Source organism: Papaver somniferum, chromosome 2 (genome assembly GCF_003573695.1).
Source record: "Papaver somniferum cultivar HN1 chromosome 2, ASM357369v1, whole genome shotgun sequence".
NCBI lineage: Eukaryota > Viridiplantae > Streptophyta > Magnoliopsida > Ranunculales > Papaveraceae > Papaver > Papaver somniferum.
In genome coordinates, this window is record NC_039359.1 from 208,843,320 (window position 1) to 208,915,408 (window position 72,089).

The 72,089-nt window shown below is 36.2% G+C and overlaps 1 protein-coding gene, 1 long non-coding RNA gene and 1 pseudogene across 3 annotated transcripts; all 3 read right to left on the reverse strand.

Moving 5' to 3' along the window:
- Positions 1-10,908: 10,908 nt before the first annotated feature.
- Positions 10,909-13,050, reverse strand: LOC113350372. Of its 2 annotated transcripts, XR_003360767.1 has the most exons (4): positions 12,894-13,050; positions 11,820-11,925; positions 11,436-11,659; positions 10,909-11,215 (listed from the first exon to the last, which is right to left on the reverse strand). It is a non-coding gene; the product is annotated as an uncharacterized LOC113350372 (long non-coding RNA). The 2 variants fall into 2 exon arrangements; XR_003360766.1 differs by lacking the exon at positions 10,909-11,215 and having other exon boundaries at positions 11,375-11,659.
- Positions 13,051-13,344: 294 nt separating this feature from the next.
- Positions 13,345-39,675, reverse strand: LOC113352689 (annotated as a pseudogene).
- An 18,147-nt stretch (positions 39,676-57,822) lies between these two features.
- Positions 57,823-58,896, reverse strand: LOC113352690. Its single transcript, XM_026596483.1, has one exon. The coding sequence runs from the start codon at positions 58,894-58,896 to the stop codon at positions 57,823-57,825; it is 1,074 nt and encodes a 357-aa protein (XP_026452268.1).
- Positions 58,897-72,089: the final 13,193 nt, after the last annotated feature.

Sequence of the window (72,089 nt, forward strand, 5' to 3'; positions counted from 1 at the left end):
TTGCAAGATTTATTTACTACTGCTTCCGGCATGCAAAAGCTTTGGTTCAACAACGCCGGTACAGGTTCCGACATGCAAGAAAATTACAGTTCATTGCCGGTTTCTTGTACCGGCAAGGAAATGTTTCATAAAACCATATCGGAACTAGAAGATTAAAATTTTCATGTTCCTGTATAGAAATTGGAAGGTACCAGCATAGTCGTTTTTCTACAATCTATGCCGGTTTTATGATTTTTCCCAAATTTTCATAATCGACAGAAAACCGGCACTGTAATATTGGTCGCTTCTATGCCGACAGTCTGCTAGTTTTGAGTATAAATCCATTTCGAATGTTCTTTAATTTCATTCCTAAGAAGTCTATTACATTGGATTTGATACTTTAAATTAAAACATGCTAACAAACATAGAATGGTTTACATTTGGGTAAAGATTAACTATTTCCATCCCTTTTCAACAATTGCGGAACCTTTGAGCGTTTCTCGAATCTGTTCGAAGACATCGTCCGGGATGGGGGTGTCAAGGATCATCTTCATTGGTTCTTCTTCTCTTTCAATATATTCCTTTCCCTTCATATAACACCCATCACACCCATCGATAGGCTTGCATTGGCCCTTGTGGTTTTCTCTTGACTCTACTAGTTCAACAACTTTGTCAAACCATTGAAACTCATCGCACTTTGGGTGATTCAAAAACCTTAGAAACATTCTTCCATTTTCAGCTTCATCAGTTTTTGCAATCCAAAACCGGCGTGTCCCATCACAGCTTCTACACTTTGAATAAATAAAAGGACAGTCCATGGCTGGATGAGAAGGTGACTTGCAAATTTGACACTTTCAATGATGACTCTGTAAGAGAAGATTATATTAGTTATGCGTCATAGTAGTGAAGATTACATTGTTAGTAATGTTTATTCTACTTACTTTGCAAATAGAGCTAGATGATGAATCTCCCATCCCTTGTGAAGCTTTAACCGTGCTTGCTTTCTTGGGAGAAGGATTTTTGTTATTTGGTGGGTGGTTTGTGTATATTTTCCCAAGGAATGGGGGGTATTATATACAAATGAATCACCAACGGTCTTATTTTTCAAAAAACTAGCCGTTTTTTTTGAATTTCACAAACACCGGCATAATCGCTATTATAGATCCAATGCCGGTTCTTTGTAACAGCATTGAATGTTGTTGTACAAACATGCCGGTAATGGTTGCATATTTGGCCCAATCTCTGTGAAAAAATTCCATTGTACCGGCATGGTTAGCTTATGGAAAAACTGTACCGGTACTTGGTGCCGGCAGCTTATGTCACAATTACCTTAATGCCGGGTTTGGTGATTTTCAAAAAAATTAGTCGTTGAGGTTTTTCTCTATATAAAGTGAGATAATATTTGGGCTCAAAAGTCCAAAACTCGTGTGTTCTTATATATTTCCTTGAGCCTCTTAACTTAGAAACCCTAAACCCTAGAATAATTATCTATAAATAACTTAGTATAGTACCTAATCTCATATACAACAAATGACATCGTTCGACTCGAAGGAAGATTTAGAAATCACCCAAGCATGGTACGCCGAAACTCGTCCTTCAACTATAGATAAAAGCATGCGGGATTCCATGTGGTTGAAGTTTTTTAACAAATTTATTCACGATTACGGTAACCCGAAGGGAAGAACTGCAAGCAAATCGATGAACGACACGACATCATCCTAAATGCGGTGGTTGAGTATCTAAAAATGAAACACCGGATCAATCATGCTACCCGCAATACATTGTCCCCTCAACAACTCGTAAGTATCTTTATGATTGTTGTCATTAAATTTGTTAGTTTCCAATTATTTATTTTCTTATACATTTCATTGGAACGATCTTTCATTGGCGTAGGTGTGGGCTTATGAACACTTCACAAAATTGTTCATACAGTATAAAGGATTGGAGGTTGTCCCTGATTATCCACAGAATAGGCCTCTAAGTCAGAAATACTTCTTCAACAATACCCCAAGGCCCAATAACAAGAAATGGTTATTAGCAATGAGATTGGCTTTGGATTCGATGGCTGTCCAAGATGTTGTATTTGACCCATATAGGAATTCCATAGGAGTTCACTTCGAAATGCGTGACAATGTTTCATTTTACAATGGACCATTATTTCATCCAAAAGGATTTGTTATGCACAACCCTCGACGTGTAATGACCCAACTTCGGTACAAGCAGAAAGATCTCACGGATACATCTTATCAAAAATTCTCTCTTGACTTTCCTCAATGCCAATCAAATGAGAACAATACTCTCGTATTTTACGACCCAAAAGCTATTCTTGCGCATTGGAGTGAGAGGGAAGAACAAGGACTTTTGTTGGATAGGGATGATTGGGAATTGGCTGAAAACGGTTATGAGAGTGAACCAACCTTCCTAAGAGGCCATTGGAAGTACTCGAATCCTTATGTTGTACGCCCGGATGTGGTAGGAGTTCCTCCACCACCAGCACGTCCCTCCACAACTCCGACAACTGTACCCGCACTTCTACAGCTCGTTACGTTGTTGGTACGTACGTCTTGTTCATTAGTAATCTTTTAATCTATATATATGAAGTTATAGAATTGTACATACTAAGTACATGTTTAATAAATTTCTAAGTTATCTGCAGTACCAGTATGCTCGAAAAGAGTAAAATCAATGCCGGTTTCCTAAATGAAAGAGTTCCGGCATTTAAATGTGTTTGTCTACTATGCCGGTGGTCTGCAATATCCTTGGAAAATATGTTTTTGACAAAAAACCGGCACCGTTATGATGTTAACTTCTATGCCGGCGAATTTACTGATTTCTCTGGATGTTTTTCTGTATTTCCGGCATGGTTCCAAAAAAAAAAATCTATGCCGGCACAAAAGTTCCGGCGTAATAATTATAAAACACAACTATGCCGGCATAGGCATCAGAATATGATTTAATGTTTACAATTCAGACTTCCCAAAAAAAAAACAAAAGGTTGCGTATTAGTGAACCACATATACCGAAATTACTCATCATCGCTTCCACACGTATTAACTTTAATCTCCTCCTCTTGAAGAGGTTTCTTTGGTAAGGCCAACGCATCCCAAAATTGGTGATTATCCTCATACAATGCCATCCATCCCTTCCAGATATTGGGATCTAGATCCTTGTTTTTTACCATCCCATAAACAGGTGGCAAAGGACAATTGTCCTTGAGTTTTGGAATTACGAAATGATTACCGTTCACGAACGCCAAAACAACTCTTCTCTTCTTAAGGGATCCTTCACATTTTTGCCACTTTGGGGTAAATGTTACTTCTACGGTGGGGGTAAAATAATGAACAACACATCTAAATGTATCCGCCACTAGATGCCCACAAAGCGGCATTCTCATCCAATATTGAGAAGGAAGAAAGTTCATCTCTTGCTCGGGCCCTAATATTTGAGAATGCATAACATCAAACCCCTCGCCTACACCAACCAATTGCTCATAAAATCTCCTCTTGTTCACAAGTTGTTCCGCCATCCTCGTTCTAGCATATCGGCATGGTGTCATGCCTCTACTAACCGCTGTGTCAAAGACTCATAATTGTTCTGTCACAACATGGTAGGCACAATTTCCATCTCCATCGACATCATCCGTATATACTATATACTCGCGAATAACCTCAGGAAGTTGGTCTATGTAAGACTGTATCTTGGTATGATAACTTCTAATTGTCCTACCTGTTCTGGAATCCTTATACATCTTCATATTACCCTTTTCTAATTGATTATATCCAAACCATCCTCTGGAATCTCTACATTTGCACTGTCTTCGATATGTGATGGGAGTCCGTACTTTCTTGGCCTACCCCTTCGCCTTGGAACTAAAACTACATCAACTTTGATATCACTTGGGTTTGTCACCAACTTTGCCTCGTCACCTTGTTGTTCTATGTCACTTGATGATGATACTTTTGGAGGCCTACCCCTTTTCTTTGGAACCTCCGCTAGATCGACTATGGGTATGGCTTCGGAATGCTCACCTTGTTGTTCTTTGTCACTTGATGTTGATACCTTTGGTGGACTACCCCTTTTCCTTGGAACCTCCGCTAGATCGACTATGGGTATGGCTTCAGAATGCTCACCTTGTTGTTCTTTGTCACTTGATGCTGATACCTTTGGTGGCCTACCCCTTTTCCTTGGAACCTCCGCTAGATCGACTAAGGGTATGGCTTCGGAATGCTCACCTTGTTGTTCTTTGTCAATTGATGTTGATACCTTTGGTGGCCTACCAATTTTCCTTGGAACCTCCGCTAGATCGACTATGGGTATGGCTTCGGAATGCTCACCTTGTTGTTCTTTGTAACCTGATGTTGATACCTTTGGCGGCCTACCCCTATTCATTGGAACCTCCGATGAGTTGGCTTTTGGTGTGGATAAGAAATCCTTAGTTTGTTGTTGACTTGATAGCGGTTCCTTCCTCGGCTTACCTCTTTTGTTTGGAACATGCGATTCCACGAACCTTTGTTCCGAAATCTCACTTACGGTTAGATCTCGTTTCTTACTTGATGCGCGTTCTTATTCATGTTGAGTCATTCCTTTCAATTCTACCCTTTGTTTTCTCCTTGAAGTTTTAGTTTGGGGTCTACCTATTGGATCTCCCTTTCCTAGCTCTTCGCTTTATGTGATCCATGGATGAGTAATTATCCTTAGTTAGCTCAACAAGACTTGCCGGCTTACTGAGGTGCCACGTGTGTAAGCTTCGTAGAATTCCTTTGCTTCGTTCGTATCCCATGGAGATTTCCCGGGATCTCCCGAAGGGGGAGGGTCGAAAGATAGTTGCTTCCAAAATGGATCAATAACCTCAATAGGTATCACTTCTTCATACTTCACAAGCATTTGACGACACGGAAGCCCCAATGAGGACATGTCAGGACAAATACACACATCACCCGATTTTCCATAATTTTTCTCATATTCCATTTGTCTCATCATATGTTTTATTGCCCAATGAGAGACGTAGAATTCTATTCCTTGGAGCAACTTACGATAACGAACAAATTGAGTCATCCTTTCCATTGAGATTTTCTCAAAAGCCACCTTGATCCTATTGATATATGCCTTAAAGTATTGCTCCATTGCCTCCGTGACCGTAACCACATTGCCTTGACCGGAATGGATGAGATCTTTAAATCTCCCATGAGCGGACTCCGCTGCACTAGTTGCTTCAGTCTTGAAGTGTCTATACCGGTTTTTCCATGCACGCACAAACTTTTCCTTGAATTTATCCAACCATTGAGTCCGACAATACCAGACGACAGTCGGATAAACTTCGTTCCAATCGGCAATAAACTTCTCCAATCTCTTTTCGTACATAACCTCGGTAAGAGACCAATAAAATTTCTCCCAATCTCTTAGAAATCCCAACCACTTTTTATGATTTTCCGCATGTTCTTTGTCCACTCGCTCCTTTATCTTGCCTCTCTCATCTTCTTCTTCTTTGGGGGATAGTTTGTTCTTTCTAACATCTTCCTCTAGTTGAACAATCATTCTCTTCTTAATATCCGCCTTAGTGGGTTCAAACAAGGCATGGCAAGTTTTTATAATATTTTGACGTATATGATATGTACATAGAAATTTTGTGCGTCCGGGAAGACGTCGGATATTGCTTTCATTAATGCATCATCTTGATCGGTTATGATCACCCTCGGAAGTTGATTTTCCCGAAAGAATAATTTCAATTGTCGTAATTCCCAATGATAATTATAGTCCCTCTCGTTTTCCATTAAACACCAAGCCAATGTGAATGTTACCTTGTCTGAAGTTTTCCCCACGATGTTAAACAACAACATATTGTATTTGTTTGTCTTGTAGGTACAATCCATCATAAGAACACCACAACATGTATATGCCAATTGTGAAAGCAAAGGATGCGAAATGAATATTTGAAGGGGCTTCTCGTCCGTCCCTCTTGTAATGATACGCGTGTAGTTGTAATCCCAAGCCATCTTCTCAAATTCTTGCATAACGGACCTCCCTTCTCATTCCACCCTTCTAATAGTTGCTTGTGTGCTATAAATTATACGTAGAGAAGACACGCTGGACTCATCCTTTTCTTTGAAGTCTCTGAGAATTTGTCTCGGTTTGATAAGTGCTTTGGTCAATCTCTTTACATCCTCGAACTCATGAGGTTTCAGCTTCGCAACTAGGGAGTGACCAACAAAATCTTTCGGATCCCGGTGGTTATGACAACCACACAAAACCTCACAATCCCAATTGTTCATGTCATTTAAACGGAAAACAAGATTAAACGGGAAATCATTCTTCCTCGTATGAGTCTTGTATACCCTATTAGTCTTATTTGGATATACATAATCCTTTCTCTTGTGGCTATTCTTCTCCTTGTATTTCCCACTTCTCTGACAAGCCATCTCAAAACGCCTCTTTCAACGTTCGGTATTCCTCACCAACACACACATGTTCTTAAGAGACGCCTTTTTATCCCAAGCGATTGCTTCATTTCGATATATTATTCCCTACTTAAGATCAATTTCACATTAATTAGAAGGTTCATTACTAGCAATCCATTAGTAAAGTATTCTTTGGTCACATACCGGAGGTATTTTATAGTATCCCGACGTATCCCGATAAAGCGGCTTTGCATTTGTTGGATCAATATATGTCACCACCTAAAGATCGAACGAAAATTAGTTCCAATCGAAATTAAAACATGATGCCGGAAACAAGTACCGGCATGCTTGACCAATGTTCCGGCATTTTCGAACTTAGCCAAAACCGAAGACCAAATTTGAAACATATTCCGGCATACATTATTCATTAGACAGCAACACCGGAAAACAAGGTGCCGGCACTGTCGTAATTTATTGTCCCAAGCCGGTACACGCTACCAGCATTCCAATTAATTGATATGTAATGCCGGTATTTAGCTCAAGAAAACATTTATTCCTGTATGTTTTTTTGTAGGTACCGGCATTGTAAATCTGAAACTCAACAACGCCGGTTCCACTGCCGGCATTCTCGAAATTGATGGTACCATGTCGGTAACTGGTTCCGGCGTTGATGATTATTAATTTTCCATGCCGGTTTTTGGGCTTACATGGAAATGTTTCCTGTATGTTTTTCATGCAGTTCCGGCATGGTAACATATCAATGAACCCATGCCGGGTTAATATTCCGTAGTATATTCCTTGGTAGGTAAAAAAGTTAACTGCGTAGCGGCATAGTTTTTTGGTAGAATACTATGCCGGATCAATATTCAAATTGGGGGATATCGCTTTTCCGGCATGGTCGTAGTATGAATACCATGCCGGTAACGCGTCTGCCGGTATGGTATTCATACTACGACCATGCCGGCACCGAGGTTTTACAGTTGAAAAAATGGCGGGTTTAAAGAAAAAAATCGATTTTTCAACCTCCTAGCAGCTTTACATGTGTATTGGGGATGCTTGCATGTTGTGCAGGTTTACTTTCTTGTGTAGCTTCTTCGAAAAATTCTCCATACTCGTCAAAATCATCATTCAAGGGTGTTGGCTTAACAAAGAGTTGCAGTTGAGAGTTGTTGTCGTTAGCTCCTTGTTGTAGTAGAGCTAAAGATTCAGCAGGTGCAATTCTCTCCTCACAATCATCTTCCATTTTCACAAAAAAATTTCCACTCAAAAATATTTTTCCCTCCTTTTACTCTCACCTCACTCACCCAAATTCAAATAAAACACACACTAATCATTTATCAAAAATCTTAAGATTTTACTAATTATTATTAATCACTAATCCTGATTAGTGAGTGGTAAATTAGGTAATACGTAAAATACTTAGATAAGGGGTGACCCCGAATTGATATCCGGAACCAATTTTTGTCCTTTTCTTATATCCCCCAATTAATGGTTCTTCAAAAACTCAATTTTTTGAGTGAGATGGTTATTTCATGGGAAAGATTGTTAATCTGATCAAGCGAATATGAATATTGATTATTTAATTGGCTTAATTGATACTGCAACTTCTCGTTATTCGCTTGAGTATCTTCAACAAGAAATTGAAAGTCATATCTCTCATTCGTTCGCTTCCGGTTTAAATCTTAATAAATGCACGAAGAAATTTACAAAAATGAACGTATGCGAAGGAGTATAGAATACGATAAATGACTCAAATATAATAATAAATACCTCTAAGTTATACCTCTAAGTTTTTGATTTTCGTTGCGAAGAGTTTCGGCATCAAAACTCGTAACTTGGAGTTCTCCTCTCAGCTTTTGTATTTCCTTCTCCAAAGAAACATTTTTCTGCGAAAGTTCCAACTGAGAACAGCTAGATTCAAAATGCTTTTCAGCTAGCATCACGCAACGATGAGAGTCCTAAAAGGAAAAATATGAAGTTAGTATAACTTGGAAGTAGCATAAGAGAAGATAAAGCTATAAGATGCGAAATATAGTTACCAGAACATCTAGAGCAACATGGAAGCTCGGGTCAATTTGGGAAAGGACCTCATCCCTTGAAGCTTTATCAGCGGGAAATTCACATAGAAGCTTGCTTAAGGCAGAACAAGAGCGAAACTTGCAAGGATCATCAGTTAAAGATGGGGCAGAGTTGATAACGTTGGATAGAGTGTGAGCAGCAAGTTTTACACTATCCAAAGCTTTCTTGTTCAAAGGAAAAGAATTTAATAAGGAAAGAGAAGGAGTAGTAAAATATGTTGGGACGGGGGATTTCTTTTGAAGAAGGTTTGGTTGAGAGATAGAATTAATGGGTGAAGGAAAAACTTGATTTGCATGCAATGGAGTCACAGAGGCAATATGAGGAGCACTTTTTATTCCTCGATTAAGAGAAAACTCCTTATTCACAGGAGACTCCTTTTCAAGAAAAAGTTCATCATAAGTAACATAGGCATTCTCATCTGTAAGATGGATTGTTGGTGAAGGGGTAGCAGGAACATTCTTCTCAGAAGCTTGAGATGGTGTAGGAGTAACAAGAACATTTTTCTCAGGAGTTTGAATTATTATAGGAGTGATAGGAGGATTAGTATGCGAAGGTTGAACTGTGGTTATAGGGACAACATCTGCAGCACTAAAATGCGAAGGTTGAACTGCGGTTATAGCTTTTGGCTTCTTTCCATCAACCATCTCAGAATCGGAAGCCTGCGAAAATAAAATAGATAAGAAATAGAGGCGACAATATTGTTTCAAACAGATTGGATATTTCTTACTTCTTTATTGTGCGAAGTCTTCCTCTTATGAGGTTCTTTATTATCAATGTTTGGTTTCTTCTTCTGCGATTCTTTATTTTCATTCGAAGAAGATTTGGGTTTTTGCATGATTTGAAGAGCGCTAATAGATGAACTTTTCCTGCGAAAGTATGAGAATTAGGTTAATAAAAAACTTAGATGAGAATGGTTAAAATCAATAATTATAATCATCATGAGGAAAGGAAACAAACTTCGATTCAGAGTTCATGGTGGAAGAACAATAGTAGAAGAAATCGGTGACAGCAACAGCAGAAATGGATAATAACAGATGAAGATGAATAACAACAAGAGAGATAAGATAAGTGTAGAAGTATAGTTGTAGAGAATAAAAAGAAGGAAAATAAGGGTTATTTACTGTTGAAAAACCCTTAAATAGGTGAAAAGAAGTAACCGGTTGAAGACAGTTCAAGCCGGTAAAAAGGAAGAAAATCGACACGTGTGGAGAGAAACTTGAAACCCGGAAAATCATCGGCAAAGTAAAATGAAAAAAGACAAGCATATGCGATTTACAAGAGGGAATTTCTCATATCGCTCACTTTGAAGAATAAGCGAAATGAGAAGAGGCAAAATGTAGGAGTAAAATATCGCACACGTTAGTAATCAAGCGAAGTACAGAATACAATCTAAGCGAAGAGCATCGCACACAACAAAGTCGAGATGACGCACCAGGTGATGTCAGCAAAGTCACGAGTAAAGTGTGAAGAACTATGCGAAGAGGTACGCTATGCGAAGATGAGCGATTGAATATGAGCGAATGTGTCGCATAGTGATCCCAAAAATAGTGGGTTTCTTAGCTGTCATTCACTATGTAAAATCCTATATAAAGGAGATAGGTCATTACTTGTAGAGAGAGTTTTAGAGTGAGTCTTGTTCAAGAAATAGAGAGAAAGAAAGTAAATCTAGGGCAAATAGATCATTGTAATAGTTGGATCAATCTTTGTAATTCTATCTACATTTCATATAATAAGAAGATGATTACCTAAATTCTCATTTAGTGATAGTGGAATGTAATTGTCAGATTTATGACAACTACAAGAATGTCTCAAAGAAACTTCAATGGAGACAATTTGAGAAAAAACTAGATAAAATTTGAAGAAGAAGAGAAGAACATTTAAAAAAAAAAAAGAAAGAAATTGATCGGAAACATGTTGTTTTCTGTTTCGTAAAAGTGAAGGTAAACAAGATATTTAGCCAAGCATTATATTGCCCGCTGAGACAACTAATATAACATAACGAAACAAAGTCACCGACAACCATACACATTCTGTTATTAACAGAATTGACACTAACTGTTAAAAACAGTTAAGGGAGTTGAAATGCCCCAATTTCGATGGGTCGTTTGTGTAAATGCTCCTGGATTTGAGAAAAAGTTAAAATGCTCCATTCTGTCAATTTAGCCGTTAGTGGCAGTTAAAAGGTCAAATTAGCACACGTGTCGATCGCACGTGTGAATCAAAGACGGTTTTAACCCTTAGTTCGGTGATTAAATCTAATGGTGCCACGTGGTAGTTTGATGGACGGTTAGATGTTTGAAGAGCGGGCACCTGATAAACACGTCTGAATTCTCATTTACTGAAATTACCTTCCTTTCTCAGGAAATGACGCCTGTATCCTATGCTTTGAGATTGTGACACGTAGCAGATTCATTAAAATGGTCGGCTACAGATTCCCGTTAAATAAAAGAGCACATTTCGGCAACGGAAAGAGCTTTTAATATGGTTCAACCTACACGAACAATTGATGTTTGCTACTACAGTAAGACGTTGAACACCCCAAAAATTACAATTCTAGTAAGGTTTTTAAGAGAGCTTGTTTGTGTAAGATGACTTGGAGTCCATTTATTTATTCTTTTAACATAGAACAAAAATGAAACTACTAATGCAGACTGTCAGAAGTTACTCATCGTCTTTATACGAGTACTCTTCCGGAACTTGCTTCAGAAGCTTCACTCGTAACTCATATGCATCATCTCCAGGCAACATATCACGAACGACACCTGACAGAGACGGACAAATATTTTAATTACATAAAAGTACTTATGAAACCTAAAGCAAAAGGCTAGGGGTGCTGTTTAACTGCTAAAACAAGACCAGTTTCCAAAATGCAAACATTCGGATTGCTGGCATCGCTACAAGAAACCATATTTACTCTCTGCTACCAGAAAATTCATTATTTCAAATATAATAATAAGGCCAAAGGCAGTCAACAGTACGGACCTCGAGTAGTTTTGCATTTTGATTATTAACAAAAAATTGTTGGTTTTAGCAACACACTACTTTTTTCACTGCGTAAATGAACAACAACTTTGGGTACATGCTACTATTTTCAGTGCGAGAGCCCTCAAACAACATCTCTTTCATCCTCATTCATTATGGCAGCAACACACCTATCATGTATTAAAGCGGCTTCCAGAAGCATGCCAAAATCTTCATCTGCAGTCCTGACAAGAAGCAATACTTGCTGTAATACTCAAGGAAACTCCTCTCAATATAATATCAAAAATCAGTTTGAATATAATTTATTATACATGATTTTTGGAGACCAAAATTTAGCAACTGTCATGTTACCAAGAACGTCAAGATCCCTATAACATAGCTTACCAGCTAACAACAAGGACTGGTCTTCCTGGCTTCTAGACAATGTCGCTACCAATCTGATGGGTAAAGAGATTTTCATTTACAGCATTGCTATCCATTTCCACATGTCCTACGAGAGCCGAGTGTTATCCAGAATTTTATATCAAGTGAAAATTAAACTTATGAAAACATTCTGGCTATCAGACATTACAGCACTAACATAATCACGAAACCATTAGAGTGAGTTATATCTTTATTTAACCTGCAAAATAACTACAAAATATACCACCAGCATATTCATAGTTTCGCAGAAATCACATTATCAATAAGAAGACAGTAATAAACAATTGGTTCACCTTATGCTTTTCTTCATAGAGCACCGTTGCTCTAATCATATCAAAACGCAAAGAACCACATTATTCATTATATAAAAAAATCTTGTATCACTTTGTAATATGTAACACCGGAGAGAGATCCTTTTAGCTGAGTCGGATATTAACAAAAAATTGTTGGTTTTAGTTACATGTAAGGACCTCCAGTAGTAATGCATTTTAATTAACTTAAAACCACAAAGACCAAGTACAGTAATCAGATCAGACCCATAACAACCAACTAACAAGCTCATCAATATAGCACAGGCTTAACAATTTATGGTTTTTTTTTGTGGCAGAACCTAACAATACTTGTCAATTTGAAACAATGTTGAGCAGAATGTATGGAAAGGCTTAATTCTTTATGGGTTCTTAAGTGACATTACAAGAACAAGTCAGGTTTCATCCTCCGTGAAACCATCCGTTTCATTCCCAGTTTCATTCATATCCAATTCCATAAATCCCCATTTCCCCAGTTGCTACTGACAGAATAATTTTAACTTGGAATTACAATTAATAAAAACATCAAACATTTCAATATTCAATTCCATGATGCAGTCTAATTTCAGAAAAGGGGAAAAAATAAACCCTAAATTCAAAATTTCCAATTTCAGGAACCCTAATTTCAGAAATTCTAAACTAGTCACTATAATCAACTAAAAACAAAACACAAAATCATTCATGAGTCGATTTTAACAAAAACAATCAAAGGGTTCTGATTACTTACTCGTTTTGACGAAGAAGAAGAATCATTTTTTCAACAAGCACTACCGTCAACAGTCATGGATGAACTCATCGTCACTCTTTCTCTCGATCTAACTCTCCCTCTCTCTCTCTGGATTTCTTTCTCCATCTCTTCTCTCAAACTCTCGATCTGATTCTGTTCTTTTCCTCCCTTTTTCTTCTTCATATGGGAATGAAAGACTATATATGACATTTCATATGACCATTGACCAGTCAAAATACAATTCGTTGACCTCTTAACTGCTCCTACTGTTATAATAGACAAAATGGGGCATTTTCGCAACCATGCCATCTAAATTGGGGCATTTTGGCTATTTGCCCAACGGTAAACATATTAAAGGAAAGCAAAAAGTGATGATGACCCTTATTATTAGTCCTAACGAGAAAGGGACATTAAAATTGGTGAAACAAGTAATGAATTACGAGGAAACCGATCATGAGTCCATAGCAGCTTCAAAAATTCTCTCAAATGCCTTCTCTAAGCAAATGTTGAAGAGTTTATGATTTATAAACTCTTTCTCAGCTCCGACACCTATCCTCATATTTCCCATGTAGCTCACCGTTGTTAGAAAGAGACTCTGTGTATGACAAATTTATTCATCTTCAGATAACAAAAATAAATAAATAAAATGTACGTGCTCTCTAGTATATGCGATCCTTGGATGTTAATGTAAACTAGTGACTGAGGCATCGGTGCAACTGGGGCCTATATGCCTTACTGGATTTTGAATAGCAGTGGGAATAGACTTAGGTTTTCTGTAGTGCTGCTGTTTCATGGGTGCAATTTTTGTATGAAAAAATTTAAATATACAAGGCTAATGAGGTTATGGAGATTTTTGGATGTTAGAATTTTATTTGACCCAAAAAATTCTGCCGCTGTCGTTGATATAAGGAAAAATTGATCTAGCAGCACTAATCGAAGACATTTGGCAATATTTGACGTCATCTGACCTTGGATTTAACTACGGTTAGGATAGTTACCAGATTTTCTTCTGTTTTTCCTTTTTTGCCGTATTTTGGAAGAGTATCTAAGCATATCTTTCTTTAGGCCGTAAAGAAAAATTTTTGCCGGCAGAAAATTTCTCTTATTCCGTGGAAAACCTAAATCCTATAATATTTCTTTCCTTCGAGAATTTGCTTCAAAAGAAAATTCTTCTCCCCAAGTCTTCTAGAGATTTTATTTCTCTTTGTGAAAATTGAGAACTAAAGAAATGCAAACAACATATTTCCTACCTATTGGAAACCAAAGAATAAGTAAACATGGTAGTGTTCTCTTTACAGTTCTTATGAAACTCTAATGTTTACATACCCACAATGAAAGTTACAGAAAAAACACAACAAGGGAAGGATGATTGGGTGTCTCAAATTATTGATCTTGTAAAGAATCTTGTTGTTCTATGGTCCTGTGACACCAACATTTTCAAATTCATTAACGCTAGCCTAATTTGGAGTAGTCGGGGTACTCTTATGAGTGGATAACCATGTTGATTTCTTGTCCTCAGTTCAACGAAGGAATGCTAACTCTCTGCAGTCTATTATACAATGGATTCTTTTGTGTTTCAATACAAGGCAGAACTGTTATCTTGTTACAGTCCGCTACAGTCTATGTTTTGTTCCTCGACTGCAGTCTACCTGCAATGTCTTTGTTTAGTCTACTTGCACTGGATATTTATGCTTTATTACTAGGCAGTCCCGGTTCCGTGCTGCAGTCTTTATATGGTTCTTCTACTGCAGTCTACCTGCACTAGATAGAGTGCTTCAGTTGTTTTGCGAGCAACTGCAGTTTAGTATAGTGCTTCAGTTGTTTTGGTAGCTGAATTATAAGAGTTGAATTATAACGTATCTTATTGAATTATAAGAGTTGAATTATAACTGCAGTTTAGTATAGTGCTCCGAGTATCTTATTGAATTATATATAAGAGTTGTGATATCATATGTAATATAAGATTGGTATTGCTTCAGAAGTAAGAATATCATAGTAACATTGTTAATTATTAATTATATGGGTCGTATCCATGATAAAGATCATCCATGATAGTTGACATGTCAATCGTACTTTATTTTGGTCATCAGGTCTTTCTTAGTAGGTGTCTGGAGTTGTCAGGAACAAATACTCTCACCAGATATTTGATTTTTGTAGAGGCCTTATCCTGGTCATCCGTATTGACATAATGATTGTTCTCCAATTGTGTTTGTATTGACATAATGAGTGTCAATATTTACTTGCGTCCAATTCAATTTTATTGAATTCGACATAATTTGTATTGGCATGTCTGAAATAATGTTACACGTAGTTACCTTTTCGTTTTTGTTCAACAGATATTCTTTTTCCAAAGCATTATCATTGTGAAATGTGTCATGTGTAGTTAGACTGTGATAGAGGAAGTTTCTTTCGTCAAGTATGAATCTAAAGACAAGTTTTCCCTATCACAGTTAATATTTCTTCAACACAGTCTTCTCTGTTTTTATGCAAAAGAAAATCATTCCCTAAGAGTGTTTTTATAACTTGTCTATGTCATTCAGACATAAAAGTTACCTTTACATCCACCGTTGGCAATGCCATCATTTTCGTTACTCTAATGTCATCTATAATCATTTCAGCCACTCTTCCCATTGTTGTGATTACACCATTGTTGACGGCGTCACGCAGTATTAGTTGGAGAATATAACTGTCACAAAGTATGCATTAGTTTTTCATCAGTTTTTTATTTTTTATAGGTAAACTTTCATTGCTTAATATTTCTACTTATTACCGTGCATCTATGTACCATGCCTTCCATGTAAACATTTTTTTCTATGCATCCCGAACATGCCACGTAGTACCACATAGATCCTGCTTCAATTTCAATAATTATTTCTTTAACGGTAAAAGTTGCGCCCTACATTGCATTTGATTTGCAGTGAACTGTAACTTAAATTGAATTATTTTTCAAATCTCACCTTAAAACTTTTCCTCATCATGTAACATTTTTAGTGCTTCCTTTCTTAAGGAATACACCTAAGGAACACACTGATTCAGTCTTCATGATCTACTACAGACTATCTATTGCACAAAAAAAAAAAAAAAAAAAAAAAACTGTCTCCTTGTCATTCCACTATTTTTACCAGATTCAGTGACATATTGGATAAATTGCATGATCTAACATTTATCATATTACTTTTCAAGTTTTCAACCAAAAAAAATATACACTAAGTAGAGTGATAACTGGCAAAAGCAGAGTGATTGTTAAGCAAATAAAAATGTAAAATGTATTGATAGATTTCAGTGTAAGACGAATTAAATTTTCATTGTCAACTAAACATACCATACAAAGTAATAAAAATCCCGTATGAAATAATAATTAATAATAATAGTTCTAACATTCCTCTGAGATGGCTGTGGCAAGCGACTTCCCGTCCTCGGAGTCATATAAAAAAAAATATGCAGACCCAAAAACCATTAAAGAAAAAAGTTGTGATATAGATATTCTGGCTTACTTTAGTTCATAGCTTCTTCGTGTCGTCAGCAGTACTATCGTAATGAATCCAAACCTTGTTCAGTAATTCTTCACTCGGCACTAAGATCACTTGATTAGTGCTTCTCTCACGCTCTTAGTGCCCCGCAAAAGAAGATAAACAGGGAGATTACTAAGTAAAGAAAATACTTAATGCCTTAATTGTTTATGATTTCAAAAGAATAAGAGCGTGAATAATGGAACCTTCATTTTTAAATATTAGAAATTTTATGTTGACATATCAATGTAACCTTTTCTTTTAAAATATTAGAATTTTTATCTGTCCGGCTACGATGAGTACGCGGCGCATGCTCTAAGTACGAGGCCCCCCCTCTCTGCAGGACACCTCACCCGGACAACTGATTACCAAATTTTAGAATTTTTTAAAATACTCATTTGCCCATGAATTAATTATTCCTCCTGCTGATTTTCGGCATCTTTTGCCATATTTTCCCACCGTTTCCTTTTTCTATTTCTTCTCATCTTACGGGGATTTCGATTGCTTTTCTAATTGTCAATTCCATTTTTATTTCTTCTCCATCTTATGGTTTATGCTAACAAAAAAATTTATCCTAACAATATGCATAATATAGTGATAAAAGTCATCAAATCAATTGTGTTATCATACATTTTTTGTTTTCCTTTGATCGATGTCCCTTAAAGATCATAACCAAGACCAATTGCATTTGCAAGAGATTTTAAAACCATATCTAAAAAATTGTTTCCCTCCTAAAATAACTGCAACGATCAGGATCATAACCAACAAAGATAATGGTGATTACCAATCAACACCCCTTTGTTGCCGATCAAAAAAATCAACATCCTTATTGATCATGGTGATTATAAAAATTCATGAAGTTTATTAGAAATTAATCAATCAACATCCCTGAGTGCTATACTATAATGAAAAGGAAATTTCGATCCATGAAATTCGGTAATAAAGCTCCATTGCATTGAACATTATGTGAAGCTGTTAATTTTAAAGGACAAGACTGTAATATAAAGTTTTGTGTTTGAAAGTATTAACGAAAACCGTTTTAGTTTTAATATTAGGTTGAGATGTGAGGTGTCGCCCAAAGAGGAGGGGCCTCATTCGAGTATGTGCACCGTACCATCGTAGCCGGACCGAAATTTTATGTCAACATATCAATATATTCTTTTCTGTATATTATCACGAATCAGACAATTGTGTTTTGCATCTTCTTGTTCGACGTTATTTTATGTATATCATTGAGATTTCCGTTGACATCAGTTCTTAGGTCTACTCTAATAAAAATAACCTTCAACATTTAAAACCAACAATCAAGAAAAAAACTTGAGATCATACAATTATGACTTAAGTAGGAAAAAGTGATGACTTTGTAATTAGGTTCAAGAAGCGAAATAGAAACCCGCCATTATTATTTTTGGAGAGCCAAATGAGGTGCAAAAATATCACTACACCAAAACCAGGATTTTGTAACAGTGCAACCTGTCACAGTTTATTTTTCAGTCACAGATACACCTGTGATAAGTCCTGCAATAGTTATAACTGTTATTAAATTTTGTATTCGTGATAATAATTAGGAATATTAAATTTTTTTATTAGTCACAATAATATTTGTTGACAATTTTACATACAATCACAATTATAATTCAAAGTGATGATTCCACCCGAATATTTCACCGCATCTAAATCAACCCCAAAATTATAACACTTTAATATTTTACTTGTCACTAATTTTCCCATATTTATACAAACTAATAATTATATTTCATTTCTATAAATCAAAATACAATTTTTTTTCTTTTTAATTTTCTTAAAATTAAAAAGTCATGATTTTATAGAAATTTGACTTTGACATATCTGCTTCTTCCGAAGACGGTGAAAATTACCAAACTACCCTTATCGGAATAAGTGCAATAAAAATTCCGAAGATTGTGAAAATGACCAGACTACCCTTATCGAAAATCAGTAAAGTAAATATTACAGACTGTGAAATGACTATCTTACCATATTATCCTTAATGGAAAAAAGTGCAACAAAATATTATGCAGAATGTGAAGATTACCAGACTACCCTTATCAAAAATAAGTGAAATACGTATTATAGACTGTGAAAATAACTATATTACCCTTAATGGAAATTAGTGCAAGAAATACTATGGAAACTGTGAAAATGACCAGACTACCCTTATCGGAAATAAGTAAAGTAAATATTACAGACTGTGAAAATAACCGTACAACCCTTGTAAGAAATAAGTAAAGAAAATATTACATATTATGAAAATGACCATTTACCCTTACTGGAAATAAGTGCAATAAATATTATGGAGACTGTGTAAATGACCAGACTACCCTTATTGGAAATAAGTAAAGGAAATATTACACATTTTGGAAACGACCATATTACCCTTACTATGAAAATGACCCATACTAGAAATAAGTGCAATAAATATCAAGGAGACTATGAAAATGACTATATTACCCTTACTAGAAATAAGTGCAATAAATATCACGGAGACTATGAAAACCAAACTACCCTTATCAGAAATAAGTAAGTAAATATTACAGACTATTAAAATGACTATTTTACCCTTATTCGAAACATATGCAATAAATATTATGGAGATTGTGAAAATGACCATACTACCCTTATCAGAAATAAGTAAAGTAAATATTACAAACTGTGAAAATGACCATATTACCCTTACTGGAAATAAATGCAATAAATATCATGGAGACTATGAAAATTACCAAACTACCCTTATCAAAAATAAGTGAAGTAAATATTACAGACAATGAAAATGACCACTTTACCCTTATTCGATACATATGCAATAAATATTATGGAGACTGTGAAAATGACCATATTACCCTTACTGGAAATTAGTTCAATAAATATTATTAAGAGTGTGAAAATGACCAGACTACCCTAATTAGAAATAAGTAAAGTTAATATTTCATAGTGTGAAAATGACCATATTACCCTTACTAGAAATTAATGCAATAAACGTCATGGAGACTATAAAATGACCAAACTGCCCTTATTGGAAATAAGTAAACTAAATATTACAAACTATGAAAATGATCATATTACCCTGAATGGAAATTAGTGTAATAAATATTATGGAGACTGTGAAAATGACCAGACTACCCTTATTAAAAATAAGTAAAGTAAATATTATAGACTGTGAAAATGACCATATTACCCTTAATGGAAATTAGTGGAATACTGTGAAAATGACCAGACTACCCTTATTAAAAATAAGTAAATTTAATATTTCAGACTATGAAAATGACTATAATATTTATTGCACTTATTTCCAGTAAGGGTAGTATGATCATTTTAACTATCCGTAATATTGACTTTACTTATTTCTGATAAGGATAGTCTGGTCATTTTGACAGTCTCCATAATATTTATTGTACTTATTTCCAGTAAGGGTAGTATGGTCATTTTCACTATCTGTAATATTCACTTTATTTATTTCTGATAAGGATAGTCTGGTCATTTTGACAGTCTCCATAATATTTATTGAACTTATTTCTAATAAGGGTAAAATAGTCATTTTCACAGTATGTAATATTTACTTTAGTTATTTTTAATAAGGGTAGTCTGGTCATTTTCACAGTCTCCATAATATTTATTTCACTAATTTCCAGTAAGGGTAGTATGGTCACTTTCACCGTTTGTGTGATATTTATTAGGGCTGTCAATGGGTACCCATTACCCGGAACCGGAACCGGATCCGGTAGACTTGGGTCCGGTTCCGGGTCCTAAAGTTGGACCCATTAGCAACTTAGGACCCGACGGGTAATTGCCCGATTGGCCCCGAATCTAAACGGGTCCAAACGGGTAATACCCGTTGGGTACCCGCGGGTATCGGGTACCAGTTTATTCATACTTTTATTCATGTTTTTGCTAGTTTTAGCTTTGATATGCTACTCGTTTAAAATTTTTCTCTTACATTTAATCTTTATTTAGTACATTAATAAGAAATAATAATAAATTTTATAAAAATTATTTAAATCCAAGCCAAAAAGAGACAAATATTAAGTTTTGAGGTTTTCTTAATAGTTTTCTTAAGACCCAATGGGTACCCTGGACCGGCGGGTACCCGGTATTTAACGGGTCCGGTTCTGGGTCCACAAGTGTAGGAACCGGACCCGGATCCGACCTTTATAAGTAGGGTCCGGTTCCGGGTCTAGTGATACCCGAGAGGACCCAGACCCGTTGACACCCCTAATATTTATTGCACTTATTTCCAATAAGGGTAGTTTGGTCATTTTGACAGTCTCCATAACATTTATTGCACTTATTTCCCTTAAGGGTAAAATGGTCATTTTAGCAGACTGTAATATTTATTTTACTCATTTTTATATGGGTAGTTTGGTCATTTTCATTGTCTCTGTGATATGTATTGACTTATTTCTAGTAAGGGTAATATTGTCATGTTCACAATCCGTAATATTTACGTTACTTATTTCTGATAAGGGTAGTATGGTCATTTTAACTGTCTCCATGATATTTATTGCACTAATTCCTAATAAGGGTAATATAGTCATTTTCACTGTCAGTGTGATATCTATTGCACTTATTTCTAGTAAGGGTAGTATGGTCATTTTCACAGTCTCTATAATATTTATTGCACTTATTTCCAGTAAGAATAGTATGGTCATTTTCACTGTCTGTAATATTCACTTTACTTATTTCCGATAAGGATAGTCTGGTCATTTTGATAGTGTCCATAATATTTATCGCACTTATTTTCAGTAAGGTAAAATAGTTATTTCACAATGTGTAATATTTACTTTACTTATTTTTAATAAGGGTAGTCTGGTCATTTTCACAGTCTCCATAATATTTATTTCACGAATTTTCAGTAAGGGTAGTATGGTCATTATCACCGTCTGTGTGATATTTATTGCACTTATTTCCAATAAGATAGTTTGGTCATTTTGACATTCTCCATAACATTTATTGCACTTATTTCCCCTAAGGGTAAAATGGTCATTTTAGCAGACTATAATATTTACTTTACTCATTTTTATTAGGGTAGTTTGGTCATGTTCACTGTCTCTGTGATATTTCTTGACTTATTTCTAGTAAGGGTAATATGGTCATTTTAACTGTCTGTGTGATATTTATTGACTTATTTCTAGTAAGGGTAATATGGTCATTTTGACAATCTGTAATGTTTATTTCACTTATTTCCGATAAGGGTAGTATAGTCATTTTCACTATCTCCATGATATTTATTGCACTAATTTCTAGTAAGGGTAATATGGTCATTTTCATTGTTTATACGATTTACTTCACTTATTTCCGTTAAGGGTAATATGGTGATTTTATTAATCTGTAATATTTACTTTACATATTTCCAAAATGATATATTTCGTCTCCAGTTCATCCGAACGAGAAATTCAGGTGTAACTCTAGTAATCTTGAACCTGCGATGTTCAAAACTGATATATTTCGTCTTCAGTTCATCTGAACGAGAAACCCAGGTCTATAACTCTAGTAATCTTTGAACCTGCGATGTTCAAAACTGATATATTTCGTCTCCAGTGCATCCGAACGAGAAACCCAGGTGTAACTCTAGTAATCTTTGAATCTGTGATGTTCGAAACTGATATATTTCGTCTTCAGTTCATCCGAACGAGAAACCCAGGTCTAACTCCAGTAATCTTTGAACCTGTGATGTTCGATTCTGATATATTTCGTCTTCAGTTCATCCGAACGAGAAACTCTGTTCTAACTCTAGTAATCTTTGAACCTGTGATGTTCAATTCTGATATATTTCGTCTCCAGTTCATCCAAACGAGAAACTCAGGTCTAACTCTAGTAATCTTTGAAATTGTGATGTTCAATTCTGATATATTTCGTCTCCCGTTCATCGGAACGAGAAGCTCAGTTCTAATCGAGTAATATTTGAACCCGTGATGTTCAATTCTGATATATTTTGTCTCCAGTTCATCCAAATGCTAGTAATCTTCGAACCTAGGATGTTCATAACTGGTATATTTCTTCTTCATTTCATCTAAATGAGACACTCAGGTCTAACTCTAGTAATCTTCGAACCCAGGATGTTCGAAACTGATAAATTTCTTCTTTAGTTCATCTGAATGAGAAACTCAGGTCTAACTATAGTAATCTTCGAACCTGTGATGTTCAAATCGGATATATTTCGTCACCAGGTCTTATTCGAATCATATGATCGGAAATACCAACATTAGATTTCTATTTAGAACTTAAAACATTGAAAGCAAAATATTTTAACCCAACAAAATTGATACTCGATCATCAGTAACCTCAGATATGTCAACTTATTTTATGAAAGTGGCTTTTTTTGGTTGGACAATTTTTGATTTTCTCTAAAAACACTTTTCAAAAGAACACACATACTTCTCACACACTCCTGTTAATCCGTATGAGCACTTCCAACTGCTATGAAGCAAAAATACTTCAAAGTTGGTGACGTATCCGTATCGACGCCGTATCAGTATCGGATACTTGGGGATACCTAGGGATACGTATCAGATACTCCATTTAAAGTGTCACCTTTTTTTAATTACAAAAAGGGTAGGGGATACTCCGGGATACCTCTCAGATACTTTATGAGGGGATATTTCTGATAATCTAACATTTATTTTTTATACAAAATCTATATATTTAGAAATTTATACCTACAATCTAATATTTATAGATATTTGTACTCATGAACATATCGAAGAATTATATCTAAACCTAATAACTTGTTGACTATAAAGAAAAAAAACTTGGTATTCATTTTTACGGTGCTTCAAAAAAAAAAAAAAAAAACAGTGTTAGAAAAATCTATCTTTAAAGCTTATTGGGCGCTCATGTTCTTCATGTTGTTTAGAGAGAAATCAGAGTACATATGATTTTATCCATTCAATTAACATAAGTAAGACTGAAACCCAAAATGCTGAAAGTTTGATGTTTGCAAACTTTAATATTCAAAATACTAGTATTTATCGGATTTTTTTATTTTATGATTTTTTAATCAAAACTAGTCATAAAAACCCAAGGTGACCAAACTTGTGGTACAAAAATCCCACTCAAATGTTGGGATTCATTAAAACTCCATCTTAAACTAAATTATACAAAAACCCCAAAATTTTAAAAATTTGATACAAAAACCCTAAATTTCAAAATTGGTTTCATCAAATTTTATGATGAAACCAAAAATTGGTTTCGTCAAATTCTATGAGGTTTCATCAAAATTTTGTTTTTTGGAGTTCTTGTGTTACTTTTGTTTTGGCGGGTTTTTTTGTGGATGGATAGTGACTCCTTTGGGGTTATAACTCGCGGACCGTTTTTTAATAAAATGATTTATTATATTATTGGATGGATATTATTGATAGACGCATTTATGTGTATAATATAGCTCATTTGTATATATTGTTAGTACTCGATATTGTACTTATTTGGTTATTTTATGTATTTGTAGGTGTTTTTGGAAAATAATCTCTTGCGGCGAATTTGGCTAAAAATGTGTCATTTGGACCTCCGTTGATAACGTACCGGAAGCGCCTCAGAAGTGTACCGGAAGTATCCCAGAAATACCCCGGAGGAACCCCGAAAAAAGTGCGGAAAATGCCCCAGAGGACACTTGCTATACGGACCCTTGATTTTGGATAAGGGGTAACCTAATTACTAAGGGGTGACCCATTTCCAGGCAGCTGCTAAAGGGACACCAGAACTGGATAGGGGGAGATCACATTTCTTCACGTTTTCAAATTAATGTTTTGGCGGGAAACTTCATGCATGTTTACTGGCAGAGTTGGATTCGATTAATGGACGGTTTCTAAAGAGATTCAACCCCCAAAATCAGTTGGGCTGGATGTGAATGGACTAACCAGAGATGGTACATGTGTTTTGATCGATCACATTGGGCTGGAATAGCCGGGAGAAGAAATCAGAGTCCAAATAGGACACGTATGGTTCTGTTTACGTTTCAAAGATTTTTTTGAGGAGATTCTGGGAGAGTTTTACGCTAAAGAAAACTCTACTTGGTCCTGTTCAAGTCTTGAGAGAGTTTTGGGGCAATATAATAGCTCATAAACGCGTACAGGGAGATCAGAGAGAGATATTCTCTCAACAGCGCAGAGAAGAAAAAGAAAAGAAAAAGTCGGATTCAGTAGAGATTTTTGGGGATTAAAAGACTATATAAGAGTTGGTTCAAGTCATAGAAAGGTTGGAAAGTTTTAGAAAAGTTTTGGAGAGAGTTTAGAGGTCAGGAGAGACGAGAGAATCGAGTTACAGAGAGATTTTGTTGCTGCTGCTGCCAGCCATTGAAGACCTTCAAGAACACGAAGAACAGACTCTCAGAGTCAGTCGTTCTTTAACAGTCTTAAACAGCAGTATCCCGTGTTCTTCATTACAGCAGTACCGAAGTGTCGTTCTTCAACAGTGCAAACAACGAACTCTCTGTGTCGTTGTTATACAACACTTGTGTTGTATCGATTATTTTCAGCACTACCCCTTTGTAACAGTGACGCTGCAACAGTATAACAGCGTTACAAACTTCAGTTATCAATTATTTTCATCAATAAAAACACTTATTTAGCCATGAATACATCTTGTGAGTGTGTTTTTGAGATGAGAAGCTAAACCCAATCCCAGGGGTGACAGAGGAAGCCATTCTCACAATAATTATGTGGTAATCTCTATTTATTAATTTATGCAATATTTTTATATGATTAATTGCATTGATAAAAATGATTTAAATGGTTTTTATTACTCAACTGTGTTTTCCCTTGATAATGCATGCTTAGTTTTAGACTCTTGATGCATTATACTTGTGATTAACATTTGATATTTTGGAAAATATGCTCTTGGCAATATTTAGAATCAACCCAATTATTTAAATTGCATAGTAAAAAAATATTAGATCACATAAGTATTGTTGATTGGTGGAATCTTAACCCCTATTTCTCCATAAAATTTTACTTCAGTTTGCTATTTTTCCTAAATTTTATTTAAATCTAGAAATTTTGTTACCTTCACAAGTCTGAAAAGAACCTGTTTACCACTACAACTACAAACATCATTTGAAAACCATCAATTATTACATTAAATTAGTTGGAAGCCTAACAAGATAAGCTCCAACGACATACTATTACATTAATTGAACAGGTTGCTGTGCTAACCTACCAGCATATCCCGTATCCCTATTTTATGAAAATTGACGAATCTCAGTATCAGTGTCACCGTATCCGTATTCCCGTATCAGTATCGGTGCATCATTTCTTCCAACCAAATGTTTATCGTCCATTTTTTTGATGGATAAAGATCAGCCGTTAGATCTTACGTTCTTTTTTAGCTTTGTCATACGGATCGGTGACCTGTCCCAAATATACGCAAAAATTCATTACTTTGGCACACGTACACCATACCACACTTGAACTAACCCTAATAGATCCTTATCCTTTTTAATTTTACTCTATCCTTCCTTCCCTTATCTCTCAGCGGCGGAACTCCTGGCTTATCCTCTTCTTCTTCTTCTTCTTCTTCTTCTTCTTCTTCTTCTTCTTCTTCTTCTTCTTCTCCTCTCTGCAGCGGAACTAATCTGTAATTAATTTATACAACGATTCAAGAAGTCAATGATAATAACAAATAAGAAAATCTTAGATCATTTTCTTAATCTACAATATATCATGCCAGAGAGGAAAGAAACGAAAGGTAAATCTTTCAGTCCCTGTATCTCTAGAATTAGTATGTTTAGGGTTCTTAAATTTTTTGATTTTAGTTAATCTTTTTTTTTTTCAAATCTTAATTTGTACCTAATTGACTGGATGAACAAATAAGAGAAGTGGGTTTGTTTTGAAAATTGAATTTCAGTTAACCCACTAAAGTTTTTTTAATGGTACTTTAGTAGGGGTGATAATCTTTAGTATGTTAATTAGGGTTTGTTGGATTCTATTCTTCATATGTTTAGGGTTCTTAAAGTTTAATTTTTTTTTTGTTTCAAATCTTAATTTTGTATCTAATCGAACTGGATGAACTAATAGGAGAAGTGGGTTTGTTTTGAAAATTGAATTCCAGTTGACCCTTGTTAATTTTTTAACGATAGTTTAGCAGGGTGATAATTGTTAGTTGTTCATTGGGTGACCTCTTTAGATGTATCTTTATTTTTCCTTTCTCATGTTATGTTTGTTATTTTGTACAACACATCTCTTTTTTAATGAAATGTCAATGTGATATCTGATACAGGACAAGGTACAATTGAAGGGTCTGTCAAGGAGAAGAACCTGGTGATATCTATACGCATATTTATTTAAGTTTGCCTCTGACTTGGAATCCAAAGCTTATTTATAGCTTTGAGCATGTTTGCTTGGGACGTAATTTTTCACTAATAAGTTTTAATTATAGTTATTAGATAAACTTTTGTTTTTAAGTAGGCTAGTAAATATTTTCAGACATGGTTTTGTTGTCTTATGTTCGTGTGTAACACAAATCCACTTCCATATTGTGTTTACTTGATTTTTTAAGATCAACAAGAATCTTTAATTTTTCTTTTACATGCGGTTTATACATTTCAAATTATACTGTCCAGCAAGAAACAAGAATTGCACTATAAATGACTATTATACTTCCTGACTCTAATATCATCTGGCTTTGCAAATGGTTAGTAGATTTAAGTGCCTTAAAAATCCATATGCTAGTCATCACGGTATCCTTATTTTTATTTGTTAGTTCTCCAATGTGTAATTTCACCACACTTTAGTACCCTATTGGCGGTTCCTAGCTTTTGTCTTGCTGTTGTTTTCTGTGAATAGAGATGAATGGATGGGTACCTTTATATTTTTTACTGTTGGATTCTGCTTGATTTTGTTCTTACAGAACACCTGTTGGTTTATCATATATGTGCTTGATATAGAGGCAGCACGCTCTGACTGTTAATTTCTTAGAGTAAAGTGATATCTATGACATGTTGGAACTGTGAATATAATGTTGGCTAGAAAATATTTTCAGACAGGCTTTTTTGTCTTATGTTCTAATGTGACACAATTCACTCCCATATTGTGTTTACTTGACTATGTAAGGTCAGCCATAATTCTTAGTTTAAATGAATTTTGTTAATTTCAATTCATACTTTGTTTAGGAAGAATCACACGTTGGCATTATAAATGCATGTTATACTTTTCTAACTCCAGGTGTCCTGCCCCTGATTACCTAACTTTGTACGATCAACATGAATAATTAGTTTAATTCCTTTTACATGCATTTTTGACATTTAAATTTATACTCTATTAGGAAAAACACACATTTGCACTATAATGGCGATTATGCTTTTCTGACTCTAATATCATTAGCTATGCAATGGGTGGTAGATTTAATTGCTTGAATATCAATATGCTAGTTGCTTCTGTACCTTTATTTCTCTTTCTTAGTTCTCCAATTTGTAACTTCATCACACCTAAGTGCCACATATTACTTGCTGGTTTAGCAGTTCTTTTACATAAACAACTTCAGGTGTCAACCATGTTTGTTTTGATACCTGAAATTGGTTCCCATCTTACTGAATCTAGGTTCCCAACTTTTGTTGTTGTTGTTGTTGTTTTTGTTGTTGTTGTTGTTGTTGTCTATGAATGGATTCTACATGATTTCGTTATGTAAGAACAACTTGTGTTAAGCACCCTGGAGATCTATCATTTCTAACTTTTAATTTATCTGACACGATGCAGATGAAAGGCTCAATGAAATCGTTGGAAGTGCATACTATGTTGCACCTGAGGTTCTACATAGATCTTATATTGGTGGGATATCATATATACTTTTGGAAGTCGTCCGTTCTGGGCTCGCCCAGAGTCTGGAATTTTTCGGGCCTTTAGGGAGGACTCAAGTTTCGATGAACCTCCTTGGCCTTCTTTATCTTCTGAAGCTAAGCATTTTTTTTCAAGCTTATATTGAATAAAGACCCACGTAAACGAGTGATGGATGCTGAGGCATTAAGTTAATATTCTCATCTTGTTAAAAAGGATTGCTGAATTTCTTTCTTTGTGATCCTAATTATATTTCTCTTGGCAGGTCATCCTTGGATTAGTAACTACAATAATATTCAGGCTCATGAAAGCCTATATGCGCTCATCATCTCTACATAAAGCTGCGTTAAGAGTGAGTACTTTAATATTCTCAAAATTTGCTTTGTTGTTGATCATGTCTCATAATTTGTTTTGTCCACGCCCCTTGCTTTTCAGGCATTCTCCAACCTTGTGGTTTACTTTTATGGAAGCCATGCTTGGTACAACAACCCTGCAGATGGAAGTTTCTATGTTGCAACAGGTTGTTCTGAGGCAGGACAACTACTCTTAAAGCCATACAGTTGCTCTTCAGAATGTGGAATCCACTATTACCGAACTAAGTGAGATATTTACACAGCTGGCGACAATGGTTGCACATCAAGGGGAACTGGCTATCAGGTATCTTATTCTTACTGTAAGGAGAACAGTTCATATCCCCCTTGTGATATTAGTATTTGCATACCAACGGCATTCCACAAAAGTAATTCCCTTATAGTCCTCTTCTTTCCCTGTTTTCTTCATTTATGTTTTCACGATTGTTGCATGATTGTATACCCGGTACTGATGAGCCAATTGCTGTTTACATGACCTAGATCTAGGTTTAATCTGTCAAATTACCTGATACATGTGCTTCGACTTTGCGCTAATGTACTGACTTGACCTTATCTTAATTATTGACTTGAACTTATGTTAAGGAGGGAATATGAAGTATACTTTAGTAGCTTATTTTGTTCTACTGTGTATTAAGAACTGAACAAAGTCATTGTACTGATGTTGATTTTCTTTGCAGGAAGGACGTTCTTTGTCGTATGTGAACCAGAGACACAACACATGGATGCTTTACTTGATATCATTTATGAAGTATTGTCCAAGTTCATCATCATCGAAATCAGAATTTCATCCTTTTTTGTGTAATTTTAAACCTAATGGATACAATGAATGAATACCTTTTGGAGAACTTCCTCTATACTGCAGTAGGAGGAATCCGACCCTCTGTGGTAAGCATTGATACTCATTTACCCTAAAATCTCTTCACCAGTCTGAATTTCGTGTTACATGGTCCCTTTATCTACTTTTTCACAGCTTCAGAAATCTATTGACATACTTTTAACTTTTTTCTGCAGTTTGAAGTCCTAACGCTTTTGAGTTTGTGTTCAATTGTGATATACAGGTAAAGTGTTTATTCACTATTTTTTAGTTGTCATCCTAAAATACAACCTTTGTTAGGGAAGTTTAGGTCTGATCATGGTTTGTGTTGATTTATAGAGGCAGCATATGCTGTCCTTGCAGGTATTTTTCGGTATTGTTGGGACTTGAACTGACTACGCATTTTTGTTTCTTGGTTTTACAAGTTTGTTTTGTCTATATCCGATTGAATTTAAGTTAGAGATCAAAGACATAAATGGTGAAGTTTGGCGGGTAAATTTCTATATTGTATGAATAATTTTGAACTTTCTTAGTTAGGTTTGCAAAAGAATTTCAGATTGAGCACTCAATTTACTGCTGAAAAATGTTTGACTTATTTTGAAATTATAACTCTTGTCTGAGACTAATGAATAAGATTGAATTGTTTTTGGATAAATTACTTTCTTTGAGCTTCTACATTGAATGTATTGACTTCCTTTATGCAGTTTGTGAATGTATGAATTGCAATTCCAAAAAGAATGGCCTGCAATTGGGTTTCAAGTTTAATTGTATTGTAGGCTTGTACATTGGAAGTACGAGTCCAGGATGAGGACCAGTATTATAGGCCTGTAAACTGGAAGCCCAGGTCTATAATCATCACCTGGGCTGTACTTTTTTTAATTGTAATTAAAGAATTGTCACGGGAAAAACCGTAACACAAATTGTTAGTAAAACAAACACGTGTCTTATAAGTAATGTTGCAAAATAACAGTAACACTTATATCCGTTACTTTAGTCGTAACAAGAAAATGACACGTGTCTCTTGGTGAATTGTTGTAGTTATGGTGTAACAGTTAAAATCGTTGGTTTATATGTGATATTAAAACACGTGTCGCTATCATAAAATTAGGTCAATTGTGACAGTTCTTTATTGTTACGTTTCTTTTATGTGACTGTATCTGTATTTTGTTACAGATAATACCGTTACAAATAAAATCACAATTATTAATAACGGGCTATTTAATACGTTACAAATTCAATTATAACAGGTACACCTGTGACAAAATCCTGTAAATGGTGTTGTGTATGTGAGAATCCATCAAGTTCAACATACCGGTTATTAGAGACTCCTACACAAAATAGAAGGTTATATATACCATTCCAGGTGCAACATTTTTTCCAAACTTATCCAAGTATGAGCTACACAGAGCAGCTGGAAGAACTTCCATAATTCATAGGGATTGTCGTATTGGCCTATACCTGATTTCTTCCATGTTATTCAGTAATTAATTACACCCGCAAGATTTAAACCTCAACTAAATCACGACAAATCATAATAACTTTAAATTAAGATTACCTAGATACACAGAAGTACAAAGGTAAAACCATTATAGCTGGTACATAAATAAACAACATAATAGAAATCAAGTTCTTCAGATAGGGGAAATCAAGTTCTTCAGATAGGGGAGAAGAAGAAAAAGAAGCAATAAGAGATGACTCATGAGACATTCCAATGTTGCAATAATGGTTGATCATGACCAACCAAAAAAAAAAGATTGATCATGCAGTGCTAGATTCCAAACAGGCAAACATTAAGTAGAACAGAGGTTATTAAGGGAAAAGAAAAATCATCTAGCGGATAGCTAACAAAATATATTCTATCAGTCTCTAGCTTATGTTAGAGTGACGACATGCAACACAATCAATAAAACTTGTGTTTTCTAAATTGCCTTGCCAGATGGATACCAAAAAAAAATAAATACATAAAAATACGGTAAGAATATGAGATAAACCAACCTTCTAATGGTAAGCCAATAAACATCTCCAAAATCACTCAAAAGTCAAAGTTAAAATTAAACGTAAAATCTGAATCAAAGTTGTTATGCTCACAAAAACAAATACAAATTAATGTCAGGAGAAAAGTTGATGAATCTCATTAAGAAGGAAATAGTAACTTGAAATCTTAAACGTAAATAGAATTAGTCTTTCATCTTTTATAGAATTTTGACCTTTTACCTTCATTTTTCTTTTTATCTTCAATTGCATGGTTTCCAGCAGAAAAAACCTCTTTGATAGGCCTGTCAATGGAAATCCGTTAACCGTTAGCCGAATCCGATTACCCGGTTGCCGTTACGTTTAGTTCCATTATATCCGTTATCCGTTATCCGTTACCGATAATGTAGCGGTTAATTTTATTCGACGGTGACGGCAACGAAAGACCTATTTCCGTTAGCCTTAGTTCCGTTAACCGCTAACGTGTGCCTAGCACGTGTAACATTCATCTATACCTAGGTTACTATACTCGAATGAACATCATTTTCATCTTCTTCTGTTCTTCAACTCACAAACGAGAGAAGAAAAACTCACCCCTCAGTCGATTAGAAAACTAGGGTCATCTCCTTCCTTTCAATTCGAGCAAAATCATCATCTGCAAATTGGCTGAAGTAAATGAGGCAGTGATGGTTTTATATTCTCATGTTGTTGTTGATGTCTTCGTCTGCCGATAACAAGATGAGAAGTGATTTCTTAGATAGTTGAGACTGAGCAGTGGTGTTGAATAAATGCGTTAACAGAGAAATGAAACTGCGAAGAGTATAGATGCATGTTGGTTGGCAATGGCGTTGGATGATAAGTTGCGACATGGACTGAATTGTGCAAGGATCAATTGGGTGAGCTGTGCATTCGATGGTGGTAGATGATTATGGCTATAACATTGGATTCAAGAAGGTGGTTCTGGTTATGAGTCTGTTGGTGACTGATTGGATATACATGGATAGAGAAGTTTGCTGAGACATCGATTGGTGGAGCTGGGTTATTCATTTTCTAAAGTGGGGTTTGTTCTCTGTGTGTCAATGGAGAAAAAGAAGAAGCTTCTGTTGTATTAGTTTTTAATGAATGGTTGATGATGGCCATGAGTTAATGGCCTGGACTGAATTCGTATGTGGGATTTCGGTTAGTGGTTTTGATTGTTGTAAATCATCGACAACATCAACAGATGGAGTTTACTCACAAAAAGGAGCTAGTGATGCTATTGTTGGCCTTACAAAGACACAAGAGAAAGATGAATCAAACTGGTGATGGATGTGATCTGAAATACAGGGAAATGGTTTTGTTCTGATCATGGTGGCTCTATACAGTTCTCGTGACGTGAAAGAAGAGATGGCAGTCCTGTGACATACCGGTTAATACCGGAAAATTAACCGTTACCCGATAAGTCCGTCGTAACGGCAATGGTTTTGGATTTTACAATTCCGTCGGCATTTAACGGATAACGGTTAATCTCTAATTTAAACGGCAAAGGTAGCGGCAGAGCCATTATTTGTTACGTTAAGTGCCGTTGACAGGCCTACTCTTTGATCATTTTATGTAGTATGGTTTGTTTTCACAACATATTTCATTAAGTAACTTAAATCATTGGAATTTGCGTAAAGGATCAAGGCAAGGGCTGTAGGCCCCGACTGATTTATCTCGACCGGTAAAACATTGGAATTGCGTAAAGGACCAAGGCCGGAGCCTACTTCCACGACTGATTTGACCCAACCGATAAAACAATGGAATTTGCGTAAAGGACCAAGGTCGGGGTTGTAGGTCCCGGCTAATTTGACCTGATCGATTAAATTATGATATTTGCGTAGAGGTCCAAGAGTCCTGGCTAATTTGACCCGACCGATAAAAACACTAGAATTTTCCTAAAGGACCACGGGGGTTGATTTTACCCGACCGATAAAACCCTGGAATTTGCATAAAGGATCACCGCAGGAGATGTAACACTGGCATTTGTGTAAACTCTGATATTTTAACATGAGTATATTTAAATATATATTGATTAGAGGACATAAATAATTACTAGGTCGTTCCAAATGGTTGGAGCTGTAGGTCACGGCTATTATGACTGGGCTCCACCTGTTACACTTATTAACTAAACATGATATTTTAACCTGGTTATATTTAAATACTGATGGGGGACACGAACCGGAAAATATGAACAACACAGAAAAATGTTGATAGAGGTTGAGCCGGGCCGTAGGCCCCGGTGATACCTAGTAATAACCATAATATTATCAAAGTATTTAGGTTGTATTAGCAATCGAATTGGCATCCGTAGAATGTATAATCTAGAGAATACATAGAAGGTATGGGTGTTCGGTCTTGCATGGGGTAACATCGATCATCGCAGATATGCACCAAGGATATCTATCGAGATCACACATGAGACAGTTACAACTACTGAAGGTTCTGTTACTTCTGTAAAAGAATAACTGAGAGTCTAGCTAGCACAATCGAAGTACGTATACAGAGAACCAATCTCAGTGTGTGGATGATGTGAAAGCAAAAACGCTAAAAATCCACATGGAGAGCATAAAAAATGTAATCAATTACTCCCTCCGTAAGGAAATTAAGAGAACTAATCATTGAAAGTGGTCCTCATGACACTTGTCAATAAAAGAAGTGAAGTGAAATGGTCCCCATGACATTTGTCAGCAAAAGAAGTATAGTGAAATGGTCCACATGACACTTGTCATCAAAAGAAGTTAAGAGAAAAGTGGTCCCAGAATACTAAAGTAACATTTGATTTCCCCAATTAGGAAACCAGCCTATTTTTTATTTTAGGAAACCATCCTATTAAAAAGGAACGGATGGAGTAATATATTAAGCAGCAAAAACAACTAACATTTATTACTTGTCTGTAAAATAACCCATTTTTCCCTTTATAACTCCACCATTTCTTGGTATTTTTCCCCCAAAAAATTGAAAACACCCAAGAATTACTTCAAAAAACAATTAGTTTAACCTTACAAAAAAGAAAATATGTTTGTTTTAGGGTTTACCTTTTTCTCTTTGGCGATATAAACTCTTCCAGGCATAAATAGATTTAGCCCATCTTCTTTTTCTTGAAGGTGAATAAACTGTAGTTTTTGATACAGTAAAGAAGGTTCCTAAGAGATTACCTACAGTGGGAGAAATAGAGAAATGTAACAAATTCAACTAAAAATAAATAATAGATATGTTTATAAATAAGTAACAGATATGTTTATAGTTTGAAAAAATATATAACTTCGCAACCACTTAGAGAACCTTACACCTCTAACTTGTATAATAAAAACGAAAAGTGGAGAGATGATAATAACAACGAAAATTAAGAACATATTAGCCTTAGAGATTAGATATATGTACCTTATAAATCTTTTCATATTTTTCTTTAGAAACTGCGAAGGAAAAATTCTGGTGTTGTCGTCGAAAAGATCTGACCTTGCTTCCGTAGCATGCTATTTTCATTCTCGAGGCTATCAGATCGTTGCCCTGTCATCCAAAAAGAATACTTAAATATCAAAGAATCGATCACGAAAATAATCAAAAAGAAAACTTGTAACCCTAAAAAGCGATATTGCATAAAAAAAATCAAGAGATAACGAAAGATTTTCATGTATTAAGTTGACCAAGTATAGAGTTCTTAAACTGTAAAAACTTCTGGTGTTAGCCCGTCCAAGTAAAGTAAGTAAATGGACAATTCAAAGACAATATTTCGCTTAATTATCTCCATGAGTAAAATTCCTTTTTTTACTGATTTTATTTACATAAATCTAAAGATTCGTATATTTTCATAAATTCCATATATTTTCCACAAGATTTTCTCTGAAAATATTGTCTTTCTTAAATGCCGTGTAAAAACCATCCCACGATAAATATGGAATCAATGCCGCGTAAAAGTATTACTTTTTGTTTTCTTATATGTCTTGATTTTGGCATAAAATTTAAAATAGGAAAATTTGCTAAATTTGGCATCAAAATGCCGATGAAAGAATCTCATGAAAGTTTATCTCCATTATTATTTTTTTCCTAAAGATTTTCGTGGAATTTTTAATATCAGCTATATATGACATTTTATTTACGGTTAATCGGAAGGCCTGCATTTTATGAAAATCATGTCAACACGGTGTAAGAAAATCCCAACCATACCGACTAATACGATGCATCAGATCGTATCAACCCTATTAAAAATTAACGAAAACGAAATGTAGGGCGGTTTTTGTTCACCGATCAATGAGAGGGGAGATTACTGCAACTCCAGACGTGGAGTGAGAGATGGGGTGGGGTATTTAGATTGTTGATAAGTCACGCTTATCTGAGACAAACAATCCAGACTGGCATATACATATACGTATAGTTTATCACAAAGGCATGCAGGCTAGCAATTCTGAGTCTTTAGTTAATAATAATATAAGGACAATATAGGCTACCTAAACACTCTGGCTACATATTTTGATAGAATCTAAATCAATATTGGAAAAATTAATTCTGAGTTTACCAGAGGAGCATTCACCGGCATGAAGTAGATACCTTAACAGGATGATTTGCTAGAGAAAATTTGTCCACCGGTCCTATCAAATTTGATATGCCCAAGCTTGACTTCCATAAGATATTACGTACGTATTTCGAGGTTTCCTGCATGCATTTTTGAGGAAAATATTATGTATCAATTAATAGACTTTTAGCTATATATCACATTCACATGAGAGCAATATATACACAGACTGATTGCAATAGTTACCTCTGGACCTCTTAATTTTCTCATTAGCTGGAGTAATTTACCCGTTAAATAGACGACTAAGGAGTCCTTCTTCCTTGTGTTCATTTTCTTAGCTTCGGATACAAATTCTAGTGGGCTGGAAGCATCAGGGATGGAGACATGGAAAAAGGCGAAGTTTTTACCCCATGGTCCTTTGGTTTCTGGTTTCACCATATCCTGGACTGATTGATATGTGGTTATTTCCCTAGTGTTGAGTACAACTAGAGCTGTTGAACGTGTGTTACAAGAATCCTTGTTTGCGGTCTCCATATATAGTCGTATTCCATAAAATATTATACCAACCATCACATCGTTAATCGTCTGTTATAGAAAAAAGAAAATACTAAAAGGATTGAGGACACCATGAACACAAAATTGATACTGTGTTATCTAACGCTTACCTCATATAGTTTTGTCTACAACTTATATAAAAATGAAGGGAAGAAGTGAAAGACTTAAATCTTACCCCACCAAGCTTTGCCTTGATTTCTTTGATTTGATCAAGAGAAAAAGTGACAGTAGAGATTGAAACTGGCCTAAACTCTACTCCCTCTTTAGATGACCTGATAGGGCTAGCTTGATCTTCCAAATTATTACCTTCCAAAGACTCCAAGTGAAATCTGTAATAGTGTTCTTGAATACAGACAAAATCTCTATAACATTCTTTTTCTTATTCATGTGATCATCTGGTCGAATCTTTGGAAAACTTAAAGGAAGCGAAGGATTATCAGATCTTTGTAAGCAGCTAAAGAGAGCACCCATGAGTGAATATCCATACCTAGTGCATGATGAAGTTTAAACACAAGTGTCCCAGCCGCATTACTTGTAGGGTACTTGAATAGGTAAATCTCCCATAATGGTCTACTCTGTGGTAGTCGCTCAATAGCTATCTGTGACAAATATTCTTGAAAGTATTCATCGTAACATTCCACCGATAACCCTTCTGCAAACAACGGAACCTGGATGTGGTTGTCGAGATTGACGCTAACTTTCTTCCAGTGTTTCTCACCGTTTTTTCCTGTAACCTGCATGGCAAGCCTATATGAAATTTTCACCGATCTAAATTTAGTATCAGTTAAATATGTATTATTAACTACTTAACTGATTCTTCTGGATCTGACTCATCTAAATGTAACTTATTACATCTGACTTAAAATAATAAAATATTGGAGTTAGAGATTTTCAAGTAGACATATTACCAACAGATCCGATACAAAATAACCTGACTCAAATAACTCTGGATCAAATATATGAGCCGAATCAGACCTCGAGTTAGACATCATCAAAAAAAAAAAAAGGAACAATTTGACATCTAACTTGGCACGAGTTAAATACCGAGTCAGATCCAAACAAACAAGGTTGAAAACTCAAATTAAATATATGTATATGTTAGGAAATAGAAATTTGAGTGTGTCAACAGAGCGTGTGACTGGTCAGTGTGCAAAATGTGTGTGTGTGTAACTGTTAGGTGTCAGTCTGTAGTTGGTGTATAACCGGCTGTGTTGGATTGGTTACCTGTTTAACCAGTCATTTATTTCAGGTGTATTTAGTGTGTGTTCTTCAAGAGAGTCTGTAAGAAATGAATTGAATCGAAATCAAAATAACACAAAAACTGTGGAGATTGTCTAAGAACATTTTATCTCTCAACATGGTATCAGATACCGATTCAAAACCCTAATTTCATTCGTTCTTCTCAAATCTTTTCTTTTCAATGGAAAAATCAGATAAACACATCCCTCTGACCTTCAAACCCCCATCGAAATTATCTACCACCAATTATATTTTATGGAAATCTCAAACTGCTCCACTACTTAAGAGCTACAACCTACTTCGATTTGTTGATGGATCTCTCTATTGTCCTGTCAAATACTATCGTCGAACCTCTGCAGAAGGAGCTAAAATCATCTTCGATGCAGATTTTGTTGATACTGATCCAGAGAATGAATTCGTTCCAAATCCAGCTTATGAATATTGGGTAAATCAAGGCTCTGCTCTGTTACCATGTTGAGAGATAAAATGCCGTTAGACAATCTCCACAGGTTTTGTGTTATCTTGATTTCGATTCAATTCATTTCTTACAGACTCTCTTGAAGAACATACACTAAATACACCTGAAATAAATGATTGGTTAAACAGGTAACCAAGCCAACACAGACGGTTACACACCAACTACAGACTGACACCTAACAGTTACACACACACACATTTTGCACACTGACCAGTCACACGCTCTGTTGACACACTCGAATTCTTATTTCCTAACGCATGGGCATGTGGACAAGAAACTCTATGGCCTATCCCACGAGATTCAAGATAAGTAGAAACATTCCTATATTCACCTCCCCAATCTGATTGAACAAATATAATCTTTCTAGACAGTTGGTTCTCAACAAATTTTTTGAATTTAATAAAAGTAGGGAGCACTTCAAATTTATAAGTAAGTGGATATAACCATGTAAATCTGCTAAAAGACTCAATGAAAGACACATAATATTTGTAGCCATTCACAGAACATAATGGATAAACCCACAAATCTGAGTAAATCAAATCTAGAGGACCAGTTACTAGTTGTTGAAGAAGATGGATAAGGGAGAGCATGACTCTTAGCTGACTGACAAGAAGTACAAACTGTAGAAGATAAATGAGAGTCAATAACCTCATTGACTGATGACAGAACATGCTTGAGAGTCTTGTAGGCTGGATGACCAAGTTTGTTATGCCAAGTTGCTGTAGAAGACAATCCAGATGAAAAGGCTTGCTTAAGTTGTGCTGATGTAAACTCCATGTGGTATAAGCCATCTTTAACAGGACCAGTAGGAAGGACTTTGTTGGTAACCACATCCTTAATAAAAAATTTGTCAGAATAAAATTGGAAATAGCTTTTTACTTTGTCAGAGAATTAGTTGCTTCCAAATCGCTGGTTGTGCGCTTCTTATCTACACAGGATCAACTGGCAGATATCTTCACCAAAGGACGCTCTACAACACGCTTCTCCAATCTGACTCAAGCTCAGTGTCTCTGCTCCTGCATAGATTCTGAGCTTGCGGGGGTGTTAGGAAATAGAAATTCGAGTGTGTCAAAAGAGCGTGTGACTGGTTAGTGTGTAAAATGTGTGTGTGTGTAATTGTTAGGTGTCGATCTGTAATTGGTGTGTAACCGGCTGTGTTGGATTGGTTACCTGTTTAACCAGTCATTTATTTCAGGTGTATTTAGTGTATGTTCTTCAAGAGAATCTGTAAGAAATGAATTGAATCGAAATCAAAATAACACAAAACCTGTGGAGATTGTCTAACGACATTTTATCTCTCAACAGTATCATTCACTAGGACTATAGCATTTAGAAAGAGTACCAAGAGGGAAGAGAAGCGTGGATGGATTGGGAGGAAGACATTCTTAAGCAATGACTTAGTTTGAGAGTCATCGATTGGAATTTCAAATTTCAAAACTGCAAGAATACTCACGGAGAGTGAAGAACTGCTGTAATATTCTCCGGTTGGAGTGGATGGTTCCAGATACTCATCTTCTTCATCGATGGATGACGACATAATTTTTCTGGTTTAGAGTACTCTATTTCTATTCTTTACTAGGTTTTAATGTCCTTCCAATTCTGCTTTGTGGAGATTGTATTAATAGTACTGCATGCACATCCACTACCCTGTAGTATGTACTATCGCAGAATATTGATAAATTTCGTGGGTACAGTACAAATACTGTGGCATATCATAAATACGATGAGGGGCAACTTATTAAAACTCTTGTGTCCATCCGTCCATACATATGAACTTAAATACATGGACCCTCCCGCATGGAAATGTTTGTAGCTGTGTCAATAGTTGATCCATATATTTTGCTGGTCATACATAGTACGTACATTGATTTAAATATATGGACCCTCCGGCGTAATGTTTGTAGCTGTGCCATTGACAGGTCGTACCCGTTCTCCTAGTTTATTCATATATTTCCTTTTTGAATTTATAAGAAAAGAAACGGAAAAGCCTTTACAACCTCTGCACGATAGCCCCTGCAATACCCCTACCCAGCATCAAACAGGCGACTAGAAACAGCAGCAATACCATAGGTTGCAGGTATAGAGAGTTTCAAGGTTACAAGATGAACTACTAAGGTTCTGACCTTGCCAACTAACAGGGGAGGTGATAGTAGACATCTTACAAGCTACGGCTAAATTAGAAGGTAGATTAGGAGTTGCTGGCTTATAGAATGATTATGTTTTTGTTGTATAACGAAATCACGAGCCGCTTCGCCTTCATATACTAGCTGAAAAACGTAAATGCACATTTTACTGGTTTATTGAACAGTTCGACAGTGAAAGATTCTAGGTTATTTTCTTGGTTTCTTCTTCTTTTCTTGTTTTCTTTTTATTGAAAGAGAGAAGGTTTCTTCTTCTTTTCTTGTTTTCTTTTTATTGAAAGAGAGAATATATTAGAAAATAGAATGTATAGAAGCTACTGCTTCAAAGAAAAACAGAAAAGAAGCTACTAGAGGTAGATTATAAAAATATACAAAAAAAAAAAATAAAAAAAAATATGGTCTCGGTTTTGGGAGAGCTTGGTGAGGATATCTGGTTTTTCTTTAAGAATTTGAAAAATTGTTTAGTTTATAATGATGCTAGTAGTGAAGTAGGTAGTTTTATTTTTCATAGATTGGACGTAGCTATTCAAAATGGTGTTGAAACTCAGTTTGTTGCTAAGCTACCAACCAAAATTTTGTCGCAGTCTTGAACTCAGAGTTTCCTTTCCCAGGATTTATCAAACCAGTTATCCATATCCATGATTAATATTTAAGGTACACCCAACGATAAATTATCTAAAACAAAATTAAGACAAAATATTACATCCAATTAAACATTCTATTAGAAGTGTTGGCTTCAACAGTCAACACCAAGACTCGGAATCTGTTTTAAATACATGGACCCTCCGGCATATTCTGTTGATCAGATATATCAAGGGCCGATTCACATATTGGTCAAAGGTCATAGTACACATAATTAACTAAATTTAAATATATGGTTCTTCCACCATTTTGTTGGTCAATGGCCATAGTACAGATAATTAACTAAATTTAAATATACGGTCCTTCCACCGTTAATGCTCTCTACTCGTGCTATCATCAATCTTCCTCTCCTTCCTTCCCTGCACTAGTTAATTAAATTCTAATGAAATTACCGCATGACAATCAAACATTGAATTGTGACTGGGGAACCAATTGTGTCCGTCAAGGTTATTACTTATTACTATGGAGAAACAATTAATTGGCTTTGCAACTAAAGAAGTTCACTAGAATGAAATTAAAAATGGCCGCGCTTCTTGGTTTTATAGAAAAATACTAAGTTCTATGGAATTGATCATATCATCGAACACAACTTAATATATATACAAGTACAACACGTAAGCCACTTCGAATTTTATTATGAAAGATATAATACGTACAACAATAGCGTTTTTTTTTGTCCGTAGATTAACGTTTTTTTTGTTTTATTCTTAATAGCGTTTTTTTTGTGTTATTAAGAATAGCGTTTTCACTATTCCACCACTACACTTGCACTTCCATCCACAATTCCAAATGCTGAGGTGGCGTGGAAGATGGAGGATGAAACTCTTCCACCATAAGACTTGCTCTTAATGTATACATTAAGTCGGACATTATCACGAGAATTTAAATAGACAACATATCATTTGAAATTATTTCAAGTAAAATTAACAAGTTTATTCAATAAAAAGAAATAATCCATCAAATATAAAATTGGATTATTGTCATGTAAATTAATGTTCTAGTCAAATATAGGTAACGACATTATAACACCGATATTGAAATATATTTTCCAAATATTAAGGTATTATATGTGTTGTTATAAAAATAAGTCAGCAAAAAATGTCAAAAATTAGCTAGAATAGTGACTCTTTTGTGAAATATACACAAAATGTGATGTATTATGCCTTGTTATATGGTGTACATGTGCATGCTATGACGTGCTTTCTTAACGTGATGTGCTGGGCTGGGCCACATGCTTATCCGTGCCGCGTGTTGTCCTGTGCTATTGTGCCGATTAGGCTAACCCAGCACAGCCCACGAAACTAACGTGTTGGACCGTGCTGGGCTAAATCACATGTTGGGCTGGGCTGGACTCAGATTTTAGCGTGTTGTGCTCGTGCTGGCACAACCCAATTTACACCTCTAACCGCATAGGAATAATAAATTTGTCCGTGAGTACAAATACTGTTGCATAAATAAATGTCCATAGTCCGTACATACATGTAAATGAGCTAGCTATTGTCCTATTTTTAGAAAATTAACTACTAGTGGAATTATATGAAGTTATCCACTAATCCCTATATAGATTTTAATGTCCTCGAATCCTTCATATACTACGTAGTTGAAAAAGAGACGTATATCGACTTTTCCAAACCATTTTGGTTCATCCATAAGTAAAAATGTCAGGGTATAATAAATGAATAATCAAGAGGCAATGGTACAATTGTCTCCCGAGGTGTAAATTGTGATGTGTCGGCACATTTTTAGCGAACCATAATAAACAAAGTTTAGAGAACTGCCACTCTGACCATATAGATTGTTTGTGTTTGCATGTTAGAATTATGTAAACCTACAAAGAGATCTGAAATGCTGCACAGAATTTTGCCGGCTGCATTCTGTATCTACCAAAATATGGCATGTTATTGAAGCAAACATACAGATATATACGTAGCTTAATGTACACAAAACCTTACGCTCTTCCCCCAAAAAGAGAGTCCCTAGGATAAGAGCAGCATAAACCTACGGAAGTGTAAAACATGTTATTAAAGAATCTGCACCGTCTGAAGTTATATGTGTGTGTGTATATCTAGAGACGATGTAACATTCAGCCTAGGAATACAAAATATTTACTTTGGTATGAGAGGAGAGGGGTTAGTCCTAATGTTATATAACTTCTAAATGCGTATTGGACGTGCAATAAACAGACATAAGGTCTTCTTTTTTTCCTAATTCTTGTAATGCCTACCTTTTTTAATTTGCCTTTTCAATTTAGTGGCTCATTGCCAAATAGAGTTGGATACAGATATGTTCTTCAAAAATTTATGGCATCCTATTTGCAGCATACGCAGTTTCACCGAAAACCAGGCACCCATCTTTGAACCATGTTTCAAATCCTTCTTGACCAACTTCTTACTACGTACTGCTAAAAGCCTAAAACCATTTTTTGCTTAGCAAGTTCCTCGTATGTGATTAATTCCGCACTTCATAGAAATGCCAATAAGTTCAGGGGAAGAAAGTTCCACCAGCATGCCCAATTGGTTCCGCATGTTTAATCAACGGAGTATTTGAATTTCTTTCCATACCTGCAACTGGAATTTAAATAGTAACAATAAAAAATAAAAGCAATGCTCATATCACAGTAAAATTGACGACCGTGATAAGAGAAAGGGTTTATCAAAATGTGCGCCGTTTTGGAAGTAACATCGACTGCTAAAGTATGAAAAGATTGCCAATAGTAAGAACATTACAACAGCTACTACCACAACTGACGTGCCTGCAACTGTGCCTCTAGAGATTCCTAATTAAAGTCATCTTGAAATCCCAATAGCAGAAATACAGTGTAACCCCACTGATACGTGTAAAGATAAGGCTAACCTCTGCTGCAATACAAAAATTAAGGGAAAAACTTTCATGTTCAGTAAATAAGAGTAAGACGAACTCATCAAATTTGATAGGACAATCTAAAATACCTTGGTTTCAGGCACCAAAATTCTCCAATGACATCACAGTAAGATGCAAATTAGAGCTTAGTTCATTATCCGTGCCTGGTACATGTAAACCATTTATTTGTTGTAATCAGAAATACCCCCAAGTCTCCGGATATACAATGATCATTTGATAATGCTATATTATCTGTTAGACATAACAACCACTGTCTTCTTTAAAGGAATCTAACCAAAAACCTAGAAACATTACGAAAGTTATACAAATCAGATAATGTTAATGATCACGGAATATTTCGTGTGAATCCGAATATACGCGAAACAGAAACACATCTATTGGAGCAGCTATTTCCATAGCCTTCTGCTTCATTTTCATTTACAAAACCGTTTCCAGGTGAGTAAAACTTGGGGGTTCACTACTGATTAGCTTTGCAGATGATTTTTTTCTCCCTCAGCCTAAAAAATACTCCTTCCGTCCCACTATTAGATGACCTATTTGTTTTTTAATTTTGTCCCATTAAGAATTGATTTTATATAATTTGATATTCATGTTTATATTCGTTACGTAGGTATTTTCAAATGCTTTTCAATAATATAAAATTTACGAATATCCGTGGTATAGTTTGAGAGATAAATTATTTTTAAATTGTGCTACTAGGTCAACTAATAGTGGGCCGGAGATAGTAAAAAAGATCGCATTCCAAGTGGGCTACATGAGCAAACAACAGTTTGACAATCTAACTCCAAACACAGATTATAATATGGGAACTAGCATTAATCAATATAATCATCTACTATATATAAGATTTAATTAATAGATGCCAACTACACGATTTAATTTATAGATATTTAATTAGGATCGTTGAACTTCATGATAATCACACGATAATTATATTACAAGAAAAGTTTATACAGAATACCTGGTAACGCTAATTCATCGTACGTCGATCATCTTTGGGGTAACAATAATACCTTATGGATGTCATGGTTTTTCAGCAGAGACTTTCTACCTTTCTATTCAAACATGGAGGTATGGGTGTGTATGCTATGCAGGACACTAAGCATTATTGTTTCCTTGCTTCTTGTTTACAAACCCTAGATCTGCAATCCACTATTCTCAGACGCACCCGTGTTGATGGTAGTAGCCTTTTTCTCCAGCAAGCTTTGGAATCCTTTAAATCTCTGTGTCGGATTGTTTCTCCTATTTGCACTAGTAAATTTGCTACCCATTGCATGAACTCATTGACAACTATTTACTTTGATGTTGTAAAGAAGAACTTACCCACTAACTATGTTATGACTGAACGTGATTCTGTGCTTTGGCAATGCAACCAAACAAAACGTGCTTGGGATTTTCTGATAGCGATTCCAATTTTGGGGCTCAACCAACTTATTGGATCTAGGCAATTTAGTACTATTCTCCGGTACAAATTAGGGATCCCCTTATTCGAGGTGGATGGTGCTTGCCCCTTTTGCAAGAGAGATATGGATGTCTTCGGTGATCATGCCTTAAACTGTGCAAATGAAGTTGGGCTTAAGTTTAGACATGACTATTGCGAACATATAGATTTTGTATTGAGAATTGGCTTGACTGGACAATGATCATGGTTTGTTTAATTGCTAACCATATCAACCTTCATGTTGAGTCTGAGTCCATATTGACAAAATAGGATTGACTAAAAAACTTTTCGAAAATAGGATCAAAGATGATGTTATGTTCTATAAATGAAAAGATAATCAGAAAGAGAAAATATGAACAAGGTGTTATCGAAAATAAATGATCAATTTTGTGGGATACATAAAATTAATGGCCAGAAAATGGCAGAATTATGATTCAGAGAAATATGGAAAATGTTTCCACAAACAACCAGAGGTAAGTTGGTATTACAAAAATTATATTACTGGTTAAAAATAATAGTATCAAATCCAAAGGAGAGAATATATTTTCTAAAATGACATGGGATTACCAGAGAAGGTAGGATTTTATAAGTCAATAGAACCACAGGGATAGTTGTTTCGTTGATTATGACTAGGTTTCCCGTGGAGGAATTGAGGTTACCCATGATGACAAAATTATTGGTAACATATAATTAAACATCATTTTAATTTGAGAATAAGAGATTTTTGAACATAAGAGAAGATAAAATATATTTGGAAATTTTTTTTTATGATGAGCATTAACATTCTCAACGTATCTTAAACTTATCAACAACCTAATAGTTGTGAATGATTCATTATGTCAACTAAATCAATGTTGACTTCGAACGAAAGTGAACATGTCAGTACCTTTGTTAACTTATAAAATCTCAAAATGAGAAGAGATAAATCTACGGGAGTTTAGTGGACTTGAATCGTAACATGCCAAAGCAAAGGCATGATCTACGATTCTACTGATTTATTAGATTATGAAAATCAGAGCTAAGACGGAGTAAAAAAATATGATACTGGATAAACATTTTAAAGAAGATACTTGGATGAAATATTTGCAAAGAGAAGAAACTGATTTTAATTTTATTGAAGGGACAACAACATAAACTACGCCAACAGAAGTGAATTTAAATTGATGATGACTCTGAAGACTAAAATCAATAGAATCAAAAAATTGAAATTAGCTTATAAAAAAAAAAGAGTCAATAAAAAATAGGAAGCGGAAGCGATTGGATCGAGAACATTTCTGCTCCGATACCATGTTAGATTTTGATATGTAGATCAAAACTAACAAGGATATCATTGATTTGACAAACAATAAAAATGTTAATCAATGATAAAATACCAAAATAAATAAATCTACATACCAAAATAGGATATGAGACGAATGATATTACGTGGTTCGGTCATCTCGACCTACGTCCACGGAGAAACCCATAAAGGTGAATTAGATTGATCATCAGAACTTTATAAAATAGTTTATAGTTAAATTTGTGCTCTATTTATAGAGTTGAGAAGATGAAAAATATATTAATAATTAATATCAGAATATAATTATCTAGGAAGCTAAAAGATTACACATATCTTCTATATATTTGATTTATTCTTCACGTGCGCACACGGTCACTGCACGATCACCTCGGTCACTCCAATATACGTGTCATTTATTCCAATAACAAGACCTTTTTGACTAACGTCATTACTGATGTCGAACTCACCACATATACACAAGCTGTAAAAATCCATGTTTGGCGTACAACCATGAAAAATGAGGTTGGTGCATTTGAGGTAAATTACACGTGGAATCGACAAAAATTACCACAAGGTAAAGTTGCCAAATGAGGTTGATGTATAGATGGGTTTATAAAATCAAAAGAAAATCATATGGTTCTATTGAGTTTTATAAAGCTCGATTAGTGGCCAAAGGGTATACCCAAGTTGAAAACATTGATTATCATGATATTTTTGCTCATGTGGAAAAATTGGTCAGTGTTCGTGCCTCATTATATGTTACATGAAGGCTTCACCTGTTTTTTCTCACCCCGGTGATACACAAGTTTGTCGATTGCACAAATCTATTTATGGCCTTATGCAAGCTATCATCTTGCCAATGGTATGCAATTCATCAACACTGCACGATCACCTCGGTCACTGCAATATACGTGTTATATACATATTCCAATAGCTCTATCACAAAAGCTCTTTTCATAAACGTAATTTGTTGAACTGAGAGGCGCATATCTTAAAATGTTTCAACGAAGAAGTCTATTACAGGGGCTCTAAACTTTTGGTTTTGAAAGCTTGTAAGATGACAAAATTGAGTCATCAAATAGTAATCAACAAAACCCGTTAACCTATTAATTTTGTTAATGGCTAGGATATCCTCCACTACCTAGTGCTAATGATTGTATTAGCTAAATTAAATACGATTAGTGATTCAATTGAACTAATAGTTTAATTTATAGTTAAATTAGGGTTCGAGAATCAAAATATTTTTTTTCCATTTAACATATGGTCGGGAGTCTCAAAATTTTCCCAACCGTTCCAATCATAGAAAAATCCAGGTTCAAATAAGTTCATATTTTCCCAACAGTATAATTACTTCACGGTTGGGAAAACCAATAGTTCCGAAACGTATGTAATTCTGAAACAAAATTCAAAATCTCTAGTTTGATCAAATCTAACCTATTTATGCGATCAAAAGAAACAAAGAAGGGTGAGTTTTCGATTCCTACCTGATTAGCTTGGGTATCAATTGGTGTACATCGGAGATGATAGACAGTAGCTGAGACAATTAGTTTGGATATTAATTGGTGTCGATTAAGCAATTAGGCTCAGGGTGAAATTTGTCTCCTCCTTAAGCCGTTTGATGTAACGTCTCTACAAATTTGTTAGGTATTTAACCTCTTCATAGGAAATAATTTCATACGACTATTTTATAAGGAGGTCACAGGTTCCCCAAAGTTTAATACTCTCCAGGAGGTCACACGTTCGAGTCCCCGATGGCGTAATATTGCAGGAATTAACATAGAAGGTAGTGTTAGTTTGTCCCCCTTGTGACACAATCTCAGCCCCCTCCCGCCGTTTCGGCTCCCTTGACTAGGTTACCCAGGAGGTTCGCTGGTAGATTATCACAACAACCTGTTCAATTAATGTAATAGTATGTCGTTGAAGCTTAGCTTGTTAGGCTTCCAACTAGTTTCATGTAATAATATCCATCCAATAATATAATAAAATTTATAAGGATGTTTTGGTAAATAATATGGACGGTCAACTTTAGTCTAGCCCCTAACGCATCCACTGACATGTTTTATGACCCAGACATTGGACAATAAACATACAACCCCTTTGCAAAATATCTCTTAAATCTAAATTGACAGAAGCTCGGCCACATCCCGGTGAAATCTCGATTGTCTTGCCGAGTTCACCGTGAAATCTCGTCTCGGGCATGGACCGAGAATCTTGGCCAAAATTGACTACACACGGATCATGACTGTTGTGATATATTATCAGGAGTGTTACTCAATATATGAAATGGCCCAAAATTCTAAGTTACTCATAATCCAGATATGGCAAGGAGACAAGATAATTCCAGATATTTTGTTGGAAGAGCTTCAAATTTACAACCAAATTCCTCCGCTAGAAAGAAGAAGCACCGAAAATAAAAATGAAAAACATGTTTCATAGCCGAGCATATGAAACGGTAAACAGGCAGACTCGACCTATCATTTCCCATAGCCGAGCATATGAAACTAGCAAGGTAGTAAGTTGCATTAAATTAATAGGAGAAAACACAATACAATTAGTACTGTCGGATAGGTTATTTAATCAGATTCGCATTTTGTGCTCCCACAGCAGTCCTTGCAATTATGATAACCATCTCGTCATGTACGATTAGACCCAATAAATGGTAGGCGGGAGCAATAATCAATTTTTGTGCAGCTACCTATGTTTATGCACTTATTAAGTACATCCTGATCCACCAGCCGGACTCCTCCCAACATCATCCCTGGTATTCAGTTAATTGATAATTAGACGTATGAACAGAGATTGTAAGAAATAGGAAACTAAATATACATTATGAGTAATATACTGAAAGGTTGTAGAGTAGTATGAGAAACTAGACTTACTGCTCTCAGAAGAGGTTTGCATGGCAACCAAGACAAACAAGAAGAAGCAAAGGAACATCTTGGCCATGATTTCAATTAGTAAAATCTTCTTCTTTTCGTTTGATACCATGATGCTTACTTTTGGTATGATTAATAACCAAGATATTGATGAGAAGCTACTAAAATTAACCTCCACTTATATATAGGAACTAATACCAGCGATACATATATTATAATGTTGAAGAAGAGAATCAAGATTATACCAGCGTTACAATGTGATAATATAGAATATATCACGACTTTCCTCGATCCACGGGGTAAGAAGAGATCGAAAATGAAATCTTTGGGGGAGATCTGCAACAGCTGGTAGCACAATGGACAATCAAGGGGGATCCACAACTGCCAATCAATCATTTTACTTATGATTCTGGTTGGAATAACATCTTGTTTAATTTTTTGTTGAAATTAGCAAGTAGAACACCCCCATAAACCAAGAAAAGTCGCCGCAGATTTTCCCCGAGATTTGTTGCATGATACCTATATGACTTTGAACTTCTTCAGATGTTATTTGTGTTGCGTCTGTAACAATAAAACACTCAAGAAAGATGTTAGAATAAAAAAAATTAATTTCTGGAAGGTAAATAAGCACTCAATTAGACTGCAAACAGAGGACAGAGTCACGTGTTCAACACGCTGTCCTTAACACGATATTTGACCGGTACGTCTCAAGATTGAGTGATGCCTATACCCTGTAGTCAAGTTCGTATCCAGGATAAAACTGCCCGTTGCAAGCACTGTTAGCACTACAGTACTTGCCCACTCTTACGACCTCAACATCGATTGCGCACAGAATGAAAAATGAAGGACCACACAGGGGGAGAAGACGAAAAGAAGAGAATAATAGCTCTTCTGGACACAAAACGAAATGAGAGAAAGTGATCGCTTTATATAGGGGAGAATAGAGAGAGGTCTCATAAACACGCATTAAAACAATTTCAATTAATTCAGATTTTTTCCAACGGTTTTAAACGTTCATGCATCACTTAATATCGATTTGAAACGTTCATGCGTCATTATGTTTGATATAAAACATTCATGCAAATTTATGTTTGGTATAAAAACGTTCATGCAAATTTAAGTTTGATATAAAACGTTCATGCAAATTAATGTTCATGCATAAACATAATGTTTCCCAAAGAATAATTTTGTTTCAAATATTAATTCGATAATTCAAACGAAATTTTTCCAAAAAATATAAGTCTTGACCCACACCCACACCCACACCCGAGCCCGGCCCGGCCTGGCCCGCACGGACAGACGGCGCCGGCGTGCGTGCTTCGGTGCGAAGCACCGCACGTGTGTGAAAATGTGCGATTGCACCAACTAGCCCATTGCCTAAGTCCTCTCCCTCGCACAAAAGTGCTAATGACCCAAGGGCCACTCTAATATCAAAAAATTCAATACTTATGGAGAGGTATCATCTTTAGTTTTCCCTATGTGGGACTAAAGGTTCATTCACAAATAGTGAAAATGAGCTAGTGTCCTTAGTGACCAATAGATCCTAAGTTCCAATCCCACCAAGACCAAAAAACCAAACTATTGTATAAATTCATTTTCTCTAACAATCCCCCACATGAATGAAATACCAATAAAAAATCAGAAAACGGAAAGCGAGAAATACCACTTAGGCAAGAGGTGTCCATGAGGTCTTGAACCTTTTCTTAGTGAGAAATTGCCGGAACTACTTGATGGACAGTGAACGCGATGTCTTGAACTACCATCGTTTGGTGTAATCCGCGATAACCACGCGTGATATCTCTCGAGGTGCTGTCGAGTTCGTGCCGTTGTGTCCTTTTTGGCCCTGGACAAATCCCGTTTCTCAGAATGCTCTAGAGAATCAACTCTTTTCTCATAGGAAGTGACCCACTTCCACATTCAGATAGGTGAGTTCTATCAAGAGTGTTTACTGCTACACCCCACTTCAATCCAAAATTGAAACTATAGAACTCATTAAGACTTAATAGAAAGTCATCCTCACATGCAGTCACACTATCACGTCTACACCATAGGGAAGGGGCAGAGAATGAATTCTCTAATAGTGTTTACCTTGACCCGCCACAAATTAGTTTCTCATTCGAAACCTTGATCTTGGGATCTCCATTCAGCAAGGTTGAGTATCCTTCATGGCAAGTTTATTTAATGAGCCTAAGCCCCATCCCCTTAGATGCATTACTAACTATCTCCTTGGACAAACCTTTCGTCAAAGGGTCCGCGATATTCTCCTTGGACTTAACCCAATTAATGGAAATAAATCCTTTTGAGATTAGTTGTTTTAGGGTATCGTGTCTTCTCTTTATATGTAAAGACTTCCCATTATAGTAGCTGTTTTTAGCTTTAGCTATGGCAGCTTGATTATCACAATGTATAGATATAGCCGGCACAGGCCTATTCCAGAGAGGAATGTCTTCTAAAAAGCATCTTAGCCAAGCGGCTTCATCTCCTGCTTTATCTAGCGCAATAAACTCAGATTCCATAGTGGATCGAGCTATGCAGGTCTGTTTGGAACGCTTCCAAGAAACAGCCCCCACATGCTAGAGTGAAAACATATCCACTCGTAGACTTAGACTCCTCTGAGTCTGATATCCAGTTTGCATCACAAATTCCCTCAAGGACGGCAGGATACATTTCATAATTCAAACAAAAGGTCAACGTGTATGTCAAATACCTCAACACTCTAAAAAGTGCATCCCAGTGTTCCTGCCCTGGATTACAAGTATACCTACTTAACCTACTCACAACATAAGCAATGTCTGGCCTAGTACAGTTCATCAAATACATCAGACTTCCTATAACTCGTGAGTATTCAAGTTGTGATACTCCATTACCTCTGTTCTTTTTGAGTTTACAACAAGGATCATACGGAGTATAAGCAGGTTTACAATCAAAATGATTGAATTTTCTAAGCACAGATTCAACATAGTGAGATTGACTAAGACTATAACCGTTAGAATTTCTCCTAATTTTCATCCCTAAGATTACATCTGCAGGGCCTAAGTCTTTCATGTCAAAGTTCTCATTCAGCATGTTCTTAGTGGAATTAATTACATCCATGTTTGTACCAAGTATAAGCATATCATCAACATACAAGCATACAATCACACAGGCATCATTTACAAGCTTAGTATATACACACTTGTCAGATTCATTGATTCTAAAACCACTAGAAAACATTACATGATCAAATTTTTCATGCCATTGTTTAGGTGCTTGTTTCAATCCATACAAAGATTTTTTCAGTTTACAAACTTTGTTTTCACAACCTTTCACTACAAAGCCCTCAGGTTGTTCCATGTAAATTTCTTCATCTAATTCACCATGTAAAAAGCTGTCTTTACATCCATTTGATGTATTTCTAGGTTATGAACCGCGGCTATAGCAATTAACATCCTAATGGAAGTAATTCTCGTAACGGGTGAGTAAGTATCAAAGAAATCTACACCTTCCTTTTGTTTGTAGCCTTTGACTACTAACCTAGCCTTGTATTTTTGAATAGTTCCATCTATGTTACGTTTCCTCCTGAAGATCCATTTACATCCTATGGACTTACACCCTGGAGGTAAATCTACTATCTCCCATGTATCATTTTCTTTGATGGATTCCATTTCACTAATAGAAGACTCTTTCCACCACGGAGCTTCAGAAGAAGTCATGGCTTCTCTATAAGTCTGAGGATCAGAATCTGCTAGTGTTATGAAGTCAGGTCTAAAAGAGGTTTTGGTTCTATCCTTTTTACTCCTCCTAATATCAAATTCTACTTCATCTTCATCTAAAGGTAAATTCTGACTGGTTGAAGGAACATCTAGGGGATCAACACCTCTCTTACGAGAGTCAGATTTTAAAGGAAAAACATTTTCAAAAAACACAGCATCCCTAGACTCCATAATAGAATTTACACCAATTTCAGAAACATCAGAATTCACAACCATAAATCTATATGCAGGTGTATGCTCAGGATACCCTATGAAGACACAGTCAACAGTTTTGGATCCTATCTTGGTTGCCTTAGGTTTAGGGAACTGAACCTTAGACAAACACCCCCACACTTTAAAGTATGCTAAAGAAGGTTGTCTACCTTTCCACAATTCGTATGAAGTTTTATCTGATCCTTTAAAAGGTACTCTGTTCAGGATATAGCAGGCTGAGAGGACAGCTTCCCCCCACAAGTTCGAAGGTAATCCTGAACTAATTAACATGGCATTCATCATCTCCTTAAGGGTGTGGTTCATATGTTCATCTATTCCATTCTACTGAGGTGAATAAGGCGGGGTAACCTCGTGTATTATGCCATGTTCTACACAGAAATCTCCTATAGGAGTTATGTACTCGCCACCACGGTCATACCTAATGGTTTAATGGTAGTTTTCAATTGGTTTTCAGCTTCTAGTTTATACCTCTTAAAAGCTTTTAAGGCATCATCCTTACCTCTAAGCAAATATATATGACAGTACCTAGTACAATCGTCTATAAAAGTAACAAACCATTTCTTGCCACCTCTAGTTTGAACTGATTTCATGTCAACTAGGTCTGAGTGGATTAATTCTAAGGGTTTAGAATTTCTATGAACATTTTTGCTAAAAGGTTTTCTAGCATACTTTGATTCTACGCATATTTCACATTTGTGTTCCTTTTCCAAACTAAATTTGGGTATGCAGCCCACATTGGCTAGTTTTAGCATTGACTTATAATTTACATGTCCAAGTCTACCATGCCAAACGTTCAAAGACTCACAAACATAAGCAGAAGAATCATTATTATTCATTACAGCAGAGTTTACATTAAGCATATACAGACCCTCAGTCTTATAACCCTGCCCCACATAATCCTTATCATCTAAAACAGCACAAGAAACAAGATTTTTGCAGATGTCCGGAACATGAAGAACTTCATTCAAAGTGAGAGTCTTGCCAGAAGTGAGCTTGAGCCCAACTTTGCCTTTTCCTACAACCGCAGCTGCAGATGAGTTACCCATATAGAGTTTCTCTCCTTACCCTACCTTATTGTAGGAGGTGAACATTTCTTTGTTCCCACAGACATGTTTGGTATCCCCATAGTCTACCCACCAGTCTCTCACATTTGTTACCAAATTTACTTCAGACACCGTGCCAGAAAATTCATCTTTGTTGTTTTCAACCAAATTAGCATTATTTTTCTTTTTAAGGTCCTTGCGGTTTCTACAGTGAACTGCCATATGGCCAGGATTTCCGCAAGCATAGCAATCACCCTTAATTTTATTAATGCTAGATTTAGGTTTCTGAAACATACCTTTCTTGCCTGGAGGTTTCTTGGAGTTCTTTCGGTTCTTATCAACATTGGAACCTTTGTGTTCAGTCACATGACCTTTGTAAGACATGTCCCTTGAAGAAGATACATTTTTGTCCTTGGAGCACAACAATTCTTCAACTTGAATTTTCTTATCCAGTTCAACCATAATAACTTCAGCAGTTTCATGTCTCAGTTTCTTCTTGTACTCGGACCAGGAAGTAGGCAATTTCTCGATAGCAGTAGACACTTGAAAAGTTTCATCAATCACCATACCTTCCGCAAAAATTTCATTCATAATTTGCTGGAGTTGAAGGAATTGATCAACCATAGATTTGTCATTCACCATTTTATACTCATAAAGCCTAGCTACCAAGAATTTCTTACTTCCGGCAGTTTCAGCTTGGTATTTCGCCTCCAAAGCAGCCCATAAATCAAAAGCAGAAAAGTTTTCTTTAGCATTGTAAAAATCATACAAAGCATACTCCAAGCAATTCAGAATATGATTTTTAGAAATGTAATTGTTCCTCTTCCATTCTTCTAAAGAAGACTCACGACCAGCATCATTCAACGATTCATCAAAAGGTTTCAGAACATAGTAATTCAACTCATGGTAACTTAGAAAGAATAACATTTTTGACTGCCACCTCTTAAAGTCTTTTCCACAAAACTTTGCAGGCCTTTCAACATCGTTCTTACCCATTGTTATAGACAGAAAACAGAAATATCGTGTTAAGATTGTTGCGTCTGTAACAATAAAACACTCAAGAAAGATGTTAGAATAAAAAGATTAATTTCTGGAAGGTAAATAAACACTCAATTGGACTGCAAACAGAGGACAGAGTCACGTGTTCAACACGCTGTCCTTAACACGATATTTGACCGGTACGCCTCAAGAATGAGTGATGCCTAGCTATACCCTATGGTCAAGTTCGTATCCAGGATAGAACTGCCCGTTGCAAGCACTGTTACCACTAAAGTACTTGCCCACTCTTACGACCTCAACAGCGATTGCGCACGGAATGAAAAATAAAGGACCACACAGGATAAGTCTTGACCCACATCCGCGCCCGGCCCGGCCGCACGTGTGTGTGAATATGTGCGATTGTACAAACTAGCCCATTGCCTAAGTCCTCTCCCTCGCACAAAAGTGCTAATGACCCAAGGGCCACTCTAATATCAAAAAATTCAATACTTATGGAGAGGTATCATCTTTAGTTTTCCCTATGTGGGACTAAAGGTTCATTCACAAATAGTGAAAATGAGCTAGTGTCCTTAGTGACCGATAGATCCTAAGTTCCAATCCCACCAAGACCAAAAAACCAAACTATTGTATAAATTCATTTTCTCTAACAATTTGTTAACTCCATGAATATGTAGAGAATTTTTCTTCCTTCAAATTTTTGATGGGGGCGATTTTGGATGGGATCATGGGGACTAATGAAAAACTGCCATTTGTCATTAATTTTTTTAAATAATTAGTCTTTTAATCAATACAAAAAGGGTGTTTAAGAAATATAGTTGGTAAATGTTATTTTCGGTGATTTTGATACTTCTCCTAGTAATTTCCTTTTTTTTTGTTTATTTCCTTTTTCAGTTTGCTGTCAACTGCAAGTGTTCGTGAATTTGTCTAGGCAAAACTCAAATGGCATTGAATTTCATCACTTAGTCATGGAGGTAGTATATATGGAGTTGCACCATTGCTCAAATATATATTTTAACATATTTCATCACTAACTCAAATGCCCTTAATACATATTTTGATCTGTTAATGCACTGAAGCACAGTATATAAATGATATAGCTAGAAGAAACCCTATGGGGCTTGGTTTGCCAAAAACAGAAAACTGTCTAAACACCCTTTTTGTACTAATTAAAAGACTAATTATTTAAAAAATTTAATGATAAATGGCAGTTTTTCACTAGTCCCCATGACCATCCAAAATCGCCCCCATCAAAAAATTTCTCGTCGTGGATGGTTACAAGCAAATGACACCTACGCTTGCAGGCCCTAGCTGTCGCCGATTTCACCAAGATTTTGTGTTCTCTTACCCCGTAGAGTGAGGAAAATAGCAGTATACGTTATACATATATCAAGGAGGATGTTTTGGCTAACGTGGCGCAATCACATCTACTCTCAAATTTTCTTCCAAATTAGATTGTCACGTGGGCATGTGAGATTTCTACCGGATGAATCCAGCTATTGCAACAGTTTGAGCAAGAGACACAGTATATAATTGCCGAATGTATACTATGGAACTGTTGACCAAGTGTGCTGATTGCGGAATGTTTAATTGTTGAACGGAAACTTTAAAATCTGCAACGCAATGATTCAAACCCTATCAAGCCGTTTGATTTGGTGAGTCAAGTTTCCATCTGCAAGTTAAACCTTTTCTTATGCCTGTAATGTTAGTTTGGAATGGGCAATTATCTTTCGATCTATGGGACATGCTTTACATTTTCTCTGATACCATTATTGGTTTGTTCGAGTAACTTTAAAGTTATTGGAAAAGTCACAACCAAGTTCTGTTGCCAACAGATGTTTTTTTGGGACACATCTAAGTTTTTCCGCCAGGATATATTAATTCTATATGGAACAATAATGATCGTGGTATCTCCCTAATCCCTATGATTTCCCTCTATTACGCAAGCACCCCCTGGACCTTGTGGCTGGAACGTAATGAAATGGACTTTCAATCATTAGGAAAAACCTCCGGAAGCTATTATATTGGAAGTTAAACTGAAGACCTTTTCTTGGGGTTTACTACTCAAGTCTTGGAAACTGATTTAAACTCAAAATTCGAGAGGTGGTCTTTCTTTTAAGATGTCGAGCATTTTTAATCAAGGCTTAAATAACTAAGGCAGCCTGGAGAATGATCTGTGAGACAAATTCAACTGGGTTTAAGTTCTCAGCCTGGACAAAGTAAACATTCAAAGAAACTACCATACCAAATATATTGAATTCATCTTAACTTGGAACAGAAAACTAATAATACTTTGATCCTTCATCTAAACTTTCAACAAAACGATAATAATAATAACTGATACAAGTAAATAAACGAAAACATGTGGTGTTCGGTGCAGCTAATATTGAATGCAACAGTATTCATGCATCAAATTCTAAATCATTCCTTCTTCTGCTTTATAAAAAAACTCCTTGGTCGAAACTTCACAACGTATTTTTTTCGCGAGCGACACTTTTCTCCTAGAGCTTTAAGTGAAACAAAGGTGTTCATGTGAGGAACTGCAAGACAAAAATTGACATCCACAATCCGATCCATGGCTGCAGTCTTAGGATCATAACAGCAGATAACAGACTTGTGAGACAATAGAACTTCACCACTCTTGGTAACGGCAAATGGCTCTGTATCTGTATCCCCTTCAATTGGAAAACTGAACTCCTTGATCCACGTCAACAAGTCGTACTCTTGCTCATTCACGCCATGACTATTACTCTCCCCTTTGCTCCGCAAGAACCTTATATCTAACAATTCATCATCTGGCTTGTGATGAATAAAACACAAGCATCCTCCCAAAACCTTAAGCTGAAAACGGTCTGTCACACTTGAAGCACGGACAAAAGGTGGTGATGGGAGCACGCATAGCATCTCGTTAGACAGATCGAAGGAGACAATCTTTTGCTCTTCATTAAGCCAATGAAGTGACCCATTTGCAAATGCACCAAATGGGCAACGATGACACAGGAAACCATCGCTAATAAATTTCAGTGAGATTTCTCCAATGTCTCTTGAACCACTGCAACTGCATCTGTTGTTAAGTCGGAGCGAGTAAGCAGTTTGTCCAATGCCTCTCCAGCCACTGCAACTGTCATCCCCAAGTGTATATACCTGGACTTGTCTTAAGGGTTGGTTTTTCATATAATGGATTTTTACAATTTTGTATTTGTCGACAGAAGGATGGTAACCAAAACCACACACCATAGAATCGATCCGATTCTCACCAACAACTTCTAGTCTTGGAACATTCATGAACTCTCTAGTGATAGGATTACTAATATGGATAGGTTCGTGGATATTTAAAGAGTGGTTGCTATCAGCAAAGCAAATCAACCCGTTATGTGAACCAGTTATAGAGAGATAATTAATGGAAGGCTGGTTCAGCTTTTTAAGTTTCTTATTAGGCTGCTCATCGTACTCCCCGTAGTAAAGATGGCAGCCGTTTTTTGGTAAAGTCGACATGACAAAGAGGAAACCCAAGCCAACATTAGCACAACTAACAGAGGAATGGCGGAGGTGCATACGAGCAAAGGAAGGATGACGAATTAATTTTTCCCATGTTTTGCATACCAGTTTGCACTCTAGGATTGAATCAGTGGGTAAGCGAGAAACTATTTCTAAGATAATTTCTGATGGGAATCCATTTACCTTGGATGTATGCATCTTTGCTGAAACTCGTTTACCCCTTGTTCTCAAAACGTGCTGGATAGTCTTCATTTCACAACTGCTGATATTACACCAGAAGAGATTTTAATATGTTAGCATCATGGATAACTACTTAATTAAAAGCATCCTAATGAAGTTCACACACAAACTGAAAAGATAACGACTTCTGCAAAGTTTATAACCATTTCATGGACTGATTCGTGTTTTCCCTGTCATAAACTCTACAGCTCCATTATCATTTCTATAATTTTCTACATAACCATGTTTCGTCTAATCGTTCAAACGGGTGACATTTACGTTTGACGCCAATGAACAATCAATAAACCCACTTTGTAATAAGCTGACAGGGTTAATATCTATGAACAAGGATTTATATTCCATTCGAACAATGATAAAAACTTGCAATCCTATGTCTGGTAGGTTTTAAATCAGACAGGCAGTCCGAAACAATGATAAAAACTTGCATATATGAAAAATTAAACACCAAAGAAAATAAATAAATTAAGATTAAACAACCACTAGCATCTGGGAAAGAAAGATACATTTTTAAGCTCTTGAACTTCTCAGTATTCGCGAGGACTATGCTTCTGCGGATAGAACAAACTGGATTAGAAATTTTATCAAACGTATTAATGCCTAAATAGATCTCAAAAATCCATAGACAGATTTAATAAACCCCTTAAATGACATATCAATAGAAAAATCGGGTTATCTTTCCAAATTTTTTTTTATACTACTTATTGAACACGATGAGTACTAAAAAACAAATAAAATCAATTAAAAACAATGGAACGGCATATACCTTTCAAATGGATCGGTTCTGCAAGTTTATCTCCTCTGAATCTGTATTGTGGTTTATAAAGGAAAAAAAATTGGGCGGGATCTTTTAAGCAGTTATAAATTTGGGCGGGACTTATTGGCTCCATAATATTTTCATTGACAAAAGTAAAACTGATTTTTTGCGCGATTAGTGCATTCTTCAGCCCACGTCAACCCCCACTAACGAAAAATATGCAGTAATCTATTGTCCATGAAAAATATGCATATATTCATCATGTGCCATGTTGGGACGATTTTCATGGACAATTTTCAACAACCAGCTAAGATTAATTCATGGATTAATTGGCTTCATCTTCGAGCACTAGTTTGAAAATGGAATGAGCAAGATGGACAAATCGATAGAGTTTTGGGGCGTCACTGAACTGACTAGTCAGTAAGTACTAATCAGATTAATGACAGGCAGTTGAGTTCATCCATCTCATGAATCATATGCAAAAGTTCTTGTAGGGGCGAAATATCGCACAGAGCAAATCATAACTTCGCCATAGCTAAGACAACCATCAACACGAAGAAGAGAAGAGCAATCATGCGATAAGAAGAAAGAAGCACGAAGAAAAACCAGGCGACAAGTATGACACGACAAGATGAGCACGAAGTAGCAACGCGAGAGACAGCGACATCTCCCCTAAGCCTGGCGAATAAGACAAACTGATAACAAATCTCTCTTCAGAGATCCCGCACGTGAACGTGGCTGTCCTCTACCGATGTATTTGCCTATATATAGATTCACATGGTAAAGAGAGAAGGAGGTTGAGAAAGAATTTAGTCAAGTAATAGAGCTAAGAACCACTTCTAAGGAAAAGAAAGAAGCCATTAGAGTTGAGCTTTTACTCATTATCTCCATTATTGTTCATTTGTATCTTTGTAAGGACATCATATTCTCAATACAAAGTTTGTGTGAAGATCATTTTAGTGTCAAGTGGTGTATGATATCATTGACGTTTAAGTTTATCTCCGTGACTTAGACTTGGTGTTCTTATCATTTCATTGGGTGTAGTTGTGGGATTTTCTGCAACTACATTTTGGCACTAGAAACAGAGAGGATTTATCCTCACCTGTTAGTATTCACCTAGAAATCATCATCTGATTAAGATTGTTCACTGTTTTTTTTTACTACCATCATTTTTCTGTCCACCGTGAGAAGTCTGCTTATCTGTTGATTAAAGTCATCATCGTTCTGAAAGTTCGTAATATCTGCCCCATTATGAAGATTCAGTGGACGAGAAAGCCTATACCATTCACCTTACTAAGAAAAGTCTTCCCAAAATCTTCCCAAAATCTCTCCCCTTTTTTCAAACCCTAAAGAAAATTCTTCCTGTTGACGGTCCTGACCAGATCTCTCAGGTAACAGAACGACAAGAGTTGTATCACAAAGCAGAAACTTCATGGCAACACAAAAAAGAAGAGTTGATATAGAAAGAAGTGAGGAAACAACCAAGAAATCATTTGTTAGTAGAAACATGCAGTGGATCAGTAAAGGCGATAAGGAAGAATTTGGGCGAGCTGAAACCCCAAATGAACAAGAAGAAGCTAGCATCACTGTGCAAGAACATCATAGAAAACTCCCACAATGGAAAGAAAGAGAAAAGGCGCTAATCGCAGAAAGGGTGAACTTGGCAGTCAAATATGGGCGATTATGGATAGAAAACCACAACCTGAACAGAAAGGTGCGAGAGTACGAAATGGAGATAGAATATGGGGAAAGCTAAAAAAGATATCGGAGAACAAAGGAAATTGTTGAAACAAGGCAAAGGGAAGCACGATTAAATGAACAAATTTGGAATGACGCGCGAAGGCGAGAAGAAAGAAAAAAATTAAACATGAGAAGAACAACACGAACTAACCGCTGCGAGAATTGGAGAAAAGCAACTCAACACAGAGTATGGATAAGGAGAAATAATGAAGGACGTCAGCAATGTAATACCATAATATCAACCGCGAAAGATGTCAAAGAGTTCCACGAAAAAGTACTAAGGCGAGTCTACAAACGCGACTTCAGCAGAGCAGAGATATATCCCAAAGAAAAGAACACGCCCTTAGAGATTTGGTAAAAGCAGCCAATCACGTTTTGTGCTAAGGATGCCCCAGGATATGGAGAACTGCATGAAGAAAACTTGGCCGTAACCTTGATAATGAAATCAAATCGCAAAGATGAAGATAGTGTGATACCCCCTATGGCGGTTGACAGGATCCTAGTGGACAGTGGGAGCTCAGTAGATGTGTTATTTTATCATACATTCAAGGAAATGGAGTACAACGACTCAAATCTCACACCAGCAGAATACAATATCTTCGGGTTCAATGGAATGGCGACGAAACCAAAAGGCGAAATCACTGTGACAATACCTGCGAACTCGTTAGAAATAGTTGTAACGTTTAGAGTCGTGGATGTGGACACCCCATATAACGCGATTATTGGGAGGCCCTGGATACACGGAATCAGAGGAGTCGCGTCCACCTTCCACCAATGTATTCGCTTTCCTGTTCCAAATGGTATAGGGGAGATCAAAGAAGATATCATGAAGGCGAAAAAGTGTCGAAACCTTAACGTGCGACATCAAGAAGGGAGAAAACAAAGGAAGAATGATAGGAAGAAGAGGGCGAAGGAAATCAAAAAACAAAAAGAGGTCCAGATCTATATGGTAAGGGCGACTGAAGGCAGAGGAATCCCTAGCGAAACACCTGAAAATGAATGAGAACTCATACACTAGATAAGGGAACCAACGCCACAAGGGGAACCCACACCAAATTTCACAGCTGAAGAACCTACAAAAGATATCAATCTGGGAACAAAGAACGAACCAAAGATGATAAATATAGGAAGCACAATGGGAGAAGAGGAAGAAAACAACCTCATACAGCTGTTGAAAGACTACCATGACATCTTCGCATGGAGCATGGGTGAGATGCCTGGTATAGACCCTTTTATGGCCTGACACAGACTAGCGATCAACCCAGCAGCGAAGCCGGTTAGACAAAGGATACGAAAGATAGCAACGGTGTATCACGAGATGATTGAGGCCGAACTGCAGAAAAAGATCGACTCGGGGATTATCAGGCCAACAAAATACGCAAAATGGGTCGCGAACATGGTAATAGTCCCTAAAAAGAATAAGAAAATCTGTATATACAACGATTTCACAGATCTAAACAAAGCATGCCCGAAGGATAGCTACCCACTGCCCGATATCCCCCATACTGTCGAATCTGTTACCGGATGTGAAAGAATATCACTAATGGATGGTTATTCAGGTTATAACCAGATACCTTTAGCAGAAGAAGGCCAGGAGAACACAACATTCTTCGTGCCAAGAGGCGAATGGTAGAAGAAGTGTTCAAACCATGGATACCCACCACCTTATCAGTCTATGTTGACGACATGCTGGTAAAGAGTAAAAAATTAATTGACCACGCGAGGGATATGAAATAAATATGCGAGCAAATGCGAAAAATAAAGATGAAGATAAATCCTGCGAAGTGCATTTTTGGAGTCGCTTCCGGGAAATTCCTAGGCTACATCGTTTCCAAAGAAGGAATTCAAGTTGATCCTATTAAAGTACAAGCTATACGCGAAATGCCTTCACCATCCACCATCAAAGATGTATAGAAACTAAATGGCTTAATCGCGTCATTGGGAAGATTTTTATCACGCTCATCCGAAAAATGCAGGAATTTCTTCAACATTCAAAAGAAAGAAAGTAAATTCGCATGAACACAGGAGTGCGAAGCCGCCTTGCAGAGCATAAAGAATTACTTGGCCAACCTGTCAATGTTGCAGAAACCTGAGTCGGGCGAAGAATTATTGATATACCTCGCAACAACACCATACGCCCTCAGCGTTGTGTTGCTGCGGTCGGACCAACGGATAGAGAAACCAATTTATTACATCAGCAAAACTTTCAACTCCGCTGAACGTAATAACACAAAAATAGAAAAACTACTCGTCGCGTTAGTTTATGCGACTCAGAAACTCCGTATTTACTTTCATGCGCATAAAGTCAAAATATTAACCAGAACACCCATTGAACCTGTATTAAAATCCTCCAAAGGGTTGGAAGAATCGAAAGATGGAATGCACAGATCGAGCAGTTCGGACTAAGTTATGAAGTCTTATCCTCAACAAAGTCCCAAGTAATAGATGACTTCATCGCGGAATTCCCACTAGAAGAACATGATCCCGTGAAAGAAATGATGGATGTCGATGAAGAACGCCCTGACCCAGAGGACTTACTCAAGGCAGATAATCCAAAAAGATGGGAAATATTCGTAGACGGGTCGGTAAACAGCCAAGGTAATGGGATAGGAATTGAAAAAGCGGGGGTCTAACAACACCACCCAATATTTCGCTTAGCAATCTGTATGGACTAACTCCGAAATACTTTGCTAGAGAATCAACTAGACAATCAGACTCAATCTAGATAAAAGTATCTCAAGGAATTAATATCTCTCTCTTGATTTGATTTTTACTCGAGCTAAAAACAATAACGAGTCTTTATCAAATACAAGGAATACTTGGACGGTACCAAAGACCAACGTCCAAGGATCAATCAATATCAATCAACAACCAAAGGTTGGATTTCCAATTGATGATCACGAACGCACAACATGTATTATTTCAATTATATAAAATATAATGCGGAAAAGAAATAACACAGACACCAGAAATTTTGTTAACGAGGAAACCGCAAATGCAGAAAAACCCCGGGACCTAGTCCAGATTGAATACACACTGTATTAAGCCGCTACAGACACTAGCCTACTACAAACTAACTTCGGACTGGACTATAGTTGAACCCCAATCAGTCTCCTACCAATCCAAGGTAAAGTTGTACTCCTACTCCTCTGATCCCAGCAGGATACTACGCACTTGATTCCCTTAGCTGATCTCACCCACAACCAAGAGTTGCTGCAACCCAAAATCACAGACTTGATAATAAACAGATCTGTCTCACACAGAAAAGTCTATCAAAGGATAAATCTATCTCCCGCTGATAAACCCTAGGTTTTGTTCCGTATTAAGATATAAAATCAAGGTGAACCGGAACCAATTGATAATCCGGTCTTATATTCCCGAAGAACAGCCTAGATTAATCAATCACCTCTCTACAATCCTTCCTGACTACACAGGCGGTTTGTCAAGGAATCACAAACAGTGAGATGAAGATGTTTGTGACTTCTTTATCTTGCCTATCGGAGAACTCTCACGATATGAAGCCAATCAAAGATTGTACTCGTACGATAGAAGATGCAAGATCAGATCACCCAACTACGATAAAGTAGTATCGGTCTGGCTTCACAATCCCAATGAAGTCTTTAAGTCATTAACCTGATTTTAGAGAAGAAAATCAAAGGTTAATGGAGATCGACTCTAGCGGGCGCACTAGTAGCTCACAGACGTGTGGGGATTAGTTTTGCACAATGCTAGATGTCTCCTTTATATAGCCTTCAAATCAGGGTTTTTCCTTAGGTACAAAGCAATCCTTATTCACCGTTAGATGAAAACTTGATTTAGATTCAAGCTAATATTTCTCAACCGTTAGATCGAAAACTTATCTTGTCACACACACATGGATAGACGTTTACTGGGTTTGTGAAAACCATGCCCAAACGTGTACATGTATGTTGGTTCAACATAGTAACCCAAAAGGTTAACCATATGATCATTTCATATCAACCTTGTTCTTCTTCACCATGACTAGTTCAATTGACTCAAATGAACTAGTTAACGAGTTTTTCAATTGCTATGAGATCTTATGTAACTACACAAGACACAATTGAAACAAAGATGATTCGATTCGATTGAATCGGCTCATGAACATTATAGCCACAGTTTCCATAAAGCATTCCTTAGTAATTTAATGTTTCATGTTCAGAGCACATCTTTAGATCATAACCTCTTAAGTTCACAAACAAATTCGCGGACTTAAGTTAATCGGTTGAGTTTTCCAAACTCAGCAGAAATTCTCGGAAAGAGAAGTTTCGCCAGTTCGCGGACTGGGTTCGCAGACTTAGCACACAAACGAGTTTTGGAAAATCCAGCAGAAATTCTCGGTCGAGAACTTCCAACAGTTCGCGGACTTTCCAAGACAATTCCACAATCCTCCTGATTTCTCTTGATCAACAAAGTTCGAAAACTTCGGTTCAAGGAATACATGGTTATGTAATCTAAACTCTCATTTCAATCATTGAGACATTCTCAGAGGACGCTATGCATCCGTTATTCAGAGACCGATTCACGTCAGAGCAATTCCAAGTGATTGAAACTTTTCATGACTTTCCTCACTAGGTGAAGATAAACTTGATCCAAGCGAAACGCTTTACCAACACATGATTTCGAGATAAAAGATAAGCAATGAATGCTCAGCTCGAAATGTAAAATGTGTATGTTCTAGTCTATATAGCATACGACTTTTGTCTCATAAGAAGTAGGAGATAGAATAGATAGACTTTTTAGTGATAGATAAGTTCAAGTCTCCACATACCTTTTTGTTGATGAAGTTCCACGGTTCCTTGTATAGATCTTCGTCGTTGTATGATGAATCGCCATGAAGTCCTTGAGCTCAACTATACTTTTCTATCCTAGTCTGATACTTAGCTATGTGGGCTAGAAATCAAGATTTATAGTTTTGATCACTAACATTGACAAACATGCTTGAGATAGCAACGCATGCGAGGTCGACCGAGCTATGCTCTAACAATCTCCCCCTTTGTCAATTTTAGTGACAAAACTATTAATACATATGGAATACAAAAAAGATAAACTTTAGTGGCTCCTATTCCATAGTCTAATCTTCAACGTTCCCTGAAATTTTTGTCCTTCCAAGTACTCCAATGATCCCAAAGGTTGTAAGTTTAGCATCACCATTGTTGAAGATCCGTAGCTATAACAATGAGAGAAATCGAGATTCTCGATTATTATTATACAGTGTCATAGTATTATTATGTAATATCAAAGTCCAATTGTATCACGACTTTAACAAAAATACTACGGTGATATGTATCACTCCCCCTTAGTAAATACTCCATCTCGATCATGGAAACCACTCCCCCTTACACAATGATCCGAAAACCATATGTATTTGTAGTGTGAACTACATTATTTCACCACCTTTTTGTCAATAAAATTGTAAAAGGTACAAGAACGGAATCATAATGAAATTTCCACGAGAGACATTTCATAGACTAAAAGAAAAATACATACCCTCTTAATTTAGATGCAATCATAAAGCCGGAGCTAAATGCATTCATCAAGGAGTTTTAAGATACAAGATAACCCCTATAAAATTCCACAGCCGCACACCCCGCAAGATATTACCATTAAGCACAAGTTCAAAAGAACTCTCCTCCATTTGATGTCATTCCCGAGAGAACAACAAGAGCGACCTTAATTTCGAAAGAAAATAAGGATTTTTTTAATTGGACACCAAAAACCATAGGAATGATTTTCTATATCCAAAGCTCAACCAAATTAATCACAAGTAAACCCATGATTAATTCAATTGAAAACGCAACTAAATCAAACCACAAAAGTGATCAATTTAATTGAAGGTGCTCAACATAAGTAAACTTACGGAGCTACGAATAAGGTAATCATACGGAGATGACTAACTTAATCGTTCACATACTCAACATAAGTAAAACCTTATGGAATATACGACTACATTAACCAATAGAACATGATTAGTATAGCCGTTCATATACTCAACACAAGAATTTGTGGAATATATGAAAACTCAACTAGATTAATTACAAGAGAATCTATAGTTAATCTAATTGGAATACAAACAACCAAACTAATCACCGAAGTAATCAATTTAATTATTTTGGTCTCAACATAAGAGAACTTATGGAACCCCGACTAAGTTCATCATAGAATATGACAACCTTAACAGTACATGTACTCGACATAAGAAAGAATACTTATGGAGTACAAACTAAATAACCAAACTGGTTGATTAATTTAGTTCCTAATGCTCGACATATAACATCTTATGGAACAACCAACAAGCCAATAAGAATAATCGACTTAGTTGTATAGTGCTCAACATAAGACACTCAATGGAGCCTTCACGGTAAGACATAACAAGATGGATCAATGAAGATCAATACCGTGGATAACATACAAGGATCTATTCTATTTTCCATCATAACGATATAATAGACTTTATCCTTGTCAAACAAAAGATATCATCCTATTTTCCATCAAATACATGACTGCATAGGCATAACTTTTGTATATGTCAAAAGTTCATTCGTCCTTTCATCAATACGAATACTGATTCATAAACGACTTTACTTTTGACCGCAATATGGGATCTTCAAGTTCACGGACGCAAACAATACATATCCCATAAAAATATTGCAATATCACAAACCATTAAAATACTGCAATAAACATCATCCTCCAAATATTTTTAGAATTTAATACCAATAAACCTAAAAAATAAACATAAGAAGATGGAAACAAAAATAGCTATGTGTAGTCACAATCATCGCTATTCAAAGCACTAGTTATTATTCCAACTAATCAAATAAGACATACTAGGCATTTAAACCTCTCATAAATCATTTTATTTGCCTTGAATGTTCTTCTCGTATTCCCTATATTCTTCAAGCTCTTCTTCGATTAGGTCAATCCTTGACTCAATACTATCCATTTTCTCCTCAAGTCTTTTGGAAGAGACTTCATGTACATTTTTCATAGCACGAACTTGTTCCAATACGAGATTCATGGTTAAAGAGAGCTTATCAAACTGAGAGACAGTAGGGTTCTCATCAGACAAAGGAACATGTTTGTCATAGCACATCTCATTGTCAGAAGAATCGAAACGAATCTTCTTCGAATGAAATAAAACCGTTCATACATCACTTTCTTTACTCGAAAGACTAGAGGAGGACATGATTGAGAAGATGAAATGAGAGTGCTGAAGAGGAAGAGCTTTTAAAGGAATACAGTTGTAGAATTTCAAGAAGCACCCTTTTTACCAAACCCTAACAAAAGATAGTTATCCAAAAGGATGAAGCCGTTCACGAACAACACCAGGTAAAAGCACAAACAGAAAATAACAAGATTATATTACAGTCCCCTTGTGTATCATGATTCTTTTATAAGAGGAAGAAGATACAAGAATCATTTTTCAACAAGATTACTGAGCGTAAGGCCTCCAATCCAAGGGGACTGGGATAATCTTTGCAAAGAGAAACCACCCATTCCACTAGGTTTCTGCTTATCCATTTGAAAAGGAGAGTTATGAAGAACTTTCCTATCCATTGTAATCACAGTTTTAAAACACTTGACTACAGATCTTTGCAAATCTTGCGCCGTTTTTGAAAACCCTTTTTGATGAAGGGTAGACTTCCTTTTCTTTTTTAGCATACAACGGTTAGCCAGGCAGAACTGTTTTTGATTTATCGTGCTAAGATGATCCTGATATGAACTCAATTGAATAGAGAGATTTGGTAAACCTTTTTAGATTAACTCCTGGAATTCAATACAAAATTAGGAGGGGTTTTCTGATCCAACTTATGATACACAGACGAACATGTCATGAATGAATAATGAGAATGATTTTCAGTAAAAAGGCTGATAGAGCAATCATAGATTTCCTCAGGACAATAAAGAGTAATCATCCATGCTTTAGTTATCTCTCTTACCTCCGTTTCAGGATTTTTCGAAGGGACTTGAACACACATAAGCCCAGTTTCATTAATACAGCTCTTCTTGGTATTCTTATCCTTTATTGACCAACGGAGTTTCTTTTTGAAACTTTCTTTTACTACGTCTGAGGATTTTCTTAAGTTTTTGTATAAACAAAGACAACGTAGAAATAAAGCAATTCTCACTTTTCTCTTTCGTCAATTTTGTATGACAAGATTTATGATCAGGAGAGGTGACACGGTTGCCAAACAAATGATGATCGTTTCTTGCCATATATTCGCGATCGAAAATTCTAATTTTTCCTACCAGTGTGTTTCGTGAAAGAGTATTAAGGTTATTTCCTTCAACGATGGCATGTCTTTTAGATTCATATCTGGACGGCAGCGATCGGAAGATTTTCATCACAATTTCCTTTTCAGGAACGGTCCTTCCTAATGCACATGATGCATTAACAATTTCAGACAGTTTGTGATAAAAATCATCGAACGAATCTTCTTCTGCCATAGAAAGGTCTTCCCATTTGGAATTAAGGTTTTGAAGCCTAGCTTCCTTTTCACTGGGGTTACCTTCGAATACGCTTTCTAAAGTATCCCAAGCTTCTTTAGACGTAGTGAAAGATGTCACATGATGTCTAAGGTTTGGGGTAATAGCATGCAGGATGGCGTTCAACCCGTCAGAGTTTTTCCTTGAAGTAACTAACTCGGCAGTGTTGTACATACATAAATATTTTGGTACAACAATATCTCTTTCCATAACAACGGGAGTCTCATAGCCATTCACAACACATATCCATGTTTGGAAGTCACGCGACTGAGGAAATGTGCGCATAGCAACTTTCCGCCATAGATAGTTTGATCCATCGAGGACTGGTGATACGTTCACAGAGATAACACTTCTATCCATAGAGTCATATCGCTACAAACACAGACTTGTTAGGTCTTGAACGTGTTTTCCTGCTCTGATACCAATTGAAAAAGCAGGGGTCTAACAACACCACCCAATATTTCGCTTAGCAATCTGTATGGACTAACTCTGAAATACTTTGCTAGAGAATCAACTAGACAGTCAGACTCAATCTAGATAAAAGTATCTCAAGGAATTAATATCTCCCTCTTGATTTGATTTTTACTCAAGCTAAAAACAATAGCGAGTCTTTATCAAATACAAGGAATACTTGGACGGTACGAAAGACCAATGTCCAAGGATCAATCAATATCAATCAACAACCAAAGGTTGGATTTTCAATTGATGATCACGAACACACAACCTGTATTATTTCAATTATATAAAATATAATTCGGAAAAGAAATAACACAAACACCAGAAATTTTGTTAACGAGGAAACCGCAAATGTAGAAAAACCCCGGGACCTAGTCCAGATTGAATACACATTGTATTAAGCCGCTACAGACACTAGCCTACTGCAAACTAACTTCGGACTGGACTATAGTTGAACCACAATCAGTCTCCCACCGATCCAAGGTAAAGTTGTACTCCTACGCCTCTGATCCCAGCAGGATACTATGCACTTGATTCCCTTAGCTGATCTCACCCACAACCAAGAGTTGCTGCAACCCAAAATCACAGACTTGATAATAAACAGATCTGTCTCATACAAAAAAGTCTATCAAAGGATAAATCTGTCTCCCACAGATAAACCCTAGGTTTTTTCCGTCTTAAGATCTAAAATCAAGGTGAACATGAACCAATTGATAATCCGGTCTTATATTCCCGAAGAACAGCCTAGATTAATCAATCACCTCTCTACAATCCTTCCTGAATACATAGGCGGTTTGTCGAGGAATCAAAAACAGTGAGACGAAGATATTTGTGACTTATTTATCTTGCCTATCGGATAACTCTCACGATCTCAAGCCAATCAAATATTGTACTCGTACTATAGAAGATGCAAGATCAGATCACACAACTACGATAAAGTAGTATCGGTCTGGCTTCACAATCCCAATGAAGTCTTTAGGTCGTTAACCTGATTTTAGAGAAGAAAATCAAAGGTTAATGGAGACCGACTCTAGCGGGCGCACTAGTAGCACACAGACGTGTGGGGATTAGTTTTTCACAATGCTAGATGTCTTTTTTATATAGCTTTCAAATCAGGGTTTTTCCTTAGGTACAAAACAATCCTTATTCACCGTTAGATGAAAACCTGATTTAGATTCAAGTTAATATTTCTCAACCATTAGATCGAAAAATTAGCTTGTCACACACACTTGGGTACACGTTTACTGGGTTTGTGAAACCATGCCCAAACGTGTACATGTATGTTGGTTCAACATAGTAACCCAAAAGGTTAACCATATGAGCATTTCATATCAACCTTGTTCTTTTTTACCATAACTAGTTCAATTGACTCAAATGAACTAGTTAAAGAGTTGTTCAATTGCTATGAGATTTTATGTAACTACACAAGACACAATTGAAACAAAGATGATTCGATTCGATTGAATCGGATCATGAACATTATAGCCACGGT

Excerpts from the sequence above, each read along its gene's own strand:
- LOC113352690 (XM_026596483.1), bottom strand. The coding sequence starts at position 58,896 with ATGTCGACTTTACCAAAAAACGGCTGCCATCTTTACTACGGGGAGTAC.